The 72089-nt window shown below is 43.9% G+C and overlaps 4 protein-coding genes across 5 annotated transcripts; 1 reads left to right on the forward strand and 3 right to left on the reverse strand.

Annotated features, from left to right (window-relative positions):
* Positions 1-215: 215 nt before the first annotated feature.
* Positions 216-7057, reverse strand: LOC306941429 (zinc finger BED domain-containing protein 4). Its single transcript, XM_079526891.1, has 5 exons — positions 6477-7057; positions 5617-5850; positions 5068-5327; positions 4082-4700; positions 216-2265 (listed from the first exon to the last, which is right to left on the reverse strand). Exons 1-5 carry the CDS (start codon positions 6624-6626, stop codon positions 1420-1422), a joined length of 2109 nt encoding a protein of 702 aa, XP_079383017.1. The 5' UTR covers positions 6627-7057; the 3' UTR covers positions 216-1419.
* A 1325-nt stretch (positions 7058-8382) lies between these two features.
* vma22 (vacuolar ATPase assembly factor VMA22) lies at positions 8383-12155 on the reverse strand. Its single transcript, XM_079524295.1, has 5 exons — positions 11890-12155; positions 11198-11301; positions 10989-11101; positions 9974-10156; positions 8383-9111 (listed from the first exon to the last, which is right to left on the reverse strand). Exons 1-5 carry the CDS (start codon positions 12001-12003, stop codon positions 8981-8983), a joined length of 645 nt encoding a protein of 214 aa, XP_079380421.1. The 5' UTR covers positions 12004-12155; the 3' UTR covers positions 8383-8980.
* Positions 12156-13410: 1255 nt separating this feature from the next.
* Positions 13411-16033, forward strand: ebp (EBP cholestenol delta-isomerase). Of its 2 annotated transcripts, XM_079490611.1 has the most exons (6): positions 13411-13502; positions 13626-13647; positions 14261-14582; positions 14704-14740; positions 14837-14967; positions 15484-16033. In XM_079490611.1, exons 3-6 carry the CDS (start codon positions 14264-14266, stop codon positions 15702-15704), a joined length of 708 nt encoding a protein of 235 aa, XP_079346737.1. In that variant the 5' UTR covers positions 13411-13502; positions 13626-13647; positions 14261-14263; the 3' UTR covers positions 15705-16033. The 2 variants fall into 2 exon arrangements, with proteins under 2 accessions (XP_079346737.1, XP_079346736.1); XM_079490610.1 differs by having other exon boundaries at positions 13463-13647.
* Positions 16034-18024: 1991 nt separating this feature from the next.
* Positions 18025-24561, reverse strand: fkbpl (FKBP prolyl isomerase like). The gene is made up of 4 exons (XM_079490768.1): positions 24417-24561; positions 22086-22254; positions 20498-20799; positions 18025-19416 (listed from the first exon to the last, which is right to left on the reverse strand). Exons 2-4 carry the CDS (start codon positions 22246-22248, stop codon positions 18736-18738), a joined length of 1146 nt encoding a protein of 381 aa, XP_079346894.1. The 5' UTR covers positions 22249-22254; positions 24417-24561; the 3' UTR covers positions 18025-18735.
* Between the last annotated feature and the right edge of the window lie 47528 nt (positions 24562-72089).

The raw sequence follows: 72089 nt of genomic DNA on the forward strand, positions 1-72089 counted from the left end.
GGGGCTTGTGTTTGTCTGGAAGCCCTGCTACGGCTGTAATCTGGATGGGGGGGGCTTGTGTTTGTCTGGAAGCCCTGCTACGGCTGTAATCTGGATGGGGGGGCTTGTGTTTGTCTGGAAGCCCTGCTACGGCTGTAATCTGGATGGGGGGGCTTGTGTTTGTCTGGAAGCCCTGCTACGGCTGTAATCTCACACAGTAAATGTATTAGTATCGATCTGCTGCTTGTCCCCTTGGTCTGCAGCTTGGAGTTATGGGCTGGGAGATATGGCCAAAGTTATCAGGATCAAATATTTCATGTCAGTCGATATGCGTGTTATCTTTAGTTTAAAAGGCTGTTGTTCATTCTACATATTAGTAATCTGAATAAACTAGAGAGGGTTAGCTGAAGCTTAAAATGTGCTTTAACGGTCATGAAATGACATATAGGCTTAAATATGTCTTCAAGTTGACATAGACTATGATGGAAAGATTGCCAATGAAGCAAAGTATGTTTGCGGTCCATCATTATTGCGCTGACTTCATTTCAGCGCTTCCTAAAAGACTAACAATCTGCTGTACTGTAGAATACAGCCATAAACGTAAACTGTATTTGATCTACAAGGCTTCAAGCTGCAAGCTGCATGTATAGTTTTGTCCTACTTTGTTGATGCGAATCTATTAAAGTGACGACGGCGGAGAGCTAGCTTACCATCCATCGCCTGCTGTTCTGTTTGTTGTTGGACTTTAAATGGCCGAAATACATACAAACAAAGCTGGAAAACTTTTTTGATTACAATACCATCCTCCTTGTGTTAAGTGCTATGGCCCTGGAGATGCGACTTCCACGATGACACTTGAACCTTTTTTAAGAGGATTAAAGAGTACATTTGCATACCTACTAGGAATCTGAAGCAACCAAAATTATCATGTGTTTGTGCCTGTGGCTATGGTGGGTGTTTCTGTTTACTGCTCACTGCATACCCTCACAAATGTAACGAGTAACTCTATTCCAGCCAAGTGACTAGCTGTTTGTGTCACTTGTGGAATTGATATTAAACTGTATAAAGAAAGTACAGATATTTAGAAAACATTTTGTATTCATATTGAGAAAAATGATCTTTAGATAATTATTATTTTATTTCCCACCCCCTACAGACAGACCTATACCCATCTATCCTAGCCACATCAAGTCCACAAGAGTGGGCTTCATAGAAAACAAACATAGCGTTTCTCATCTACAGTAGTCGTGTGTGCACAGCCCTACTAACAGACAGAAACCCTATACATTCACTCTGTGCACGTCTTACAGTCGTGTTAACTGATGTAATAAGGGTTTCTTGAAGAATAACAGAGGTTAGTATCCTGTTAGTGGCTGTAGGTAAGACGTTATTGGCTCTGTGACAACTCCCTTTACAGAACAGAAAAATTAGTGCAAAGCCTTAGGTCCATAATAATCGGTAGTTGGCTTTCAGGTAGATGAGGGTCTCAAGGTTCTTTGGTAAGACGCAGCCTCTCTCTGGCCTCAGACAGTGCCCGGCAGAATTGAAAATGCTCTCTACCAGAGTGCCACTGGCGGGTATGGTAAATGCCCTCTTGGCCACCTGGGCGAGCAGTGGAAAGTCAATGGCCTTACGCCTCCAGTAATGCAAGGGTTCCTCGTCGGTTGGCTCCTCGCGCAGATAAACAGCTAGCTCCTGATCGAGACTCTTGGCCTGTGCAGTGGGTCTCTGCTTGATGAAGGAGAACAGCTTGCAAGGCCGGGAGAGAGGGGAAACGGGAGACGGAGCAGACGACGGAGGGGTTTGCGCCTGGGAACGGAGCTCCATATTGGGGTCTACAGGGCTCGAGCCCGGGGAGTGTTTTGTTAACTCTGCTAGCAGGACCTGCCTATGCCAGTCAGGGTTGCTGCTCCACGAAAGCTTGAACTGAGGATCCAACGTCGTGGCAGTGACATAGAGGGGGTCCTCCAGGATGGGGGCCAGTCGACGCTCCACGGCCTGGGCTAAGCTCACGAGCAGAGCAGGGCAGTGGGGAGGGGCCGGGGTCTCGGAGAGGTGCTTACGTAGGCCCAGGACACAGGGCAGCGCCAGGCTGATGGGCACGAGTCTGTCAGCCTGTCTCTCTGCCTGCTTGTCCCCGTGCACCATGTCCCAGGCCTCGGTGAAGGGCTCTAGAATGTCCGTTAGTTCCCTCAGCAGGGCCCTCTCGGGAGCGCTCAGCGCCAGCTCACCTCGACCACTTACCTCCTCCAGGAAGTCCACCGAATCTAACAGCCGCCGCAGCACCTGCACGGCAAATAAAACACAAGTGCCAATGAATACACATCCTTTGCTTAACCCATTAACATCTGAGGCCGAGTCTAAATCAGTAGTTCTCAGTTTCTCACATGTTCAATATTTTTCAAAAATGTTCAATAATAAGTTGATAACAGATGTACAAGCTTGTATATCTGCTATTTTTGAATAGCGAATACAAAAATCTAAAATGACAACCACCTTTGCTGCAGTTTGCTGGTAGCTCTACAAATCTACAAATTCCAAAGTTCCTGATTTACATTAGCATGTGAGACATTATTAATTATATCTCAGAAGTACATTCATTTTGTCATGTTTGATGGGCGCAGTGTGTAGGTCACTACAGGAACTTCCTACTATGGCTATAACTGTAAAGGAATGGAATCTATAATAGAGTTTAGAGTGACACTTTATCACACATGATTTATGCTTTTCTAATATTGTTCTAGCTGTTTATGTTATTACTCTATGTGGGTGTGTTAGTAACAAAACAGATGGCTGTTGGCGCTATCAATGTGAATGTTGTGAATATAACAACAGCTACTGGCCACGTTGGTGATCTTTGAGCCACCTCTGTCCAGAAGATGATGCGGATATCTATTCCACACTGCAGCACACACTTTTGTTGGATTGGTTAGTTTGTTGTTTAACTTATTAATTTACTGTCCGGCTTCTATAGCTGGCAGTTTGTGCACTTTTGTTTTATGCACAGAGAAGGAGCTAAGTTTTAGAGTCACAGAAAACATTTTTTATTTTTACTCCACCCCACTGTCAATCGAGTGTTTGGTGTTTTATTTGTTTTTTATGTGCATTCCATTCATCATGCGTTTCATTTGTGTTCTAATAAATTATTGTTATTTGGTAGCGAACTTTAGTTTTTGGGCTTTGTTAAAATATCTGTATTGTTTCACCGGTTTAGCCTAATGCCAAACGGTGAAGCTTATTGAGCCGTAACAATGCCCATGTGAGCCAATGTGAGTGACCACCGTGGAAAAAGTACTATAAATCTTAATTTCTTCACAGCCCGCCCTACGCGTGAGAATAGAGGTCTCACGGTTATAGCTTGGCAACTTTGTAAACAGCATACAAATACAGCTTACTCCACACAATATCAGAGAACTGTAACAGATACTAACGCCTAAACACAGTTTTAAGGATCGAACAGGAAGAATTAGTTGAATTCTTCCACAATAGGTGCCAACCTAATAAAAGATCTTGAACGAAGAAAATAAAGTTTGTGTTCAAACTGCATTTACTGTTTCCAGTCACTTTTTCATTAAGCAAACAATATTTCATTTCAGGATAACGTTACTGTAGTTCAACGACCTCAGTGTCAAGTAATTGGTAGTTTGTAAAACTATGCTTTCAGTGTAGCTTCTCTGACAACACTGTAGAGATGTGTACCTGTACTGTATGCAATTCAGTTACACAGTTAGACTTCTATTCGCAAACTGACAATATCGCTGAGACAGTTTATTAGTGTGGTTGCCCTAACAGGGCCTAAGGAGTCTAGTTGCCCTAACAGGGCAACTAGACTATAGTACTTGGAACACTTTATTATTCTAGAGTAACCTTTTTTTGGAAACGCTACTCCTCCCAGTTTGGACGGCACGCACTTGAGCCATATGTCACATCGACCGGCTTCATCGGTGTGCTTGTATTTTGCTAAGAGAAATGTTGTAGAGTTTAATATTAATTACTGAATTAATTTCACCCATTCTTGACATTATTCCGGTAGACAGTCTCAGCCCTAGCGGTCGCCTTTATCGCCTTTAAGGTGTATTACTGGTAATGTTACAGTACATACTTTAAGTTGAGCGGCCCAGTCTCTCATAATGGGAGGGCAGCTTCCTGGTCCCCTGATCACGCCGTCTGGACCATCGAACACCTGGCTCAGTTTCTCAGACGGGACGGCCGCAGTGATGTAGTTGTAGAAGCAAGCGGCTTTGGACAGAGGGGAGGAGAGCTGAGGGCAGGAGTATAGCCCCTCTCTGACACAGTGGTCCAGGGAGCGAGAGAAGCAGTCCACGCGACATGCACCCAGGCCCTGCTCCCACGAGTCCTCCCACCCTCCGTCTTCACCTCTCTCACTTCGACCGGTGTGATTCCTGGTCTCCAAGTTGTCCGCGATGTCCCCCTCTTCTTCCTCTTCTTCCTCCTCCTCCTCCTCCTCCTCCTCCGCCCGTCCATTGTTGTCAATATGGAATCCAGGAAGACAACATGGGCGGCGGGCTGTCGCGCCCGGCGGGAACGCGTCGGCTACGATGCGAAACGCTCTCCCTGTTACGCCGTGAGCAAGACACACCTCGTCAAAGTCTGTGAGGGCACGATTCCCCGAAACCCCGACCGCCAGGGGAAGGCATGCCAGTAGGGCTGAACGCATCAGCCAATCGGATGTAAGAAAATGGCAGGTGACTCCTAGATACCTAAGGAGAGAGAAACAGAGGTACAGATCAGTGAGACGTTTGAACAACGCGTCTGTATGTCCGTGTGCTGATGACCCTTGGCCCTTGTTGCTACTTACTAGAGATGTACCGATACCATTTTTTACTTCCTGATACTGATACCCATAACTTAGTAAAATAATAATGTAAATAGTACAGTAAGAGTATAAAACAGTAGTGCAACATCAACCGAAATATATACGGTAACTATTATGAAATATGTGATAAATGACGTGGCATCGGATCGGCATAGACCGACATACTCGCCGATACCAACATTTTAGGCAAGGCAGTATCACTGCAGCTTTTCCGTTACTGGTATCGTTATTGGAACACTCTTCTTACTTACCCTGTGTGACTTCCAGGGGGAGGCCTCCAGACGTCCAGGCTGAGGCTGAGGGCGTGTGCCGTGGCCAGGGCCTGGCGAGTGGCCAGCTGGGCCTGGTAGGCATAGGCCGGGAGAAGCTGCGTCTGGAGGTAGCGTCGGCTCTCGGGGGTGTAGCGCGGCTCCAGGAGTTGCAGCAGCTCTCTGAAACCCTGGTTCTCCACCACGGACGCAGGCTGTAGGTCACGGACAATCATCTTAGCTATCGCCTCGGAGATCAGAACCTAATGGCGACAACAGCCGGTTAAAATAATATTGACTATATTATGCCTGCTAAAATAGTTGTCACTATGGACCGGACAATCCACAAAGCCATTAGATTGCCTTAAAATCGCTGATGGTGGACTGCACACACACACACACACACACACACACACACACACACACACACACACACACACACACACACACACACACACACACACACACACACACACACACACACACACACACACACACACACACACACACACACACACACACACGCACACACGCACACACGCACACACACACCTGCCGTGGATCATGTCTGTCGAACTTGGTCACCCCTCCGCCTCCGCCTCCACCTGTCTCTCCAGTGCCCATTCCTCCTCCAGTAGTAGTGGTGATACTGATGGGATGGGCATGGGCGTAGCGAATGCCTCCTCCATTGGCACTGGTGAAGTTGTGCAGTGACCCAGAGGAGTAAGCCTCCCTCTTCATGTCCTTCCTCTTCACAAACTCGTCGTACATGGCCTGGTGCTTGCGCTGAGAATGGATTGGGGCATGTGGGAAAATGTTATCTACAATTTTACAATTTAGCAGATGCTTTTAATCCAGAGTGATTTACAGTAAGTAAGAAAAGAACAACACAAGGCATTACGTGATGCATAGAAATAGTCATCTAGGATCATACATAAGTAAAGCAAGAACCTATCATCCGTCCAACAATAGAATGTAGCTGTACACCGAAACTATAAACACTATTAGAACTCTATAGAATGCCATATCAATAGTGACCTGGCATTTGTCTATAACATCTATTGTTTACGTACAACCTCTGTTAGTTTCTACAATCCACATACATCTCTATTCACCTTAACCAACAAACAAAATACATGGGAGCAATAAACACTGTCATCATGACAAAACTAGAATAGTTGTGGAAGTGTCACTGTGATACTGATAGGCTGTGTGCCCAAAATGCAAATGTTATTGAACGATGTTAATTTATGGTCTATTTACTACTAATGCAGAGATGACATGCAGACACTGAACAGGGCCTAGGCCATGATAAGTCCATTTGATGATGATATGCAATCTATCCAGGAAAGAGACTAGGCTAATTTAAAACGGATCTGACAGGGTATTGTCCTTTGTACTACATAGCCTACCTTGAGATGCGTGACGAAGTTAGATGTAACACTTCGCTTCGCCTGGATCCTGGTGCCGCACGCTTTACAGTTGGACTCGATCTTGCCATTTTCTCCCTCAAAGACAATATTAAAGTAATCCAGAATAGACACCTTCGAAATAGACGCCATTGGACGGAGCTTTCTAAATCTTTCCTGCTCAGAAGTGAAATTAACTTATAGCCGAGGAGCCGCCGGGGCGATCATCAGCAGCCTGAGATATGAATCTCACCTCGCCTCTCTAGTCTTAATCATGAGCACGGGCTGACGTTGTTTTCTTCAACGTAATCATAACGATCGCATATTATTATGATGACCAGCGTTGGTCGTCGGGTCTCGCTCGCCGCCGCCTCGCACACAACAAAAGGGAGAGTTTGTGTCGCGTGGAGCGGTGGAGGACGACGTCTGGAATCGGCCACAACGTGACACCACTATAGCTGCTGCTGCTGCGGATGTTTGGAAACATAAATATAATAGCGTGCTGCCGCATCCGTTGTTCCAGCGCTCTCATCATCCGTCATGCCTCCGGACTGGACGCACGGCTGCAGAGTGTGCTCCTGTTATTACACTGTACCAGCCAGGCATATAGAATATCCCGTTATAATTGGACCAGGAAGTACACACACACACATCCACACACAATAAACCCGGAGTTTCATTTCCTACACTTTCGACAATTCCCGGGAACGTTCGGCTCGGCTGGATTGATGGCTCTGGATCAGAGATGCCCCCCCTCCGCCCGTGACGTGGTAAAGCCTGCCTAGTCGTTGGTGCTCGAGCCGAGGTGATTGAGGGTGGTGCCGCTCCTCCGGCACAATGAATGAATAAGCCATTTGATTTATATATAGGCTATGATTTATGCAGTCAGTGGTGGAAAAAGTAGCCTACTCAAATGTTTTACTTAAAAGTATCAATACTGCAATATAGAAATACTTACAAGTAAAAGTCCAAGTTCAAAATGAAGGCCTACTTGGGTAAAAACTTGTACAAAAGTAGGCTATTAATGCAGAAAGTACTATTTCACATTTTCAATCTTTTTCATCTTTTGAAAATTGCACACCGGTATCTACAAGCTCACTGCTATTTTCAAATGGCCGAAATCATGTACTATCTGCATAACAATGCACTTGCCAATATTGCTTTCAGGACCTTGGAGAAGAACAAACTGTTGATTCAGACAGTTGTTTCTCAAACATCATCATCATCATAGTGTGTGTGTGTGTGTGGGAAGGGGGGGGGGGGCTTAACTATAAAAGTGTAAGGAAAATATTTTGACCAGCAGCAGCTGCATATAAACACTGCAGTGGTGGACGTACAGCACTATTGCTCCAGTGAAATGAGTTGACATCCAGGCCGGTGTTGAGGTCCCAGCACAAATCAGTGCCGTTCTAATCTCCCTCCTGTGTGAATAGGATGGGATAGGTTAGTTGTATGCTACTGTATTTGTTTGACGTATTTTAACGTCATAATGGTGGTACCCGGAGAGCCAAATATTTTCTGAGGTGGTACTTGGTGAAAAAAGGTTGAGAACCACTGGGGTAGGCCATACTTATTTTAAAATAACTTGAGCCGCAGGTATCACATGTCCCCTATAAGTTGAAGGGTTAATTCAAGTCTGATAAGGATGCACCTTGCATGTTCAAATCATGTACTCTTTACATTACTTAAGACCATTTTCCAAAAATAGTTTGGGAAAAAAAAAGTAAATTTAACATTGAGCTACTCACAATGTTTTAGGTACCCACTTTTTTGGGAAGAAATACATTGCAATTTGTCAGGTGCCCACTCTCTTCAAGTTATATTGCTGCTTTGGGTATTCCATACCACAATATTAATGCCATTTACAGCACACATGCATTTCTTGAACAGTCAAGATGAAGGAGCCACATTGCAACAAAGAAATCAAATTTTATTTTATTTTTTATATACACACAGTCTATATGGTATCAATATGCTTAACAATTACTTAACTAATAAAGAATCAACCGGCACCAGTCACTCACAAATATCACAAAACACATGAAGACAGACTAACAGCACAGGCTAAAACACACTCACCACAAGCAACTCTTAGATGCTATTTTTGCTATCTAGCATTTTAATACAACCCTTGACAGCCGGACATTCATCCAAACAGAAAGGTTTAAGTGGATTCTTTGTGTCTGTCAAGTTTTTATTATTTGTTTCCTCTCCATACAAATCCACCGTAGAAATGTTGTGAATATATTGGCAGAAAGTAGCTCATAACATGTCTACGGTGGATTTTTTATGAAACAAAAGAGGATAGATGCATGCAGCATCTTGCGTCACTTGCGGCAAAAAACACAACCAGTCTGGGTTTTTGCTCCAAGGGTCATAGTGATCTTCTATCAGCTTTGGGATGAGTCCTGAGCATAATACAGTCCAGGAGAAGTCCTGTGAAAATAAGTTTCCTCTTGGCTCAGTCAGCTGTGTGTTCAACACACAAGACTGTAAAAAAGAATCATTTAGTTTTCAACCTTGTCTGCCAGAGTTGTGACGGTTTTGTCCACGGCAGTGTCGGCACCGAGTTTCAGCTCCTTTCTGGTGTTTAAGACTGCACTTTGCAGATTAGCTATCTCAGCAGACAGCTCTATCACTGTAAAACCACAAAAAAAAGAGAGATGTTAAGCATGGAGAATATAATTTAGCCTCTGCATCTCACATCCGTCCGTCCGTCACACCTCCATATACGGTTGCATTCATCCATCACACCTCCATATACAGTATGGTTGCCAATCCATCATGCCTCGTGACATCTCGTGACCTCATGGAGACCCTTAGATCTTCATATATGGATCTGACCTCGTGACATCATAGAGACCCTTAACCCCTCCATATATGGTCACGCCTTGTTGTGACACGTCACGCCACCATATATGGCCATCTCCATATATGAAGATCACGACACTGACCACATCTAACCCTTTATAACCATACATGGAGAAGACTGGATCATCACCTAGATCTGCATATATGGAGCCGGCCAGCAACTCTTGTTGATCTGACCTCATCAAAACCTGCACACTCAAGACACACTCCATATATGGCCAGTACAGAATTCATTCCATATATTGATCTGACCCCCCATGCCAAAGCGCCAGCGCTCGCCCAGCAGTCTCCCGTCCGCCGTCACCCAGGCGGATGCGTGCAAGCGACCGCTTCAGCCTTCTCGTCCTCAGGGCATCTTACTGGTGTTAGAACCGTATACTACTACTTGATCATTCATGATCATGCTTTACAGTCAATGCATCAATGCCACATTGCATTAGTCACCCATAAAATTAGGAACAGAAGCATATCTTGGACACAGGTCTTTAGTTATGCATGCAACATTTAAGGCTTATTTAAGTTCTATAGAGTAAAATAAACACACACACCCTCTTCAACTCCACTTGACACATAGGAACCATGCACAGCGTGGAAAATGATGAAAGAAATAAAGAAGTATTACACCTCACCTTGTTTAAATGATGACTGTGCTTGTTTAAGAGATTGTGGAACTAGAATCCCGAACCATTTTAGTGGATCTTGCTGAGGAGTGAGTTCGCCTTTGACAACTGCCATTGAGGGCTCCTCAGTAGATGCTTTCTGATCATCTTTTTCTTTAGCTTCTTTTTTAGATACGATTCTTCTCCTCACACCTAGGAAATCAAATGATGTAATTTTTTTTTTTTTTAAATGCATTCCTTTAATTACAATTTAGGCAATACTTACAGTAAGCAAGAACACAACTAGCCGCAATTTGACTCTTGAATTATCCTCTTTCAATCTGCAAAAGTGCTTGTTTCATAAAGATCCACCGTAGACATGTTATGAGCTACTTTCTGTCAAGAAATTCTGTGCAGGTGATTCTTTTTTTACGTGTTGGAAGCGCTCATCAAAGTCACTGAACGGCCCAGCGTACAACCGGTTTCAAATTTGCACATAATACAGGAGGCAGTAGCGCGACCCGTTAATAAAAACGAGTGCTTCCAAACTCCAACACCTGAGAATCACCTACACAGAATTTCTTGACAGAAAGTAGCTCATAACATGTCTACGGTGGATTTTTATGAAACAAATGCTTTGCAGGTTGAAAGAGGACAATTCAAGCTTTCCCTACAGCTGCAATGTTGGTGAGTTTTAACGTTGTTTAATACAAACAGATCATAAAAGCAATTTGGATGAGTGGGGAGTCAATGGAGGGTATTGCAACTCTAGATTCATCCCATTATAAAAAAATCTAGAGTTGCAAATTGCGGCTAGAAGAACACATGGTAATACATCAAATACATAGTCATCAAGGATCATAAGTAAGCTAAGAACCTAACATCCGTCTCACAGGAGAATATCTGTAAAATAAAACTAGTATACACTATAGAATGCTATGTCAACATAACATGCCATCTAAATTGCATAATTTTAGCCTTTGCATTGTCGAGGCTAAAATGCAACTCAAACTCAAATAATTAGATTTCCTTCAACAAAACTCACCTTCTTCGGTGGGGCCAATATTCTCCACAGATGACACATCTTTTCCACACTCACTGGCATGCTTTGGTGTAATTCTTTCTGTGCAGAAGTCTGCTCCACCCTTAGCAAGTGTCCTGCAGCACAGGAAACGATTTCAGAAAGCCTTCAACTAACTGGCAAGCAGCTAAAAAAATCCATGAAAATGTATGCTATGCATCTCCAGTCCTCACCTTGTATGCACATGGACCAGTGGCTCTATATCACTTGCATACTGAAGTGCAGACACCTGTTTGTTGCCCATGGAATATCGGGCCTTGGACATGGAAAACCATCCCTGTGTGCAGTGTTAAATAGTGGCATTGAGTTCAGTTGACCCGTCACACTTTAGGTAGGGTAGGTGGGCACTAGGGATATCTGGGCAGTGGGCACCTCAATGTAAAATTGGCTATTTCATATACCGGTATATAAATGGTCAGTCTTAAGTAAGGTAAAGTAACACATGTGAACATGCATGGTAGAACATTATTATAAGACTTAGTTTTATAGTTATATTATATTTAATTGTTTATGCCCCAAAATGGATACACAGGTTTTGTACTTGTAGCTATTGTAAAATTAGACCTTAATTGGCGAATGTTTAGGCATGTTCAAGTTATGTATAAATTGTATATAGCCTACTTTAACATTTCCAAATATTTTAGTTTAACATTCTGGGAAATAAATTGCTTAATAAACCCTAACCCTAACACCGAGGCGCCCAGTGCCCACTCTCCCGAGGTGCAGACTGCTCACCTATCCTGTCACCATATCAATCAATCAATCAATCAAAACATCATTATATAGCACTGTTCGGAACTGTTCCTAATCGAACGCAAGACAACATACTACAGAACACACAAAAATTGTTAACAGTGCCCAAGACCTGTTCAATGAGAGAGTTGAGCGCAGCTCGTTTTTCTTCCAGTAATTCCAGCTGATCCATGAAACGAAGCAATCTTTCGTCCATCAGGAGAGATTCTTCCGGCGATAGACCCATCTCGACTTAATTTTTTTGCTACAATATTGGATTTAATGCGTGACTGTACAAAGACATTTGAATGTATTCTATTCGCTGTGTTTGTATTTCAGATAGGCAATGGAGATGTGTTTACTTCCGCCTACGTCCCTAGGATCATGTGACACGATGGACGTCACATGACAACACTTGAAAGTTGACACCCAACCCAACACTTGTACAGTACAATACAACGAAAACGACATCATACTAAAACGTCATATTTCCTAATCATATATGTAACAACTGGTCAACTGCGGAGGACAGAAAAGTCAAACGATTCAAATGAAAGAGCAAAAGTGAAGTTCCCATACCGGGAGTCGAACCCGGGCCGCCTGGGTGAAAACCAGGAATCCTAACCGCTAGACCATATGGGACTGATGGCAGCACTACAGGATAGACAGTATAAGAAGGTATGTACAACTCGCTGTTAAATGTACTTAGTACTTCATGGAAAGTATAGAACAGATCATATAGCTTTATTAACACCAATAAGCTTTATTAACAACGATACATTAATACATTATATGTATCTTTATTATAAACACCAAAACATGAATTCATTGAATTCCTTCTTATCTCAATGACACAAAAGTTAAATTGACGACCGTATATGATAGTATCTACTCTTTTCTTTCTGGGTTCCTTTACCACGCTTAACTTTTGTTGTACTGGTGGACGTTATTATGGTGCAGAAGATATCCGCAAATGGACAAAGCGCATTTAACATAATCCGATCACCACGGCAAGTCAGCATGATGTCATGATCACATCTGTTATGATGACAGCAACTGGTTTACCGTTATAAAGCATTTCGACGGAGGCGTACAACCAGCTCCTAGTAGCGCGCCGTGATCGTATAGTGGTTAGTACTCTGCGTTGTGGCCGCAGCAACCCCGGTTCGAATCCGGGTCACGGCAGGGAATAAGATCCCTGACACGGCTTGGGAGTAACGTTTTTTCACATGAACATTCCTTACATTCGATCTAAAACATTTTTGCAATGAGTTTAAAAGGTCTCACTCACAACCAGTGGTGGAATTAGGTTAGCTCTGATCCATAGCCTTACTGCTCTTGCTGCCCCTAAATGCGACAGTATTAGTTAGGAGCAGAGCTAGAATTAGGTTATAATCCAAATGCAATAAAGATAAGAGAAAGCACTGCGACTGCTGTGTTTTATATTAAAGTAACACACGTCGCGGTATTATAGGCGCTCCTAAGATTGACATTTTAATTTAGTTTATTTAAAACTATTCAAACGGACTTCTTAAAAAGCTTCACCAATCACCTGGGTATGTATGGTGCCGACCATAGTGCCGACTGCCGACGAGATTTCATTGGAGACCTTCTGTGTGACAACATCCATGTTCCGACATAAAAACCCAATCAACAAGCCGACATATCGCACGTGTCACCGCCTCTCTGTGTATATTCCTGTTTGATTGGTCTGTAAGGAGGTTGGGCGGTCCATGCGTAGAGGAAGTAAGCTACCCATATTAACTCTGTGACCAAAGCACTGAACATTGAGGTCTGTCATAATATTTCTTTTAAATTAATGTAATATTCCTCTGTTTACCCGTTTCGTTTTATTGGACGGCTGGAAAGTGGAAACTGGGCTACGTCACTGGTAAGAACTAAGAAGTACATGTGTTATAATGTGTACACTACACCTGCAACTGATCTCATGGAGTGCATCACTTTATGATCTAAATCTAGTGATATTATTCAGACCAAGTATAACTGCATTCCATCCAAAGTACAACGCATGCAGTGTAATAATAATAATAACAAACTGTTAATTCAGTGATACTGGATGATTTGCATTGTTTTACACATGTACTGTATTGTATTCCTTTAATGATTTGAAAACTTTAGTTTATAGTTACTTTGTAAAAGATACATTAAACACTTTTTAAAAAATCTAGAAATCTACCAGCTCACAATGCATCACATAGGCTTGTATATCTGCTATTTTCAAAGGATTGTTATACATTTTGGAAACATGAAATGGGATATTGTGCATAATGACTACTTTTACTTTTAGTACTTAAGTACTGTATATTTTTTATGTCAATACCTTTGTTGTTTTACTCAAGTAAAATTTGTATAGCAGACTTTTACTTGTATCAGTATTTCACATTGGTGTATATTGATACTTTTCCCGAGGTAAAACTTCCAGTACTTCTTCCACCACTGAATGCAGTGAACTGCATCTGTACATTTGCTTCCTCTTCTGCCAGGTCATGGAGACAACATCAGCAACAGGGGGTGTCCAGACTGTCCACCCCTACTGGCCTCGTGACGTTTCCATTCCTAACTATGTGGCCAACGACCGATCCATGTCTGAGATCCTGGTGTTTCTGTTCTCTGTGTCTGGGGCATTTCTGCTGGTGACCTGGCTGATCACTGGTCGAGAAGGGCCTGCCGGACGATTGGGGTTTGGCAGGCGGCTGGCCCTTTGCTGGTTTGCCGTGTGCGGTTTCATACATAGCGTCATCGAGGGCTGGTTTGCACTATATTATCACATCATTCCAGGAGACCAGAGCTTCCTCTCACAGCTATGTGAGTACAGACAAGATACAATGTTTGAAAAGTGTCTAAGCAATCAATTTTGTTGCTCGGTGTGATGGTGTCTTACTGTCTTTTGACTGAGGTCGTTTTACTTTCCTTTTTTTACCCTAAGGGAAAGAGTACTCCAAGGGAGACAGCCGATATGTTATGTAAGTTTATATTTGAACCGAAATAGAGCATTACTCACAGATGATGACTGATAATATTGTTATTGACACCCCTCTCCCTCTCTCTCTTCTATTTAGAGCGGATAACTTCACTGTCTGTATGGAGACAGTGACTGCATTGCTATGGGGACCATTTAGTTTTTGGGTTGTGTTTGCCTTCTTGACCAACAAGTCTTACAGATTTGTACTGCAACTCATCATTTCATTAGGTAAGAGGATGCATCATCCTAGTACAATAGTACAATGTGCACAATAAGTAGGCCTACAGAACCTTTAGTCTCAACAGTTTAGCAGTACAGATCAAGATGAGTGGTACACTGTACATCTTTTGTACATCTTAAGACTTGAGATCAATTGTCAATTTACTTAGAAACTACATTGATCTTTACTCAAAGACTTCAGCAACGTTGGCCCAGCTCACAGTAAGGACTCCAAGTACAAATTAATGCAAATTATGTACAATTCAACATCAAGCCTCATTTATAGCTATTTTCAGCGTGCGAGCCAGTCCAAACAGTGTACCTTGAGACAAGTACTGCCAGGTGTGCCTGGGTGAAAAAATAGCTTTGAAGAAAAGAAGCCGCAAAAATAGCAGATGTACAAACTCACCACGTGTCACATTCCAGCATATTGTGAGCTTATACATCAACTATTATCCACGTGGCTTGGGCACAAACATTTGAAAACCACTTAACAAAGCATTCAATTTAAACATGTGATTCTAGGTCAGCTGTACGGAGATGTGCTTTATTTCTACACGGAGCACAAAGATGGCTACTCTCACAGCGAATTTGGACATCCCATCTACTTCTGGTTCTACTTTGTATTCATGAACTCGTTGTGGATCGTCATACCTCTACTGCTGATTGTAGATGCATGGAGAGCGCTCTCTGCCACCCAGACACACACGGACAGCATGAAGACACAGAAGTCTAAGGCGAACTAACCAGCAGAAGGACAGAACTGACTGGGACAATAAAGCTGGCTACTGTAGGAGTGGAGGGGGTAGACATAAACATTCCTGAAATTCTTTCAAAAAATGTGAATTAATCAACAAAGAAAAAACACATACTGTATGCACAATTTTGTTTGTCAAATTGCAAGTGTGAATTTTCCATTTTCCATTTTTCTAAGCCTTTTTTTTGTACACATGTGGCCTAATACTATTAGATCTACTGTGTTAGATCAATCCCCAAGACATGTCTGATTTATGGCATTCATTGGTGTGAATATCAAGTGGGAATAATAAAGTCACCTATGTTTGTTTACAATAGGCCTATGTGTACCAAATCCTTTAAGTAAATTGACTGACTGTTTATCTGTTGGCATTTCCAGGGCTTGAATGAAGTGTAGTTCTTGAACTAATTTGGCTAATTATTTACTTTTGCTATGGAGTCTAGGACTTGAGATATTATCCAAGATAAGCAAGATCTTATTATGAAACACAGCTGTTGAATGTTTAATTACATTTTGTGTTGAAAAACATACCATTTACAGCAAAACACCAAAAACACCAAAACAACATATCCTTTATTTCAAAAGGTCAAAGGATACAATAAGTGCCTAGTACCTCCTACCATACCAACCTATCATATTGTATAGGCTACTCTATTCTAAAGTACTGTATGTACACCAAGAGTAGATAAGGAATATCTATGCCTTACACTCAGTTATCATTCTTGACTAAGATAATGACTCTTTGTTGCTGTCTACACCGTCTTTACTCTAATACATACTACTTCTAAAGAAGTTATAATACCTGGATCAACAAATTAATGACTGCATCAGCATGTGTGTGTCCGTTTTACAAGTACTTGTTGATGTTTTGAAGTAAATAATGTGGAAGGTACATTTGGGAGCCATCCTGTACGTTCACAGTTAATGGAACCAAATTGACCCTGTTGTAGAGTATTGTTTTTGTGTGCATGACAATAAAGAACCTGAACTTAATTAGTTGGCATAAAATGACAAGTATCTGAGGTTCTCAAACATTTTCATTCCCCCAAAATGATGTTTTTGGCCACATTTGAAAATATATGGATTTTATTTTTTGTCAAATAGCTTAAGTATAAAACAGGGTCGTGTGGAGGGGTAATTGTGTATAACGTCTGGTGATAATAAGGGCTGCAGGTTAACTGTTCCTTTTGCTGGGGATCCTCTGGAACCAACACTGGAACACCCTCAAGGACCCCAGTTTGAAAACTACTTAATTATTCCATGTAAGAGCTGTATATCATGGCTCTGGTCCATGGGAAAGGTATTGTTCAGCAGTGGCTGTCTGTCAGACTGTCAACCATTCACTACATGCATGGCTTCTCAAAGTAGAAGACTATAAGATAAATGGATGGGATGGCAAATATGTTAGGTGAAGATGAAGCATGAAGGATTACACAAAATATCAGTGGACTGCCCTCCTATGCGAAAGTTGTTATGACTGGATAATGGATTATATATCAAGAAAGGCGGTTTAGGCCGCTGTTCATGCAGACTGGAGATTGACAATCTTGAGTTTGAAATAGGCCTACATTGTTTTCAACGAGGGCGTCGCAAATATCAGCAATTTTAGGCATGTGTGCAGTATTGTACAGTATTGTATTGTACAGTGACAAGTCAACTAAAGTCTCTGTGATGTTTATGTTGCATATTAACAAATACAAAAGCATGAAGGATTCAAAGAATCAGAATGAACTTGAAGGCATATTGTTGTGAGACTGGGGGGTTCCCATGCCTAACAGCAGGGGAGGCGGGAGCGAGAGTAGAGAGAGAGGAGAGAAGGGAAGAGAAGTTTGTTGTTATATTGCCTACTGTCGGCGGTACTGCGTTTTGTGACTGGACAGTTTTAATGAAACAGCAAGTTGATATGATAAAAGTGACGCCTCGTTCTTTACAGGTGTTATATTGTGGGCTGGTGCGGACAGCAGCGTGGCGTTAACGTTGATTTGCGAGGGCCTGGTTTTGAGGAAGTGAGTAAGAAAGATATATCAATTTCTGAAATGCGGAGGAGGATATTCCATTGGCCCGTTAATGAAGCTAATGAAGCCGGGAGCTCCGTGAATGGTCAATAAATGAAGCCGGGAGCCCCGTGAATGGTCGGTTAATGAAGCCTCCTTGCCCTGCAAAAACTGCAAGGCGGCGATGTACAAACATACATGACAATGACAACCATGACAACGGACAATCAAACTGAAAAATACAGACTAACGAGACGTCAGTGACTGTAATTTTTTTATAATTTATATGATGCAACACATGTCATCGCGCCGAAATAGCTCAGTTGGGAGAGCGTTAGACTGAAGATCTAAAGGTCCCTGGTTCGATCCCGGGTTTCGGCAGTTTTTTACTTTCTCTTTGATGAAAAAATTACGAGTAGTAGTCATGCTGCGTAACAAACTGTTCAAGTTAACATTTTTACTCACACTTTCACAGTACAGACAGTACATGTTCCCATGTCGTTCAATGCAGTGCAGACTTGCTAACATTGACATTGATAACATTTCATTTATTTCCCAGTCAGACCAGACGAAAAGCATTATACATTAATGTGCCATATTTTGATAATGACTACAGCAACTATGAGTCTATGACCGTTCCGATTGAACGTTCTCTTTCTTGATTTGCAACAGGTTTGTAAGATAGAACCAGCCACTTTTCTGACTGGTTTCCTTTCCCATTGGATAAATGTTGTTAACGTATGACACCTAGTGGCGCATTACATAATTGCATTAACTTGCAATTTAATTTTGTGGACACAGAACACCAACAACCCCTAAAGAAAATATAATTACACTTGTGGGTGGCATAATTCACATTCAAGTATCTTACATTCATTTTTGAGGGAAAATACATAATAATGAAATGGTTTGTAACATAAGGCAGTAGAAAAATGTAGTGCCATTTTAATGCCAGTCATGAAAACAAATGTAGATCTCAATCTGTACACTGCCCTCCCACTCAATTATGTGTGATTTTAAAAGTTTTCAACTGAACATCTTACTGAGCCTCTGTCCTAACTGTGCATTTCTTTCTTTCTCTATGCTTGATACATCTTTGAGTGCCTTCTGGGCTGCGGGCGAGTCTGGCTGTAGCTCCAAAAGTCTCCTGAATGCCTGCTTGGCGTCCTCCATCTCATCCAGCATCTGACACGCTTGGCCCAGGCGATACCAGGCCTTTGCTCCGCCGGGCTCCAGCTGTGTGGCTTTCGCGGCATTAGCTCTGGCACGCTGCGGTTGCTTCAATTTCAGCTGGCACAGCGACAGGTTGGAGTGGAGTTCTGCTTTCGTGTTTTGGTACACGTTCGTGGACGGAACCTGGGGGTTGGCGGGCAGCCTCGATGTTTCTTCGCCGGTCTCTTCCTGCTCCTCCTCCTCCTCCTCTGGGATTGTGTCTGTTTCGCTGGTGTGGCTGTACAGGGTGATGAGGAGTTTGAGGGCTCGACTGTAACTGTCGGCCGCTCCCCACACGTCACCGCTCCTGAACCTGGCTCCGCCCCTCTCCTTGTGAGACCTCACCCAGTCCCATTTGTCAGCAGGTGACATCTCCCAGGACTCCTCGCCAGGTGTGAACGAGTGCAGTTCAACGGTGGCACATAAAGGCTGGCTTCCCTCTGTGATTTGTGCCGCTGGGTTTTCTGGTCCGTTATCCAAGGGAGTCAATAGTATCTGGGCGAAAAGACGAAATTCAGACTTGGGTTTCAACAGTTAAATCAAAAATAATCCATTTGATTGAATAATTTAATTTCAAGAATACTGAAAGTAGCACATCGTTGCTGTCCATTTTTGAGGTTTTTTATGTTTTTGCATAAATCAGTGCTATTGAATACCCTTTTCATCGTCTGTGTGTTGTTTCGAAAATATTTAACCAATGGAAAGTAGTAAAAAATGCTTTGGACAAAACCTCTTAACTCCATTGGACCCTCAAACTGTCTGCTAAAGCAACTAACTCCACCACCTCTCCCCGTCTCATGCAAGTAATTGACAATTTAAAGTCACAACACCAACTTTGATGAGGCAGTATTGCTTTGTTTTCAAAATATATAAGGTTTTCTTAATTTCCTAAAGAGTTTATATTTTTCATTTCCTGAATTTGGAGTTAAGTGGTTTCTTCCCGACAGCAGACATCCACAAGCTTGTACAATAGCTATTTTCCATATTTCTTATCGATCGATCGAAATTCTTCAGCACATCATGTTAATTTATAACATGATGAAATTACAAAGTAGGCAGCATTGAGGTGCTGAAATTAGGGTATAAACTATAATTCACTACCACCACACCAACGTCATGTCCTCTTTCAGTACATTCATAAATCTCCACTTTTGTCTGCCTCTACTAGGCCTCCTGCCTGGCGGTTCCTTAGTTCCAACCTCAGCATCCTTCCACCGATATACTCACTATCCCTCCTCTGTACACATCTAAACCATCTCAGTCTGGCCTCTGGCTTTATCCCCAAAACATCTAACATGGGCTGTCCCTAGTTCCTGATCCTATCTATCCTTGTTACTCCAAGAGAGAACCTCAACATTTTAGTCTCTGCTACCTCAAGCTCTGCTTCCTCTCTGTTCCTCAGTACGACTGTCTCTCAAGTCTAAAGTACCATACAACATAGCTGGTTGTTTTTCCACCCGTTCCAACCTGCTTGCACTCGTTTCTTCACCTCTTTTCCACACTCTCCATTGCTCTGTTGATGTAGTTTATTTCATATGTTCACGTCGTACATACAGCAAGTACACTCTCCACATACCTCACATCTCTCTCCAGCTCTCATCCCTTCCAGACAGGCTTCGGTCACATCACACTGTCCCTCCCCTAGCCTCAGTGTTGTCCAATCGCCAAGCAGAACATGCAGGGCAGAACTTTGAGAGCGTGGAATGGGTGTAGCCGTCATTTCTAGTCCGAGTTCTGCCACTGGTTGGTCAGCTTGGATCGGCAGCATCTCCTCTCCCTTGCATGATCCTGGACTGTCAGTCTTATGGATGTCCTCTTTGAGACACACTCGGACCCGACACAGTGAACCTATCTTCGGTCTGTCACCGGATGACAACGCTGCATGGGGAAAAGATTAGGGATGCACGATTAATCGGTAGCATAATCGGAATCGGCCATAAAAATGCCATATCGGTATCGGAACGGTCTCAAAATAATACAGATCATTTCGGTTTTCACTATATCTACATTTAATTTGTGTACTCATGTCATTCAGTTGAGAAAACAGACACACAAAGAGTATAGGCTATTTATTGATCGATTTCATACTTTATTAACAGGCTTTGGGCCAAGCCCCTAGGCCTAGGCTTTTTTCCATTGTGGTCCTCCGTATAATATTGGAATCGGTCGTAATCGGTATCGGCAGATATGACCCTGTAAATAATCGGAGATCGGTCCAAATTTCATAATCGTGCACCCCTAGAAAAGATGCATTGATTCTCAACCCAGGGCCTTGAGGAAGTCATTTGATAGTATAATATGAATATGCAGCAACAGTGCGATAAATAAGAACTTAAAGCCTCACTGTGTAACTTTTTTGAATGAATAAAATTTATTTTTTTCGTACAAAGATGGACTTGTGTGATATTGTACTTGGGTGTTTCTGTATTTTTGTAGAGGTTGTTGTGCTATAAAATAATTGTAAAAGATTTGTAGCCGGTTGTGAGCTGGGGGGCGGGGGGTCTTTGGCTCGTCATTTTGTGGCTGGTTGGGGATCTCTGGATCCTCTGTCTTCACAGGGTGCGAGGCTGCGAGGCTGAATGCAGGCCGGGCCTGTGATAAATGTGGTTGTATGTCTGTTGTATATTGTGTTTCCTAATTCCTACCTTGTCTTAATTTGAAATAAACTGTATGGTTGCATTTTTATTTAATTTTGAAAGTTTCTAAAGTAGTCCATGTCAAGATGTTTTTCTTTTCTTTTCTGGTTTGTTTTGTGTTTTTTGTTGTTTCATTAAGTTGTGGAAAATTTGAATAAAAACTAAGAAGAAAAATAGGCCCATAGGAGCAGGAGGCCTCAAACACATCCTGTTTGAGGCAGCTTTGATGTACATGTACACCCCCTGGACATGACGCTAGTATGTCGCAGGAACTTACCCCCAATCCAACCCTTCATGAGTGCCAAGCAGGGATCCCATTTTAAAGTCTTTGGTATGACCCGGCCGGGGATCGAACACCCGACCTCCCAGTCTCAGGGCGGACACTCCAACCACAACGCCACTGAGCTGGTACCACACTCACATTGATTTTGTCCATATCGCCCAGTACATTATTCAACACATCTCAATTCTAGGATAAGGAAAGGACTTTAGTCAGAACATAAAAGGTGAGAAAAGCACCATACATACACCCATCATCTCCAGGATTCAAAGCAGCCTGTCCACCCTTCGTATGTGTTCGCCTTCGTTGGACCTTCCAGAGGCCGCTGGCACACACACATACCCAGGATGTGGCATCACGGTCATCAGGGGAACAGTCCCCGTATGTTTCAGGACAGCATCCAGGATCCATCACTGGCTATAGGAAGTAAAGAGAAGAGAGCTTAAAATCTACAGTTTGACCCCCAAATTACAACATTAACAGAACTATAATACTCTGTGTGTGTGTGTGTGTGTGTGTGTGTGTGTGTGTGTGTGTGTGTGTGTGTGTGTGTACATGTCTGTGTGTGTCTATGTGCATGCTTGCCTGTCTGGGGGCTGAACAAACGGCATCGGATTTCATATAATACTACTTTATATATTACTTTTCAAATAATTTACTTTAATTGCGTAATGAAAGTGAATGAGGGGTTAGATCAGGCTGAAACTAATGGGTGACATGCAGTGGTGGAAGAAGCACTCTGATATTTTACTTTAAGTAAAAAAGCGGCAGTAGCTCAGGGGTAGAGTGGCCGTTAGAGCAAGGTTTCAAGTTCAATCCCAGGCTTCCCCAGAATTAGTGTCTTAGTGTCCTTGAGCAAGACACTGAACCCCTAATTGCTCCCGATGAGCAGATCTACCTAGTAGCTATTTTCAAGTAGCCTGCCCTAAAATAGGGCTAAACTGGTTAATGTATGTTTTATATAACATAATAATTGATATCTGCAAGGTAACTGGTAACTAAAGTTTTAAGCACTAAACATGTGCTTCATCAATTAATTCATCATTATGCTAACATGCTGTCTTCATCAGTGTATTATGTCAAACTCACAGATGGTATAGTTCATTTCCAAAGTGATCAAATTATTTTATGCAATTAAATTGTCAGCTAGATGATGATAAAAAGGTGAATACCAATGATAAGTAGGCCTACCATTTCAGGACATTTGAATTACATTGTTTCGGTACTTTGGTGTTTTAAACTTTTAGCATTCCTACTTTCTCTAGTGTTAACTCTAAACAACTATCCTCTCTCTCTCAATTCAATGCAATTTAAATGAAGGTGAAGTAAAACTAAAATGCTCTAAATCGCGGCGAGTTGGTAACCTAAACTGGCGAGTTCTCCGGATACCATCATGACCATGTATTCCTTTGTAAAAATAGATAAGATGATCCATGACAGAGCTGTCTAGTGGCAGGCAGCAATTCATTATTACGCAGAACTACAAAAACAATAGAATGTGCAAGAATGCCCAGATAAATCACTCTACAAAAAGTCAAAGGGTGTTGTGGCTGTGTGGAATACACCATGCAATGTATGGCCTCACCCCCCGAACCCACCTCACCCCTGCCCACTTTGACAGACTGGCATGGCTTAGGGTCAGCGACAGAGTACAGCATCTTGCAATGGGTCTGGTCCACAAGATTCGATACTCCACCAAGATACCCATGTACCTGTCTAGATACTTCCTTAATGTTAACGAAGTCCACACCCACTACACCAGAGGGAGTGCAACGAACCATGTACAACCCAGATTCGGCACAAAGAAGGGACTAAATTATTTTCGCTCCTATGCCACCAAAATGTGGAACGCCCTACCAACAGTCATTAAGACATGCAAATCCCTTGACTCCTTCAAAACCGCTCTCAAAGGGCACCTACGGATGGCTGCAATTCGAAACTGGCCCCCGTAAAATCTGAATCCCCCCCCACCGCCCCCCCCCCTTTTCCCCTCACTGTACATGTTTCTTTTCCCTTTTTACCTCCATTATGATGAATTCCTGTACTGTTCTTTGTCTATATAGAAGTGTCTATTTGTACGTCTCTAAATGTTTTGATGAATTGAACATGGTGGACCCTGTTGTAAACAAGTGTAATGCTTAATTGGGTCGTCCACTCACAGTTAACAGCCTTTGTATTGAGTTTGTGCTTGAAATGTACTGTAATTCTGCAAACCGTTAATAAAATGTTCAATCAATCAAAAAAAAGCCATTCTTAGCCCAAGGTTTAGACTCTCGTAGAGGTTTCTTTCGATTCTGACGAATCTAAAAAAACCTCTACGAGAGTCTAAACCTTGGGCTACCACCAGACCAGACTGATATGAAATACAAAAACATCTGGATGGACTGATGGAGAGAGACAGACTGGCTGAGTTAGATAGTGACCATCAGTACTCTAATAATAACAGATAGCTGCCTGTACATAGCATAGTAGCATCCATAACCGAAGGCATTGGCATTCACAATAATTTAATCACATAGCTATCAAGGAATTACAATTAAACGAAAATGCTGAATGTAACAGAAAGTCGTATAGCTTACCTAGACAACATGTGGGATATTACTGAATAAGATGCGAAGTGCTGCAGTCTGAGAGAGAATCCTAAAATCGTAAACAAAACAAAACAAAAACAAGCCATGTGAGAGTGAGACAGAGCTTCCGCCTTCCCCAGGAAGTGACGTACAGTATGTGCGGGCATGCGTCATTCTCTACGTTACGCAAAAATAAAACGTACAAGTTACAGGCAGAGGCAGTTCTAGCTCTTAATATCAGAATAAACATGCAAACATGACCCGTTTTAATTTCTAGTATTAAAGTATTAAAATGTTATTGTCTTTTTTTTATGTCCAACATATTTGTATTTAGTTCATCAAATTAACATATTATAACTAAATGCATTTGAAATTAAATAAAAAGGTTATTTTTCAGGATTTCAATTCAAATATAGCGTTTTGAGCAGCATCTCATCACCCCCCCCCCCCCCCCCCCCCCCCCACAGCATCTCAGCATCGGTACCTCAATAATGTCCACAGAACAACCGCCATAGAAGTGAAATATAAAGAATAGGCCGCCGCCTATACCACTGAAATCAATACACATTTATCTCAAACCCTGAAGTCAATATTTGATCTTTTCTCTCACATTGATCCATGTAAGGGACATTTTTTTACATCATGATTGAATTGTCAAGCTACTTCCAATCAACATTTGTGTCCTTGAATCCAGAGGTTTTCTTTCCACTGAAATCAATACACATTTATCTCAAACCATCAAGTCAATATTTGATCTTTTCTCTCACGTTGATCCATTGTCTTTGTACATGAGGTCTGTTCATTTTGAAATCATAATGTTATGAAATGGAGAATGCCCCAGGGCTCCATTTTCGTCACCGCTAAACCCCTTATCCCTAAACTTCTTTGCCTTTTTTTCTATTTTGAAAAACATTTTTGGATAGTTCAACTAGCCAATCTACATTGACACGTTGTGAGCTTGTAGACTGGCCATTTTAACTATTCAAAAATGTTTTGCAAAATAGTAAAAAAAAAAAAAAAAAAGGGAAAGAAGTTTAGGGATAAGGGGTTTAGCGGTGACGAAAATGGAGCCCTACTGTATATGCACCAAGCTTACTGCTCTGCTGTAGCTATGTATATCTATTCTACGTCCGAGCATAGACATGGTAATTAACAAGGGAAAATTAGCTAAATGTGGCAAATCTGCAAAAGAAAATGCTTACCACTAGCTTTCTTCACAAATGTGTTCATAAAGGTGTCTACTATCACAGAAACATTTGTTCCAACCCAACTCCCTTGGGAAACTTTGTGACCGCTGCTGAAAGTTGGGGTACCATTAACATCCAATATAAGGCAAAAATGTCCAAATTTCATTATACTTTAAGTAGCATGTGACGTGTCAAACTAGGGGGTTTTCATGATGCTGAATCCATTGCAAGCATTAGTTTTGCACAAAAAACACTCTAAAAATGGCCATAGCCGTCATCACAAATGTGATGAGGTCAGCACATTTGGGCACATTTGGGCAAGTGGCTATGGCCAAATTTAGCCCAAGGAGTGTTTTCGTGCAAAACTAATGGTTTTGTAAGCCTACTTATTACTTATTATTTCCCACCATGGAGTAACCTCACGTCTCGGAGGACAGTCTGGCAAGACGGGCAGTCAGCGCAGGCACACCTGAACTTCCATGCGCGGCCAAAAGCTGCTGTCTGCCGCCGTCTTTTCCGGGTTTTTAGACAGCTCGTGGATGGAAATGAAGCTGCACCACGCAGAAGAATCTGGCGAACGCGGCAATCTGCCTCGTGGGTGGAGCTTCATTTCCATCCACCAGCTGTCTAAAAACCCGGAAGAGACGCCGGCAGACAGCGGCTTTTGGCCGCGCATGGAATCCTAGGTGTGCTAAGCTTACATCCCTGTCGGTAGGACAATCAGAGGCATGTCTATGCTCGGACGTAGAATAGATATACACGTAGCCTACATGCATGACTAGGGTTTAGGGCACATTTTTGCGTGTGGGCGCGTGCGTGCGTGCGAAATATGCATGCGTGCGGCGGTGTGGGTGTGTGTCTTTGTGTTTATGTTTGTGTGTGCGTGTGTATTGACCTTTGACCTGTATCACTCATTTCTAAGGCTGGTGTGTTAATCCAGCATGTCACTAGTGAGTTGTGACTGTATCCTTTAGACACTTGAAACCATTAGGCCTATCAGTGGGCAGTGCATGGTGAAAAAAAGTACTCAATTGTTTTACTTCAGTAAAAGTATCAATACAGCAATAGGCCTATAGAAATTAATACTCTGTCCGGAATTCAAAATGTACTTGGTATTGGTATCAAAATGTACCAAAAGTAAAAGTACTCATTGTGCACAATTTGAAAATAGCAGATCTACAAGCTCACAATCACGCGTCGCATCACGCATTGTGAGCTTGTAGATCGGCTATTTTCAAATGGCCGAATGGCTAAAATGTATACAGGGCTGACGTTTGTTAATGTATGTTTTGTAATAATAATCAAACTAACTAAAGTTGTCAAATAATTGTAGTGGATATTTGCCTCTGAAATATAGTGGAGTAAAAGTAAAAGTATATATATATTTTTTACATACTCAAGTAAAGTACAAATACCTCAAAAAGTACAGTACTTAAGTAAATGTACTTAGTTACTTTCCACCAGTGTGTATACAAGGCTTGTCAAGTGCCAATTATTGTCTCCACTAGGCCAAGGCATGGGGAGAGAGTATGTTTTGCACTCCGTCCGTGTGTGTGTGTCCGTACGTCCTTCCGTCCGTCCGTTACCAGCTAATCTCCGGGAACCGTTAACCCGGTCGATGCCAAACTTTGCACACACACTCCCTGGATGCCAACGATGAACCTCTGCCCCGCATTTTCCAGAACGGCCTGTTATAGCGCCACCATGAGGCAGCTTTTCACTTTTTGTACCTAAAACTGCACCGATCTGCGTGAAACGTTGCATGCACACTCCCTAGAGGCCAAGGACAAACCTTTTATAGCGCCACCAGGAGGCCGACTTTTGTAAAACACATTTTTTTATATTACTCCTCCAGATTCTGTCCAAAAATCTCACAAATCGTTACACAGTATCTCTATGGTCATGTGCTCAAGTCGGATCTGTCCGATATTTCATATTCCATCCTAATTGGCTATAATTGGCTTTCACAGTTTGCAAGATTGCCCCGTTTTGAACAAAAGCCTCAAATCATGAACGCAGCATGCAATTTACGTGAAATCTTTCACACATTTTCTTACTAGGCTGAGGAATATATCCCACCCTTTTCACATTGGCCTGTTATAGCGCCACCAACAGGTTTATTTTTGCAAAACACATTTTTGGAACAAAATGCCTCAAGTCATCCAATTGCCATCAAAGGCAGGAGTTTATATTACTCCTAAACATTTTGCCAAACATCTCACACAGTCCTATCCTCCTGGTGGAGACCTGTGCCCAGAAGGGCAGTTTTTCTAGTTCATTGTGCAGCTACACTTTAATGTTCGCGAGTGACATCTCCTCCCCTGTCCCGCTGTAATTGTAACCGTACCTATTGACTTTTTAATAATAACTTCATTTATATAGCACCTTTCCAAAAACAAGTTTACAAAGTGCTTTACAGATAATAATAGCAGTAAAATAATACAATAAGAATAAAAAAAAATAAACTCAATTAAAACATTTCATAAAAAGGCTGTGCAATAAAGGTGAGTTTTTAACCGCGATTTAAAATAGGATACTGAGTTTGCCAGCCTGAGATCCTCAGGCAGTGAGTTCCACAGCCGAGGAGCACGTACAGCAAAGGCCCGGTCGCCTTTTGTAATAAGGCCAGGCTTGTAGGGAGTTAAAAGATTACAGATGTAAGCAGGTGCCTGACCATTTAGAGCTTTAATGTATGTCATAATCCTATGCCACGCCCTGAAGCTATGCTGTGGTGGCCCTTTTGTTGGTTCCAAACATTTCCACATTGCCAACAAACCCACTGATGCACCCAGAGACTTTGGATGTACGCAGATCAAATAAAGATGGTCCACAGGTTCAATGTCATTTTAGGTTGCATTTACTTTCCTTTCGAAGTGCAGTGATACATTACAAACAGGCACATTCTCTCTTCCTTATGGCATGATCTCTTGTGCTGTCTTTCTCTCTGTCTGTCTGGTAAAAACTGGTTTGTCCACCAGGTGCATGCCGCTCCCCAATCACCCAGGCCTACATATGCTCTCCAAGTCTCCATCAATCAATTAGGCCTGGGGAGGCGTGCCCTTGGTGTCCAAACAGTGATTCAAATACATAACCCATCAAACCAATACCCAATAATGCCAAATAATAACTACAACAATTGTGATAATAATAATAAATAGACATACAAAACAGTGAGGATGGCTTCTACACTACCCCTAATTGTGCACAGTATGGACACAATTACTAAATACATTTCAAAGAAGCCAAACACAAAAAACATTATTCAAGGTATGTGGTATGTGTGTTGTATTTAAGCTTGACTGAATCTTCTTTTTTGTTGAAACTGCAAAAAAAAAGAAAGGGAAAGATGGAGAAAAGAAAGGTCAAAGCTCTCAATGGTCTGGAGAAGTCTTGATGTAGCCCTCAAGCCACCACAGGAAGCAAAGCAGGTCGTAGTCCCTTTCCTTTGACACATCATCCTCTTTCTCTTTCTGCTCTCGCTTCTCCTGGGCAGGCCTTTTGTTCCTTTTCTTTCGGTTCCTATGCCATCTTCTTCAGAGGCGGTGCTTTCTTGTCACCTTCTTCATGGTCAGATGTACCTGTAGTTTCCTTTATGGTGCCATTTGTCTTTCCACCACTGGTTTTCTGTGATGGAGAAGGACACCTTTCTCCACTGAGTGGCTTTCTCACCCCTCTACTCAGCCTCCTCACGACAGCTGGTTCAGCCAAACTCCTAATCATGGCACCCTGCTTGCAGCTTTCTTCTCCCTCAGACATCTGTCCATAGACCTCTTCTGCTTCAGATATGACGCTGAAAGATGAGGAGCCGCCCGTCTCCACAGCCATCTCATTCTCACCGTCCTCCCAGTCCTCTTCTGCAGGGTCGGTCAGCTGTTCCGGTTGTATCTCTTTCAGCTGCAGAATGTTCTCCAGAGCCTGAGGGGTCTTCGGCTCAGAGACACTCGCCTCCTCTGCTCCCTGCCATGTCCCTCTTCCAGCCTCTCCTGGGGGTGTCTCTTCTTCCACCACATCATATGTGGCCAAAATGCTTTCTCGGTGCTCCCTCTCCATCTCTCGTGCCATCCACCTTTGCACGATATTTTCAATTTCCTTTCGACTGAGCTCTGGAGGATCTTCCCACCAGTCTTCTACGGGTTGTAGCCATAGAGGTTGTAGCGCACCATCGCTCACTGCTCTCGTGACATCTGACATTTAAATTCCCCTTTTTCCACACGTAAAGTGCAGTGCAGAGTAAACTTCAGTTCAGTGTCCAGTTCAGTGCAACATAGCGAAAGATCAAATAAATAAGGCAGTGCAAAACAGGCGTGTCACTAATAAAAGTCCAGCAGTGACGAAAACAAAAATAATGGACGTCAGTGCAGCAAATGGCCAGCAAACAAGTCACCAATAAAAGTTAAGCAGTGGAAAAACACGAAAATAAAATAACAGTTATTGCTGTTTTCCTATACAGCTTTTAAATTCGATGTCCAGTGTCCACTACATACCAGGCTCCTAATTGATGAGTCTTTGTGGCTTTGAGCTGCGTGTCCAGTTAGTTAATTCTCTTATGTTTGTTCCAATTCCTGGTTCGAGTCCTCCTTCTTACTTTGAAAACCAATACATCTAAATCCAATAGGACTCAGTTTTTACTATGTGGTGGCTCTTTTGTTGGTTCCAAACATTTCCACATTGCCAACAAACCCACTGATGCACCCAGAGACTTTGGATGTACGCAGATCAAATAAAGATTGTCCACAGGTTCAATGTCATTTTAGGTTGCATTTCCTTTCCTTTCGAAGTGCAGTGATACATTACAAACAGGCACATTCTCTCTTCCTTATGGCATGATCTCTTGTGCTGTGCTGTCTTTCTCTCTGTCTGTCTGGTAAAAACTGGTTTGTCCACCAGGTGCATGCCGCTCCCCAATCACCCAGGCCTACATATGCTCTCCATCAATCAATTAGGCCTGGGGAGGCGTGCCCTTGGTGTCCAAACAGTGATTCAAATACATAATAACCCATCAAACCAATACCCAATAATGCCAAATAATAACTACAACAATTGTGATAATAATAATAATAAATAGACATACAAAACAGTGAGGATGGCTTCTACATATGCTATAAACTAAATCTTCACATATGAGCTTATTTGACCTACTGTTTAATCAGCCATTAATGTGTGATATCGTGTGTAGTTAACATACCATAACCTGACAACACTCCAATGCAAAACTGCACACTCAGGAAAATGCACACTCCAGTTTCTCTGCTCTGTGATATTTACCGTGTGGCCATTTATCTTGAATTCATGGATATTGTTTGTTTTTGTCGCATATGCAAATAATTTGATGACCAGCATGAAGCTATGAAGACACAGAGTTAGTGTCGAAGTGTCCTTGAGCAAGACACTGAACCCCGAATTGCTCCTGATGTGCAGGTTGGTGCCTTGCATGGTCTCCGCCGCCATCGGTGTATGAATGTGTGTGTGAATTAATGGGTGAATGTAATGCACAATCTATGTAAAGCGCCTTGGATAAAGGCGCTATATAAATGCACCATTTACCATTTACCATTTACACAAAGAGTGTCCTTTGTGACTTTTTATGTATGAATAAAATGTAATGTCCAATATCCTGTATGGTAGGGCATTAATACAATAAAACTTATACAATTGGGGTGGTTGTAATTTGTCTCCCTATACTCTTCTATTGAGACATTTAGATCATGTTCAAAGGTCATGTCTCACCTAGACACAGGTTCAAAGGTCATGTCTCACCTAGACACAGGTTCAAAGGTCATGTCGGTCATGTCTCACCTAGACACAGGTTCAAAGGTCATGTCGTTCATGTCTCACCTAGACACAGGTTCAAAGGTCATGTCGGCCATGTCTCACCTAGACACAGGTTCAAAGGTCATGTCGGTCATGTCTCACCTAGACACAGGTGCAAAGGTCATGTCGGTCATGTCTCACCTAGACACAGGTTCAAAGGTCATGTCTCACCTAGACACAGGGTCTGACAAGAATGATTTGACCTGATGGTCAAGATTCAATTCATCCCCCGAGCAAGCAGGTGGGCTATATCTATAAAAAATCCCAGCTTGCAAGAAACTGGGTTCAAATCCGGGGTAGAAGAGGAAAGTATAGTGCTGCTTTGATGAATTTAGTACAAAAGCACCCCAATGGAAACAAACAAGCCATTGGCTTTGTTGCATTATATTTTTAGCTTTTAGCAGAGCTTGTATTGTACTGTGCTTGTCTATACAAACTGTTAGAAAAGAAAGGAAGTGGTTCCCAAACCTTTTCATGTCAAGAACCCCCAAAATGATACTCATTAGCTTGCGGACCCCCATTTGAAAATATATGCCAAGGACCCCCCCACCCCCTATTTTTGAATATGCAAGAGACACAAAAGACAAACAAGGCATACATTAAAACAAAAACATCAACAGAAGAAACAGAATAATAATAAAAACAACAACAAACAAACAAACAAACAAACAAATGAGGTCATGGGATGTACAGCAACAAGCAACAACAATACATATTACAGACTTTTGGATTTATTGACAACCGGAAAGACACAGCCCATATTCACTCCATATCCGCCCCCCCAGCTAAATACTCTATCCATTTCTCCCATCTTCTTTGCACCCAGCTCTTTTTGCAGTCTTAAAGAATAGGTTCTAGGAGATGTAGTTGTTTCACAATGTTGATAAATAGGTCAGCAGTAGGACAATTCTTTTGTAACCAATTTCTTGTAATAGCTTTTTTGCTTGCTAGGCCTACAAGTAAAATCTTAAGTAAGTAGGAGTCATCCTGATTTAGCCCATCTGGGAGTTGTCCTAGGTACAAAGATGTGAATGTATCATCTATTCCAAAACCCATAATGTTTGAGATAAGTGTTGTCACTTCCTTCCAAAATGGTTGAATTACAGGACAAGACCAAAAGACATGTGCATGATCAACCACTGTATCTCCACATTCTCTCCAACAGTCCATATGGTTGCCAGTCTGTTTGGACTTCTGTTTTGGAGTAATAAAGAAGCGAATCTGGTTTTTCCAACAAAAGTCTCTCCAAATCAAGGAATTAGTGGTCGTTGATTGCGTTTTCCATGTATTCATCCATACTTCATCACTTATATCAATGCCCATCTCTTTTTCCCATCAGTCTTTCACATATATTGTAGAATCCTCTTTCAACGACATAAGTCCATTATATAGTTTACTTACAAGACCCCTATTACTTCCTGAGCCATAAGCATTTGTAAATATAGTGATTAGGCTTGTTGTAATACCTGGAGCAGACCCTTTTACCTTTTTAGCAAAATAATCCCTTACCTGCAAGTATTTATAAAAGTCCTGGTTAGCCAACCCATATTTCTGCTTTAAGTTTTCAAAACTATCAATATCTCCATTTCTAACCATAGTACATATAGAGGTAATGCCATTGTGGTGCCATTGTTTGTACCTATTGTCTAATACTGCTGGTATGAAGTCAGGGTCATATGCTGGCCAACTTAAAAGTTTTGCCTCCCTCTGAAGCTGGAAGCGTTTAACAACTTCCAGCCATATTTTGAACGATAAATTTACCCACTGACTCCTCGTCTGAAACAGTCCTTTGTCTCTGTCAGTGCAACCTAATAGTGACTGTATTGGTATATCCATCAGGGATAACTCTATGCTTTTCCATTTTGCAATGTAGGGTCGGTTACACCAATATACCAAGGGTCTTAGCTGAGCTGCTAGATAATAGTCCCTTAAAGATGGGAGAGACATGCCTCCTCTCTCTCGGGGCAGTTGTAAGGTAGAAAATTTCACCCGTGGCCTTTTTTTATCCCAAATAAAACGTGAGATATGTTTATTCCATTCCCTGAATTGTTTTAAAGGTATTTCCACTGGCAGTGACAAAAAAAGGTATAGTAATCTGGGTAAAATTAAGGACCCCAGCTTTGACATGCATTAGTCTATGAACCCCCATTTAATGGCATTTCTATCTTTGGGACCCCAATTTATATTGTAAAATCAATGTTAATTTAACTCTGAGAGTGTACCATTTGTATACTCCCATAAGGGTCCATTTGGTTCCTAATTATCATTTAGTTGGGGACCCCCTGGAACTCTCTCAAGGACCCCTAGGGGTCCCTGGACCCCACTTTGGGAACCACTGTAATGAAGTAATCAATCAATCAATCAATCAATCAATCAATCAATCAATCAATAAAAATACAGTACAGTTTGTACATGAGCACATACAACATGTACTTATACTTTACACAACTGCATTTCATTATTATCAAAGGCATTTTAAAATGTCTTCATGACATAAAGCTTAAAGACTATTAAGTGAAAATTTGGCAGGCTGACAGTATCAGTGTCTTCACTGTCCTGTCTGTGCAGTAATTAAGTATTTAGACAATATACCTAATTAACTGTCACATCTGTCAGCATAACAATAACCAGGAGGGGGTGCTCTCTATTCAGTTTCAGACACTTAGTCGATGTACCAACCGAATAGTATTGCCATTATCCCTGGGAGCCATTATGGATGTGTGTGTGTGTGTGTGTGTGTGTGTGTGTGTGTGTGTGTGTGTGTGTGTGTGTGTGTGTGTGTGTGTGTGTGTGTGTGTGTGTGTGTGTGTGTGTGTGTGTGTGTGTGTGTGTGTGTGTGTGTGTGTGTGTGTGTGTGTGTGTGCGCGCGCGCACGTGCATGTGTGTATAGGCTACGGGTATACACGTAAATATGCAGTATTTGTTGCACTGGAACTTATATATAGCCTACTGTAGCCCACAGGTGCGCGCACGCACACACACACACACACACACACACACACACACACACACACACACACACACACACACACACACACACACACACACACACACACACACACACACACACACACAGCACTGTGTGCATTTCATAATTTCAAGTCAAGGTGGCCTCTAATCAGGCTTGTCTGTATATGTGCATGTGCGTCACACATGTGTATGTGTGTGTGACACAAACACATGTGTATGTGTGTGTGACACACACACACATGTGTATGTGTGTGTGACACAAACACATGTGTATGTGTGTGTGACACACACACACATGTGTATGTGTGTGTGACACAAACACATGTGTATGTGTGTGTGACACACACACATGTGTATGTGTGTGTGACACACACACATGTGTATGTGTGTGTGACACACACACGCACAACTCCCTCCATTTCCATGTCTTGCCCATATCATATCCTACTACAGTATGTCTCCCTTGTCTCTCCTATATCCACCCTGTTCAACCTTCTCACCTTCCTCCTTGGCTCCCAGTCGCTCCCCGCTGGCCTCTTGTGAAACCTCCCACCGGGGGGAGATCAGAAGCATGAGACCCCCGGGCCCGCGGAGCACTCCATGTTCGTCACAAAGGGTGTTAGAACCTGCCAATAGCGGGCTCAGGGAGCAGCTGTATCCCCCAGTAAACATGGACAAAACCGCTGCTGCTGGGGTCATGTCCATCTTCCCTCTGTTCTCGCTTCTGGGATTCAACAAACACACGTCATTCTGGGAGTAGTTGGGGGTGAGATACAGGGTGACGTGAAGGGGGGAGATAAATCACATGGAAGACAGAAGGCAAGACATAAAATAGGGCGATGGCGTGGAAGATATAAGGGAGATGATGATGCTTTGTTGTGGCATATGGTCAGTGGTTACCAGTGTTGCTGCTCCCAAATGCAAGTTTACTTTGGTGACGTTTTGAGGCAGTGAATGCCATCACTTCCTTTCGATAGGAATTTATATTTACCTCCCCTTGCAGTCTCCTGATAGATGGTTTTTTTTTTCAGCCCAGATTTGAAAGATGTATGGAGTCAGGGCAAATGCACATTTTGGTATAGCAGAGTATAGCAGAATGAGAATTTACCCAAATTTGCTCTAGAATTGGGTGGTACCGGTACCGTCTGGTTGGTACCATACCAACCAGATCACGGCTGCTCCCTCTCTAGTGTTGTGGCTGTGGGTGTCGCTCACTTTGGATAAGTAGCCAGGTATGACCGTATGAGGGTATTGAGGGCACTGTCTCTTTGACTATCTTAAATACCAATCCCATTGATATTTGTTTAACCCAGAAGTCCGCACACAGGCTCAGCTCCACACTATGGCGCATGAGCCTGTGTGTGTGGACTTCTCTCTTTAATTGCATTCGCTGTCAAGGCCAAGCATGACAGATTAGCTAAAACATATGACCAGTCCATTTGAATATTCAACACACAGCCACACTTTGAACACACTTATTGTTTGTTTGTTAATAAAGTATGTGTCACAGTAATATATAACTAATCAAGCTATTCTCCTTGTGCTGAAAATGAATGATCCTTTTCAACAGTGGGCCCTTTATGTTTGCATACAGATCATTCTGCGGTAATCTTTCGTGTATCCATGTTGAGTTCACTGTGATCGCCCCTGCCAGACGCTCCTTCCTCCACGAAGGGGTGGCCGACTGTATGGCAGCTCTGACTGCGGTGGAGACTGTTCCCACGGGGATAAAGATGGTCCGACCATCAGTTGGAGCACACACCGGAACTAACCGGGAATGTCAATCCCACCACCCAGACTATCATCACAATGTACTGCCCAGACCTCTCTGCCAGAGAGAGGGGAGAGGTATAGTTCCCCTTCCGATTATATTGTACTTTATTAAAGTTTTTAAACAATTTTGTTCACAATTTACAATTTAGGCATTTAGCAGATGCTTTAATCCAGCGTGACGTACGGTAAGCAAGAACAACACATGGTAATGCATCAAATACATACTGAAGGAGTAATCATCAAGGATCATTCATAAGTAAGCTATCAGAACCTAACATTCGTCTATCAGTAGAATATCTGTACAATACAAGTATACACTATAGAATGCTGTCTACATAATGTGCTATCTAATATGCTATCTAAATTACATTTTATTACAAGGTCGTCGATGCTAGGGCAAGTACTATGCTGCGGGCTAAGGTGGAGTCTGAAGAGGTGGGTTTATTTATTTTCCTATCCCAACAAACAATAAATGCCTTGCATGGGAAAAACAACAGGAAAACACACAGATACCTGGCAATAGGCCCAGCAACAACAGCCATAAAACTTAATAAATACATATAAATTAAATTAAATAACAAATTAATCCTCAGAAGCAAAACTCAAGTACAACACACAGACATAATAAAATCATTCTCTACAGAGGCCTAGGAAAGGACATACATGGGACATCAATCAGATGAAACAGAGCCACAAGCTGATCTCTCTCTCACACACACACACACACACACTCAAACACACCAGCAAACAAAGAATAGCAAATCGCCCAGAGCTCCCCTCATTATTAGCCAGTATTTCACACACATCGTTTTGCACAACAGAATCCCCAAATCGTCCCTGACCTCACCTGGGAAAGTACAATATGACCAGGCCTATATTGGCCAGCGAATGAGGGAAATTGCTTTAAATTGGAATGATATAACATCAATAGACAACCACCTCAACCCATATACTTTGTTGATCCAGGGTTCTGTACTTCGCTTCATTTTCCCCCCACAACACCAAATCTCTTAGCCGAACATTGTTGCACTACAGCTTCCACTTGTTGGAAGCTAGAGTAAATCAGCTGTTTTCGCCAAATGTTCACCTATAACTAAACTATTACTGTATGTCATGCCCAGAATAGGGACAATAGGGTCAATGTGGTTGTCGAGTAAACTTTTACTTGACAAATAAAAAGGGGAAAAGACTCGGGTTGGCCGTTTGGTGCGGCCTGTGTTACTTGATAGGTGACAGGCTGCGTCCATGACAAAATCTACGAAACATTCAACTTGTCTAACATTCCTGTTGTGTTTGTGTTTGTTTTGCCTCGAGAGCAGCCAGTCACCTCTCCCTGTAATCCCTCGATCACATATCCCCGGCCCTAACACGCACGCACGCACGCACACGCGCACGCACGCACACACCCACGCACACGCACACACACGCACACAGCCACGCGCGCGCGCACACGCACACACACACACACACACACACACACACACACACACACACACACACCAACCTCCACGACCCTGTTTGGCTAGAGGCTAACTCGTAAACAGCTCAAGCCACGCTACGAGGTGTTTATCCCTCGCACAGCGAGAGGGATGGCTGAACATATTGTGTGTTTGTGTGTGTGTGTGAGTGTGTGTGCGTGCGTGCGTGCGTGCGTGTGTGTGTCTTCGTGTGCATGTTTTCATCCTATCTAGTTTTATTCCCTCAGGGTTGTTTGTTGTTTAGAGTGAGAAACATTGACAACAGTTCAGATGTCACTATGTAAACTGTAAACTGTCAATGGAGAGGCAGAAGCCCAACTCAAGTGGTTCCCACACTCAGTCAGCGTCCATGTTAGGCAAGATAAGAAATCATTACAACTCATTGTTAATAATCTCCTCCATGGTGATTATATTTAACAGAAATTCTATATATTGTGGACGTGCAGCGGTTCAAAAAACAAACAACTTTAATAAAATAAATGGGCTACATAAAATAGGCTGACCATATAACTGATATATAGAGCATATTTGATGAAATTTAGGAGCATAACGTTTTTGTTATAAATTATTTTGACATCTGAATTTTCAATTCAAACAGAACCCTTCCGCGACCCCCAATTTATTTCCGCACATGACGCGCACCCACGACACATGGACGCAAAAAAAATATTTTGTGCCAGGGACTGGGACCCCATATAAGATTTGGACAAGATTTGTGTTGTTAAATGCTTGTAGATCGGCTATTTTCGCTTATTTTGGGCTTGTTTTCATATAACAGGCGGGTTGCTTATTTCTCTCGCAGAAACTGGCAACGCCGCAACGATAGCCGTTAGCTACATTTTGCTAATATATTGATATCAAACCTGTAGCTAAAACAAGTACATTATCGCACTATATTACATATCGATGCGATCTGCGTTATTATGACCTTAATTTTCATGGCAGGTACATTCTACAGGAGTCTTCTTCTTCTGCTATTGGAAATAGGAAGCCATTTCCGCATTTTCCACCAGTGCCCCCAGCTGGAACATTAGCATGAATTAGCTTTAGGCGGACCAAAATAAACACACTTTTTACAAACTATCATTGTTAATACTTCTTTATCTGCGATTTCTGTTAGCCAGTTAGTAAAAGACTAGTATTATCTTCCAAAACGATTGTGTACAAAAAGGCGGATTTTAGCGGAATTTGCATACTTTAGCAGGGAAGCTGTTAGCATTGGTTAACCCTTATGGTTATAACATTAGACATAGTGACATGTTTAAGCATTTATTTCATATTTATATGTCGATATCAGCTCTGACATTTATTTCAGACCTGCTCTAACATGACATGAATAATAATATATAGCTTCAGATTATTTTAGACAGAAAAATAAAAAACGTCAGAGCGTGACCTTTTTACATTAAAGTCACGCCATGACATAATATTAATCCTATATTACGTCAATATCTGAGGTAATCCAAGTCTCTGCCGGACGTCAAGGGGCGAGGTAATAATAATGAGACAATGTTGCAACGACACATGCAGGCACGCATGTGTCCTCTTTTGGATAATTCAGAATATGGTCACCCTAACATAAATTGGAGAAGAATATCAAGGTCACAATGCGTCACAATGAGCTTGGATTGACTACTTTCACTAATTTTGTATGACATTGTTGTATAAAACAAAGAATATGGAATCGGACTGATTGATTTAGTTGATAATAAAAAAAGTTAATTAAAAGGTATTTGCGTTGATTTGTTGATATATTAAAATAACATCCTTCTTGACTATCTGTTACTTAATCACTAACAAAATAATGGATAGTTGCATCCCTAATAGCCTACATTTTAAATCGGGATTAGGCTACTTGTTGCCTGGAGGTTTGGCTAAAGTGGACTCGTTTTTGTTTCGGTTTTCTTTCTCTTTATGTCAATGTTTGTTGTTGTTGTTAACTTATTGTTGTTGAATTTGTAGATTAAAAATGGGAAAACGAATAAAGTACCAATCATAAAAAAGCAGTATGGGCTAATTTGAGTCAAACAAAGTTCAGCCAAACGCTCCAGTAACACGATTATGAGATTAGCGTAATTTGTGGCTTTCGTCGTAGACACATTAATTAATGTGTGGTGGCTAGCTAGGCTGCGTCCTGAAACCTTACAGGAGGGTTGTACTTTGCCAATAAGCCAACAATGCAGCTGGAAGCATGCAGGCTGATTTATTGAGGTTTCCAGGTCAAGTGCTGATCGGGGCTGATTCTGAGGATGATTAGTTAGCTGGGCCACTGAAACCATGAGGTCAAAGAGAGATATGACTTAAACCATTATTTCAAAACTTTGCCTCGATTATGATTAATGAAGGATCATGGAAATAGGAAAATAGTGAAAATAGCCGACCTACGGCCCAGATCGCCGGATCTAGGCCATAATGTAGCCTGACAGCGCGTTGTGAGTTTGAGTCTCGATTCCGAAGGCCTTTGCTGCGTGTCACTCCCCATCTGTCTCTCCCTGTTTGCTGTCTGTATCTACTGTAGCCTACTGTCAATAAAGGCATAAAAAGCCCAAGAATCCCACCCGTGTGAAGTGAGGGGCGCTAATATATTAAAGTCTGACTCATGTTGATTAGGTGATGCAATGGTGATGTAAACAAGCGGTGCCAACACAAACATTAAATTCTCTTTATTGTTAATGGCATTTAATGTTTGTGTTAGGGACAAGATGACGTACATTTTCCCTTCATTGTCAATGGCGTTTATAAAACAAACATTGAACTAAAAACAAACATTAAACCTGTATATAAATAAATCTTAAGAAAGCCGATTTACAAGCTCACAACATGTGACACGTTTAAATACAGGTTTAAGTGGTTTAAGTGGCTAATAAGACTAATCAATTTAATCGATTATTACCAGTAAGACGCCTAAAGGGCGAGGTCGCGTGCACGCATCCGCCTGGGTGACGGCAGACTGCTATATGGAGCGTGTCTTGAGAGTACAGGGTTTGATGACGTCAGATCAACATATGGAATGTCAGAACAGGCCAGCTACATATGTGGAGATCTAAGGGTGGCAGCGGGTGCAGTGTCTTGAGTGTACAGGGTTTGATGAGGGCCCAGGTAGGGCCGGGTCTTAATTTTCGGGCCTGTTGAGAACTCTAGTTTTTGCCGGCTGCACTAATAACTTTGGGGCAGGCCCGTCTAGAGTTTAAATGGACAGGTATCAGTCAAAAGGGAGACATCAAAGAGGAAGGATGGATGGGGAAGGATCAACATATGGAATGTCAAAACAGGTCAGCTCCATATTTATGGAGATCTAAGGATTTGAGGTTTGAGGTCAGATGTAGAGTTGCTGGCGAATATTGATGACATCAGGGATCTCCATATATGGGCTTAATATTGATGACATCAGGGATCTCCATCCCTGATGATGTCACGTGATGACTGGGACTGACTGACTGACTGACTGACTGGAAATGCACGATTTCATAGTAAATGCGACCTGGTCGCAAAATATCTATGAGATGGTTTTCCTGGTGATATGGTGATATGTAAGAAAATAATAGTAATACTACTAAGCCTTTTCGGTTATAGAATTAACCTACACGAGCAAGATTAAATACATTTTTGATTCTAAATATCGGTTTAAATTTATTTCCGATTAACTGTCCAGCCCTACAAGAGAGACCCAAGTATAGGAAGCCTATAAAAGGTGCTAATCGACCACTCATGATACCAACATAACCAACAAGCTATGTTCATTCCCTGCCTGTCAATCACAGTCTCTGTCTACAATGATAATGTCTAATGGACACAGCCTAAAGAGTAAGGACCAATACCATACATCCTTCCAGGGACATGCACACATAGACATCAAAGGGGGCTTCAGCCATTGCCCTTTTACCCGTCTGTAAAACAACTGCCCTCTCCAGACAACGAATGCAGCATTTACTATGGTGAAAGAAATGCAAATGCCCTCCTATACTTTCCATGCCATACCGGAAGGCAGCATTCAGGAGAATAGCATTTTTCCGAAGTCTCCTGAACTTGGAACGCACCATTTTGCGTTGAACAAATTTGTTTCTAAATCCATGTCGTTACACCGCATCTCCAGTAGATAAAGAGTGTTGGTTGCGCCCCGAAAATAGCTGATCTACAAGCTCTCAACGCGACGCAACTCGCAGCGCAATGCGCTGTGAGCTTGTAGATCTGCTATTTTCGCTATTTTTGTTCCAAAGTGCCCTCTTACGAGATTTCAGTCCCTACGTCTCTAAAACTCTCTGCACGTCCCTGCATCCTTCCAACGTCCGAACATTTCTTCAGAAAGGGTCCATGAAGGCAGGTGCATAACTACAATTTGACAATCATTCATAACTTCGGAAACCTCTCAGAACCTGTCGTCGGAACTCGTTCACGCCCAGATGTCCAGACTCTCCAAAGCGATAGATTTACAAATCTTCAGGCAGTAAAATACGCATTAACTAACATTACAATCTTTTAAAATTCATTCAAATGGGTGTTAATTCATCCAATGTGTATACATAACAGTATAAACATTATAACCTGTTTTGTTACACATAGATGCGTGCAAATTTCTGAATGCACCTGTAAGGTCAATACATGCTGCTTCCGACATCTGAAAATACTCCAGTCAGTAAATGACGTCATTGCTGTCATAACTATAGCCCTAAACGTATAGTTATGTCAGGTACTCCTCTAGACTGTGGAACCATTGGCACACTGAAACTGAACATTTCTGTTTATTATATTGTGTTTTTGTTGTGATATATGGATCTCCCGTGAGTCTGAAATAAAGATTGAACTTGCCAACGCCAGAGAGTTCTGAAATCGGAGCAGATTCTCAGAACGTATTTCTGAATGCACCTTATGCTGAGTTCACACGGGCAGCGTATTTGTAGCTTTGTATCTTTGCATCTGAAGTTGAAACCAGCTCAATGTTTTTGTAGCTTTGTAGCTTTTCCTGCAGCTGCAAACGCCGGATGCATCTTTGCATCTTCGTGTCGCTGGCCTCCATTGACAATGAATGGCAGACTGTATCTTTGCATCTGCCCGTGTGAACGCAGCATAAGTAAGATAGTCTCAGATGGTGCACATGGCCGACCGCGTGCCAATCAGCAGTGATTGCCAGAAAGTTGCACAAGCGGTGAAATATGATGTATTCTCTTCCATTACAAGTGATGGAGTAGTCTGCCAGGTCATGGCCATCCATCTGCATTATGATGTCATTATGAGCTCAGTCCCAATCCAACGTTCATGGCAGAATTAAGGACTTTTTGATTGATTGATTGAAAATGTTATTAACAGTTTGCAGAATTACAGTACATTTCAAGCACAAACTCAATACAAAGGCTGTTAACCGTGAGTGGACGACCCAATTAAGCATTACACTTGTTTACAACAGGGTCCACCAAGTTCAATTCATCAAAACATTTAGAGACTTACAAATAGACACTTCTATATAGACAAAGAACAGAACAGGAATTCATCATAATGGAGGTAAAAAGGGAAAAGAAACATATACAGTGAGGGGAAAAGGGGGGGGGGGGGGTTGGGGCGGTGGGGGTTGATTCAGATTTTACGGGGGCCAGTTTCGAATTGCAGCCATCCGTAGGTGCCCTTTGAGAGCGGTTTTGAAGGAGTCAAGGGATTCGCATGTCTTAATGACTGTTGGTAGGGCGTTCCACATTTTGGTGGCATAGGAGCGAAAAGAATTTAGTCCCTTGTTTGTGCCGAATCTGGGTTGTACATGGTTCGTTGCACTCCCTCTGGTGTTGTGGGTGTGGACTTCGTTAACATTAAGGAAGTATCTAGACAGGTACATGGGTATCTTGGTGGAGTATCGAATCTTGTGGACCAGACCCATTGCAAGATGCTGTACTCTGTCGCCGACCCTAAGCCATGCCAGTCTGTCAAAGTGGGCAGGGGTGAGGTGGGTTCGGGGGGTGAGGCCAAGTAGGAGCCTGACCAGTTTGTTTTGGGAAGTCTGGAGCCTAGTTTTAAGGGCCTTTGAGGTGCTGTGGTACCAGTAGGTGCATGCATAGTCAAAGAAGCCTTGTACGAGGGCTCCTGTTAAGGTCTTCAAGGTGTTTTTGTCGACCAGTGAGGAGATCCTGTAAAGGAATCTTGTTCTTTGGTTGACTTTTTTGATTACGTTGGTGGCCATTTTATCACCGGAAAGATTAGCCTCCAGGATGGAACCTAGGTAGGTAATTTCATCTTTACGTGTGATAACATTGTCACCCACTCTAACCAAGAAGCCATTTGCCTTGCTGAGATTACTATTAGATCCAAAGAGAATGGATTCAGTTTTTCCCAGGTGTAAAGATAGTTTGTTATCAGCGAGCCAGGTGCAGATTCTACCGACTTCATTTTGTTGCATCCCTATACTGTAGACCAGTGGTTCTCAACCTTTATCCCTATACTGTAGACCAGTGGTTCTCAACCTTTATCCCTATACTGTAGGGATAAAGGTTGAGAACCACTGGTCTACAGTATAGGTTGAGAACCACTGGTCTACAGTGTAGGGATAAAGGTTGAGAACCACTGGTCTACAGTGTAGGGATAAAGGTTGAGAACCACTGGTCTACAGTGTAGGGATAAAGGTTGAGAACCACTGGTCTACAGTGTAGGGATAAAGGTTGAGAACCACTGGTCTACAGTGTAGGGATAAAGGTTGAGAACCACTGGTCTACAGTGTAGGGATAAAGGTTGAGAACCACTGGTCTACAGTGTAGGGATAAAGGTTGAGAACCACTGGTCTACAGTGTAGGGATAAAGGTTGAGAACCACTGGTCTACAGTGTAGGGATAAAGGTTGAGAACCACTGGTCTACAGTATAGGGATAAAGGTTGAGAACCACTGGTCTACAGTATAGGGATATAGGTTGAGAACCACTGGTCTACAGTGTAGGGATAAAGGTTGAGAACCACTGGTCTACAGTGTAGGGATAAAGGTTGAGAACCACTGGTCTACAGTATAGGGATAAAGGTTGAGAACCACTGGTCTACAGTATAGGGATAAAGGTTGAGAACCACTGGTCTACAGTATAGGGATAAAGGTTGAGAACCACTGGTCCCGAATATAAGACGACTCTGATTATAAGACGATCCCCGTTTTTCAAGACTCATTTGTGGAACAATCTAGTTCTTTATAAAGTGTTTTAAAATGTTTCTATAATCATTTTTAAATAAAATGATTTTCATATCACTTCATATCACAATAGAGTGTAAATAGAATAACATGTAATCTCTTGGTATTTCTTATACCAGTAACAATCAGGTCTCAGGTCTCCTTGCGTTTACATAATGTTAGTTCTAGGTAGGAACTAGGTAGGAACTAACATTAATGTTGTTGTTAGGGGGACATTAACACAATCAGCCCTGGGATTCCTTCAAAATAGGAGCTCTGGGGTGATGGGAAGACTTTTACTCTGTAAAGCCCCCCCCCCCCCCTTCTATTCCGGAAAAAACTGGAGATATTTTTTTGCTTGCTTACCTTTCTCTCGTTTTAATATTATCGCTAAATAATCCATCGCCTTCATATTTTGAACGAGAGGCAGTTGAGAAGTCAAAACTGAAGAGCTTAGTATATCCATCAGATCAAAACCACGGAGAGCACCCTGGATTAGGAGAGGATTCTTTCTGCAGCGGTAAACGGACCGGACCGGACCGCTGTTAAGGAAATTATGGGAGGACAAAGGTCGATCAGCAGACAGAGGTGAAGGCACGACACAGCGGCAAGGAGTCAGGCATATCGTCATCATCGTTCTTTATTCATCGTTCCGATCATCTCAGTACAGCAGAATGGTTAACAGTCCAACAGCACTCTCCCACAGCCCTCTCCATCAATGACATACAACCCCTTTTATTATCAAGCATGTCTCAATATACGACAGGGAAATAGACAGATAATAACAGGTGGTCTCACTCATCTCCTTTCATGGTGTTTGCTTACAGTCTCAGTCTCCTTTCTTGTCTTAACAGAGATGCTATACAAAATGTTCATATAAGGATCTGCGCACACAAATAAGTATACCTTTGCTGACAGCATGGAGGAGTCAAGTCAGCTGTTAGATTGACAGGAAGACTACTCTAAATGGGATATTTACACAAATACATGTATGAGAGCTATTAGTAAGTGAACATGGGAACTACAGCTGTCATTAGTGACAGCTTCTGCCAGGAAGCCATCGTTGCCTATTCTGATTGTTGACCAATACCCCCGAAGAGGTAATAGTGACAGCTGTCAGATTGACAGCTGTTGGTTGGTTTGACTGCGTAGTGAATGATTGTTCCATCCTATTTGACCGAATGGAATACAATAATAGTTCTTATTGAATAGTAGAATTGGCATTCTAAAACTGCCATTACACCGCGCATGAACGAAAAGCGAAGCGTATGGTGGCCTTAGAGTCCCACTCAAAAAGAAAAAAAAGGAAAAATCTGAATATTCTTCTCTCGTTTGATATCATTGAAGATGCGCTATAGGACGTGTATACACACGTCCTTTGAATCCGTCGGTTGGATTGCTTATGACGTGTGGGCACGTCGGATGGACGGAACCTGTAAAAAAGCATCTGACCTGTCAGTCTGGTCAGCGGTGTTATGAAGGAGACGCTATTATACAGCGCTGCTGTGTTGGTTGGAGTTGAATAAAGTTAAAGTTCACATAATCGTCAAAGTTACAGCATCAGAAATGTTCCGTTGGATGGTTTGTGTGAATGGAACGTCGGACAGACGCGACTACGCTGCTGTTTCTGCGGAGCACAAGCTGTACGCCTTTGGAGGATAGCGTGGTGGCATGTTCGCAACACGGCTCCGATGGCGGTGCAAGTTTTCAACACGGTGTCTTTCCACTGGAGGAAGTTGCCCCCAGTAGAGGGCAGCACGGGTCCACCCGGACCCGAATACCCGAGATCCGAACCGAGAACCGAGCCGGGTCGGGTGCAAAATATTGACATGCCGTCGGGGAACGGGTCGGTTCCATTTTAAAGCTGCAGGCCTCGTTTCGGGCATCTGCAATGCAGAATACCCAAAATGCCCGTGCAGGACCCGATTTTTATTATATATTAAACCTTTCAACTTTAAAAATAGGTTTTGAAAATAGACATTATGGTATGCGTGCGTTCAACTGCGTTGTAATGATTATGTTCTAAAATACACGCCTCGAGGATTTGGAAATGGAACGTATCCACTGGTGGTGGGTGTGTCACAGTGTGTGCGCAGCGCGCGCACAGTCACACACAACACGAACAGTAGCTATCATCACCATGGCGGCCCCCTTCTTGAGCGAGGTGAAACGCAAACTACAATCAAACGATTACAGCACGCAATCTCCTAAGGGGAAGTCGGATGTCTGGGACAGTTTTGTTATCATTGTCGACGCGGACGGTAAAAATGTTGGTGCTGCTAAATGCACAAAGTGTGACTCACTGCTTACCTACGACATGCAGAAGACGGGGACATCTTCACTGAAAAAACACATGACTGGGAAGGCGTGTAAGAAAAAAGAGAGTGCCGGCGAGGGTCAACAACCACAACAACAAAGTGCCATCACGTCTTTTGTTGCTATTCGGAAAGCAATTCCATCCAAAAGAAAAGCTGTCATTCTTGATGACTGCCTTAAAGTGTGCGCCAAGGATTTGCGACGCATTGCGAGCTTGTAGATCGGCTATTTTCAGCGCTCCTTTGTAGAGGCGGGGGTGATGCTGACGTTCAGTCACAGTGTTCACTTCAGTCTCATAATCACAGTCACGGTGAAAATAAGCATAATATAGGATTGGACACACCACGGGTGTAACGGGTCTTTCGGAACGGGTAGGTTTATTTCGGATCGGATCCTGTTTTTAACGGGTCCGTTTCGGACCGGATCCAAAACTTTCGGGGCCGGGTCCGGGCCGGGTGTGGCCAATTAGAATGTTTTCGGATCCGGATCGGTTCTGTTCTGATATCACCGGGTCCGTTTCGGACCGGGTCCAATTTTATGGACCCGTGCTGCCCTCTAGCCCCCAGTAACAGCTGGATGAGGAGAACGCCATCTTCGGGTCCCGGCGGCACATACGTTGTACAGCTGTGCTGATTGAAGACGTCATCTACATCTGGGGAGGGCTTCCTTACAGTGACGCGCGCTTTATGGCTTTGACGTCGACTTACATACCTAGGGTCTCTGGGACTGTTCCAGAGGCGAGACACGACCAGTCAGCCTGTGTCTCGGGGAAGGTCATGTATATTCATGGAGGATACACCGGGCGATAGGACTTTAGACTGACTAATGACATCTACAAGTTGGACACCAGTACAATGGTCTGGTCTTTAATTAACACCGGAGGCACTCCGGCACCGCTTCTTGGTCACTCTGCCACCATCATCAGGACAAAGATGTTTGTATTTGGGGGCGTAGGGTACGGAGAGTCGGAGACTACCACTACAATATCAGAGTGTTTGACACAGAGACTAAAATAGATTCACGCAACCTACACGTGTGAGTGGGGTGGATACGCCCACTGATCTAGGATCAGAAATCAGAATGCTGGAGACATTCGAGCGAGACGGAGTGTAGTAGCGAAAACACAGCAGCATGTCAAACAGACAAAAGTCCTCAGAAGCTATTATACAGCGCTGCTGTGTTGGTTGGAGTTGAATAAAGTTAAAGTTCACATAATCGTCAAAGTTACAGCATCAGAAATGTTCCGTTGGATGGTTTGTGTGAATGGAACGTCGGACAGACGCGACTACGCTGCTGTTTCTGCGGAGCACAAGCTGTACGCCTTTGGAGGATAGCGTGGTGGCATGTTCGCAACACGGCTCCGATGGCGGTGCAAGTTTTCAACACGGTGTCTTTCCACTGGAGGAAGTTGCCCCCAGTAGAGGGCAGCACGGGTCCACCCGGACCCGAATACCCGAGATCCGAACCGAGAACCGAGCCGGGTCGGGTGCAAAATATTGACATGCCGTCGGGGAACGGGTCGGTTCCATTTTAAAGCTGCAGGCCTCGTTTCGGGCATCTGCAATGCAGAATACCCAAAATGCCCGTGCAGGACCCGATTTTTATTATATATTAAACCTTTCAACTTTAAAAATAGGTTTTGAAAATAGACATTATGGTATGCGTGCGTTCAACTGCGTTGTAATGATTATGTTCTAAAATACACGCCTCGAGGATTTGGAAATGGAACGTATCCACTGGTGGTGGGTGTGTCACAGTGTGTGCGCAGCGCGCGCACAGTCACACACAACACGAACAGTAGCTATCATCACCATGGCGGCCCCCTTCTTGAGCGAGGTGAAACGCAAACTACAATCAAACGATTACAGCACGCAATCTCCTAAGGGGAAGTCGGATGTCTGGGACAGTTTTGTTATCATTGTCGACGCGGACGGTAAAAATGTTGGTGCTGCTAAATGCACAAAGTGTGACTCACTGCTTACCTACGACATGCAGAAGACGGGGACATCTTCACTGAAAAAACACATGACTGGGAAGGCGTGTAAGAAAAAAGAGAGTGCCGGCGAGGGTCAACAACCACAACAACAAAGTGCCATCACGTCTTTTGTTGCTATTCGGAAAGCAATTCCATCCAAAAGAAAAGCTGTCATTCTTGATGACTGCCTTAAAGTGTGCGCCAAGGATTTGCGACGCATTGCGAGCTTGTAGATCGGCTATTTTCAGCGCTCCTTTGTAGAGGCGGGGGTGATGCTGACGTTCAGTCACAGTGTTCACTTCAGTCTCATAATCACAGTCACGGTGAAAATAAGCATAATATAGGATTGGACACACCACGGGTGTAACGGGTCTTTCGGAACGGGTAGGTTTATTTCGGATCGGATCCTGTTTTTAACGGGTCCGTTTCGGACCGGATCCAAAACTTTCGGGGCCGGGTCCGGGCCGGGTGTGGCCAATTAGAATGTTTTCGGATCCGGATCGGTTCTGTTCTGATATCACCGGGTCCGTTTCGGACCGGGTCCAATTTTATGGACCCGTGCTGCCCTCTAGCCCCCAGTAACAGCTGGATGAGGAGAACGCCATCTTCGGGTCCCGGCGGCACATACGTTGTACAGCTGTGCTGATTGAAGACGTCATCTACATCTGGGGAGGGCTTCCTTACAGTGACGCGCGCTTTATGGCTTTGACGTCGACTTACATACCTAGGGTCTCTGGGACTGTTCCAGAGGCGAGACACGACCAGTCAGCCTGTGTCTCGGGGAAGGTCATGTATATTCATGGAGGATACACCGGGCGATAGGACTTTAGACTGACTAATGACATCTACAAGTTGGACACCAGTACAATGGTCTGGTCTTTAATTAACACCGGAGGCACTCCGGCACCGCTTCTTGGTCACTCTGCCACCATCATCAGGACAAAGATGTTTGTATTTGGGGGCGTAGGGTACGGAGAGTCGGAGACTACCACTACAATATCAGAGTGTTTGACACAGAGACTAAAATAGATTCACGCAACCTACACGTGTGAGTGGGGTGGATACGCCCACTGATCTAGGATCAGAAATCAGAATGCTGGAGACATTCGAGCGAGACGGAGTGTAGTAGCGAAAACACAGCAGCATGTCAAACAGACAAAAGTCCTCAGAAGCTATTATACAGCGCTGCTGTGTTGGTTGGAGTTGAATAAAGTTAAAGTTCACATAATCGTCAAAGTTACAGCATCAGAAATGTTCCGTTGGATGGTTTGTGTGAATGGAACGTCGGACAGACGCGACTACGCTGCTGTTTCTGCGGAGCACAAGCTGTACGCCTTTGGAGGATAGCGTGGTGGCATGTTCGCAACACGGCTCCGATGGCGGTGCAAGTTTTCAACACGGTGTCTTTCCACTGGAGGAAGTTGCCCCCAGTAGAGGGCAGCACGGGTCCACCCGGACCCGAATACCCGAGATCCGAACCGAGAACCGAGCCGGGTCGGGTGCAAAATATTGACATGCCGTCGGGGAACGGGTCGGTTCCATTTTAAAGCTGCAGGCCTCGTTTCGGGCATCTGCAATGCAGAATACCCAAAATGCCCGTGCAGGACCCGATTTTTATTATATATTAAACCTTTCAACTTTAAAAATAGGTTTTGAAAATAGACATTATGGTATGCGTGCGTTCAACTGCGTTGTAATGATTATGTTCTAAAATACACGCCTCGAGGATTTGGAAATGGAACGTATCCACTGGTGGTGGGTGTGTCACAGTGTGTGCGCAGCGCGCGCACAGTCACACACAACACGAACAGTAGCTATCATCACCATGGCGGCCCCCTTCTTGAGCGAGGTGAAACGCAAACTACAATCAAACGATTACAGCACGCAATCTCCTAAGGGGAAGTCGGATGTCTGGGACAGTTTTGTTATCATTGTCGACGCGGACGGTAAAAATGTTGGTGCTGCTAAATGCACAAAGTGTGACTCACTGCTTACCTACGACATGCAGAAGACGGGGACATCTTCACTGAAAAAACACATGACTGGGAAGGCGTGTAAGAAAAAAGAGAGTGCCGGCGAGGGTCAACAACCACAACAACAAAGTGCCATCACGTCTTTTGTTGCTATTCGGAAAGCAATTCCATCCAAAAGAAAAGCTGTCATTCTTGATGACTGCCTTAAAGTGTGCGCCAAGGATTTGCGACGCATTGCGAGCTTGTAGATCGGCTATTTTCAGCGCTCCTTTGTAGAGGTGGGGGTGATGCTGACGTTCAGTCACAGTGTTCACTTCAGTCTCATAATCACAGTCACGGTGAAAATAAGCATAATATAGGATTGGACACACCACGGGTGTAACGGGTCTTTCGGAACGGGTAGGTTTATTTCGGATCGGATCCTGTTTTTAACGGGTCCGTTTCGGACCGGATCCAAAACTTTCGGGGCCGGGTCCGGGCCGGGTGTGGCCAATTAGAATGTTTTCGGATCCGGATCGGTTCTGTTCTGATATCACCGGGTCCGTTTCGGACCGGGTCCAATTTTATGGACCCGTGCTGCCCTCTAGCCCCCAGTAACAGCTGGATGAGGAGAACGCCATCTTCGGGTCCCGGCGGCACATACGTTGTACAGCTGTGCTGATTGAAGACGTCATCTACATCTGGGGAGGGCTTCCTTACAGTGACGCGCGCTTTATGGCTTTGACATCGACTTACATACCTAGGGTCTCTGGGACTGTTCCAGAGGCGAGACACGACCAGTCAGCCTGTGTCTCGGGGAAGGTCATGTATATTCATGGAGGATACACCGGGCGATAGGACTTTAGACTGACTAATGACATCTACAAGTTGGACACCAGTACAATGGTCTGGTCTTTAATTAACACCGGAGGCACTCCGGCACCGCTTCTTGGTCACTCTGCCACCATCATCAGGACAAAGATGTTTGTATTTGGGGGCGTAGGGTACGGAGAGTCGGAGACTACCACTACAATATCAGAGTGTTTGACACAGAGACTAAAATAGATTCACGCACCCTACACGTGTGAGTGGGGTGGATACGCCCACTGATCTAGGATCAGAAATCAGAATGCTGGAGACATTCGAGCGAGACGGAGTGTAGTAGCGAAAACACAGCAGCATGTCAAACAGACAAAAGTCCTCAGAAGTGTGGTTGGACTTTACCAGTGGGTGCAATCATTTTGTGCAAAGGTGGTAGCACGTTGACATTAAGGAAACCTGTCCACAGAAACACAAGGTTAATCTTATCTAGTCAATGTATCGTTGTGTCGAGTCTCCGAAAATCTGTACCACAGCTGCTGCGTCACTCCAAATTCCCTGTGGTGGACGGGGCAGCGATGTGTAGCAGCCTGTACTGCAACAGCAGCGAGAGACACCGGCGCGTGCCTACGTAATACGCTACAAATTATTTCATATATTAATTAATGCCTAGCCCGACCGACCCTGCGAAAAATATGTGACAAATTGGACTCGCCAAAGTTGAAATAATAGCAAGTACAATTTCAAATGATAGTGTGTAGTGTTGTAAGTAGAATGAATGAAAATATCAATAGTAAAGAATATAGCTGCAAGCAGCGATAAGACAGGGCCAAGCAATAATAAAAATCACACCTGTGTGAACTGAGCGGAACTGAGCGGCTGCTCAACAACACTGCTGGCTGGCTGCAGTTATAGTTATAGTCCTCAGTGTGAATGGCCCTTTTAGGCTGCTCAACAGTACCACTTTAGGTCACCCAGTGGTATTGCAGCCTTTCGTACCCCAAGCAGACCAGCTTATTGTCTTTTTCTTATTGCTGCATTCCTTGGTCCCTCTTATTGATGCTTGCAGCTATATATTTTTTGGGCAAATTTCTTCACATACAAATTGACAGATTGTTGTCAAAGTGACAGAATGTTCTGCATGAGTCAAGACACAATTAAGTGTAAACAAGTTCCATTTATTTTGGCCAAACGAGGCATGAGTTATGCCTGTTCAATGTGCTCGTTATCGCTGCTTGCAGCTATATTTATTTCACAAAGTTTCACGTACAAACTTCTCTTCAAATGGGATTTCAGATAATGTGGTCTATAGATTGTGGACTTGTGCCACCCATTACTCCTTAACCCTAAACCTATTTGCCATTTTTTTACTATTTTGAAAAACATTTTAAAATCGTTAAAATAGCTAATCTACAAGCGCACAATGTATCAATGTAGATCGGCTAGTTGAAATATTTTTTTCATTATAGTAAAATATGGCAAATACGTTTAGGGATAAAGGGTAAGGCGCGCCCACGATAGGGCCATGTGTGTAGAACGTTTCACGCAAATTGCTAAGAAATCCAGGCAGAAAATCAGGTTGAAGCGTTTTTCAAACGGCTTTGTGACAGATGTGTTCCCCAAGAGTCAAGGCACATGTGGAAACAAGTGCCATGGCTTTTGGCCAAACGAGGCATGAGATATCCCTGTTCAAAGGATTAATTTTCAAATTATTTTGGCCAATTGGTCTAAGACTGGTTTCAGCGCTATTTGGCACGACCTTCTACCATACCATACTGTAAAGTTTCATAAACATGTGACTCTGCATGCATGTATCTATGTATTAGGGGCAGAAGAAGAATTTTCACATTAAAACAGCAATTTGTATTGGATCATAAAACCTTAATTCTTTCACTTAAAAGAATGTACTCCCGTTTTTTTGTCGATATATAGGTCCAAAGTTCACGTGTAGAGGTCAAAAGTCAGAACTTGCTGATGGCCAAACGGTTCATGAGCTATACCCGTTCAAAGTTTGCATTTTCAATTGTGTGCTATAGCACCACCTTTTGGCCAAAGTTCTTGGGCTTGGCGTCCTCACCGTTTGGCATAGCCCTCGACCATATTGTTTGGCATAGCCCTCGACCATATTGTTTGGCATAGCCCTCGACCATATTGTTTGGCATAGCCCTCGACCATATTGTTTGGCATAGCCCTCGACCATATTGTTTGGCATAGCCCTCGACCATATTGTTTGGCATAGCCCTCGACCATATTGTTTGGCATAGCCCTCGACCATATTGTTTGGCATAGCCCTCGACCATATTGTTTGGCATAGCCCTCGACCATATTGTTTGGCATAACCCTCGACCATATTGTTTGGCATAGCCCTCGACCATATTGTTTGGCATAGCCCTCGACCATATTGTTTGGCATAGCCCTCAACCATATTGTTTAGCATAGCCCTCCACCATATTGTTTGGCATAGCCCTCGACCATATCGTTTGGCATAGCCCTCCACCATATCGTTTGGCACTAGCCCTCGACCATATTGTTTGGCATAGCCCTCGACCATATTGTTTGTCATAGCCCTCGACCATATTGTTTGGCATAGCCCTCGACCATATTGTTTGGCATAGCCCTCGACCATATTGCCAAGTTTAGCGAAAACCGACGGACGGTTAAGCCAGAACTGCTATTCTTGGCGGAAGGAGAAGAAGAAAATACAGACAATTATAGGAACCAAAGTCCCTTCGGGCTTGGTCCCTTTATAATAATTATTATTAAAAAAAAGTAATTATATATATATATATTATAGGAACCAGACTTGTTAAGAAGAGGGACCGGCAAGGAACCGGAGCCGTTAAAATCCTGATGAGTCCCAACCCTAGTCCTCACTAATGCTCATTATAAGATGGCACCATTTCTGTCTACTCGCTCTGTGTCTCAGAGGAGGGCCGTGTCAGGGCAGTAAGGGCTCTGTGTCTCAGAGGAGGGCCGTGTCGGGGCAGTAAGGGTAAGATGGCACCATTTCTGTCTACTCGCTCTGTGTCTCAGAGGAGGGCCGTGTCGGGGCAGTAAGGGTAAGATGGCACCATTTCTGTCTACTCGCTCTGTGTCTCAGAGGAGGGCCGTGTCGGGGCAGTAATGTGTTTTAGCTGGAGCATAAACAGGGCCCTTAACGCCATTATGTGGTGTTTCTCTGGGGTCCAGTTACTGTATAACACAGGACTGATTGGGAACCCACTGAGGGGAGTAGATGGCTATCAGGAGCTACAGGGCAGTTGGGGGGACCGCTTTTATCAGCGCACACGCTGTAATGGGGTCTTCCTGTGTGGGAGCCCTAGGTGTTCCTCTTGACAGAGCTTTTATGTGCTTTCCTCTCTGCGTGCGTGCGTGCGTGCGTGCGTGCGTGCGTGCGTGCGTGCGTGCGTGCATGCGTGTGCGTGTGTGTGTGATCAGAGAAAGTTGCTCTGGGCTATAAGACGCATGATAAAACACATCTGGATGTGCTTGCCTTGAATGTTCACACACACACACACACACACACACACACACACACACACACACACACACACACACACACACACACACATACACACATACACACACACACACACACACACACACACACACACACACACACACACACACACACACACATGCATGCATTTGACCTTCTAATGGCCGGTTGAACACTTTCAGATAAGACCAGTTAGAGATTCTGGCATGTGACCAGCAGGGACAAGCTTACCACGCACGCACGCACGCACGCACGCACGCACGCACGCACGCACGCACGCACGCACACATGCACACACATATGCACACACACAGTGAGACACACACACTTGCCACCTGTTCAGTTCTTGTCCCACCGTTGCACATGCACCATTCTGAGATTTCCTTTCCCATACATGCATATGTTTGCTGTACCACCAAATAATACATTCTTTATTCTTGAGCCAATTATAAAGAAATATAAACAAACACTGTATGTTTAACCTCTCTAAAAATTTAAAATAAATAAATGCTAAAATAACAAGATCATTTGTTAGCTTACAGAGACTGTAGATTTCTTTGAAAATGATTGACAAATTATGAAATGATAAATTACAGATTGAGAGATTCAAACCAGGCAAAGACAACACTCAATGACATGAATATCACCATATTACCACTCCACTGGGTTGAGGACCTGTACTTGGGCATCAGAGAATGAGCAATAAGCATGTAAACTGAATTAAAACTTTTTTTCCCATTTTCAATAAGCAGGTTCAGAGGGATGCTTTGTTTTGGTCATATTATATTGTTGGTAGAGTAAGGCGTGCAGGCTGCAGGGAACAGGTGCGTAGGCAAGTGCACAACAATACGTTGCCTTAATACATGTTTCCTCTTGTACCGAGCAGATATACAGTGTGCGGGCGTATTTTTCTATTCCAGTAGGCTATTATTATATTGTTTAAAATTATGATGTCATATACGCATGCTGGAAAAGTGACTCAAAAAACGCTAATATATTACCTATTACTCGTTAGGCCTACTTTAAAAGAAAATGGGTAATATTATTACTTTAAATATTACTCCCTGCCAAAAGTAACTCGTTACTTGTTACTTATTTTGTCCCCAAAAGTCTTACTTTGAATTTTCATGTTTCAGGTCTCTGGCAGTACTGACTCGAGTCTCACACTACCCCGTTCGTAGCTCTGGACCTGACCGGCGGCCTGCAAAGCAACTCCATCCCAACCCACTACCCCGTTCGTAGCTCTGGACCTGACTGGCGGCCTGCAAAGCAACTCCATCCCAACCCAGTCTACCATTAATAAACACTCACAGCTCACAGTACCACCTTGTGAAGCCCAATTTCTTGTCTCTTTCTAGTCACCGTTCATGAGCATGCGCGTGCACGCGCACACGCACGCACGCACGCACGCACGCACGCACGCACGCACGCACGCACGCACGCACGCACGCCACACACACACACACACACACACACACACACACACACACACACACACACACACACACACACACACACACACACACACACACACACTCTGTCAACTGCTAACAGAGTAATCAGTGAGAGCAGCATCCATCTCTATTTGTGATCAGGCAGACCTATAAGAGGGCTTGACGTTAAACCATGGTTGACATACCCATAAAGATTTTACGGCCGAGCTTCAGGGGGGCCTTGTCTGTGAGGCCTGCTGGGGGCTAAATTTAGCAATGTATCAGCTTAAAGTTAACTCTGCACAGGTGTGGCGTGCCCACTCGGTGCTCCTTCTCAAACACCGGTTCAACTGCGTGGATAGAGAGGAACAGAGCAGGAGAGAGAGAGAGAGAGAGAGAGAGAGAGAGAGAGAGAGAGAGAGAGAGAGAGGATGAGAGAGGGAGAACAAGAGGTGGGGGGCTAAGAGAGAGAGAGAGAGAGAGAGAGAGAGAGGATGAGAGAGGGAGAACAAGATGTGGGGGGCTAAGAGAGAGAGAGAGAGAGAGAGAGAGAGAGAGAGAGAGAGAGAGAGAGAGAGAGAGAGAGGATGAGATAGGGAAACAAGAGGTGGGGGGCTGAGAGAGAGAGAGCGAGAGAGAGAGAGAGAGAGAGAGAGGATGAGAGAGGGAGAACAAGAGGTGGGGGGCTAAGAGAGAGAGAGAGAGAGAGAGAGAGAGGATGAGATAGGGAAACAAGAGGTGGGGGGCTGAGAGAGAGAGAGAGAGAGAGAGAGAGAGAGAGAGAGAGAGAGAGAGAGAGATGGAGAGGCTGAGTTGGCCAGTGAAAAGAAACAAACATCAGGGTTCAGAAATCATACCACCTGGCCAGCTATGATTTATCTAGGCGTGAGGTTTGGATCATGCAGGGGGGACTGAGGGCTACAGAGGGGCGAGCGAGGAGGCCTAATTCAGACCAGCTTCCAGTCAAGGTATATAATAGCAGCAAGAAGCCACATGTCTTCTGACGGTTGCCGGGGTGTAACCGGGGGCATGTCCTGTCATGTGTGCCTGTCAGTTCTCACACAAGACCCATGGCTATAAGGTGGCCGCTTCACGTAGTGCTCTCAACACGCGGCTGTCGACAGACAGAGGTGACAGCACTGATGGCCAATCAGTTTGACCCGGCTGCGTTCGGCGAGGTATGCACTTTGCTTTCCACCTGGAGAGGGAACGGTCAACTGCCCGCGGGACGTTGACTCGGGGGAAAGGAGGTGTATGTCACGAGGGGGGAGGTGTTTGTTCGACACATGACTTGCATGTCTAACTACAGTATAGTCCCTCTGCACCCGGCAGAAAGATATAGGAGTGGAGAGAGGAGAGGGCAAAGTCAGAGAGGGGCAGCCCACCCATCCAAGTCGAACATGAGGAGGGCAGATGTATAGGGGGGGGGGGGTCTGTCAGGGGCTCCTCTCAGAGTACAAAAGGTTGGACTAAATAAGACCCAGCTGATCTCACTCTTTTCTCTTCAGACACACCTCTCTCTCTCTCTCTCTCTCTCTCTCTCTCTCTCTCTCTCTCTCTCTCTCTCCTCTCCATCTCTCGCTCATCTCCGCATAGGGCCGTTTGACCTGTGACTTCTTGCCCATACTTTTCTTTTCACACCCCTCCTCCTCCTCCCCCTCCTCTCTCTTTTGCAGAGCGGTTGTATGTGTGGCAGATCTCTCTGGGGAACAGGTAAAGTATAAATCTATTGCCGCCCTGACGTCTCGCAGTCTCTGGTTCGCATTTGGTCCGATGCCCCACAATCCGTCACTCCCTCTCTCATACCCCCCCCCCCCCCCCCCCCTCTTCCATGTTCACTCCTTTCAGTCAGAGTATGTTTAAAAACGAATAAAGCACTTTCTGTTGGACTGTGGAGTCGTGTAAACGCTGTTATCAAAGTCTGTGAAATCTAATCACACAAGCCTTCCCTCACAGCTCAAACATAGGATTGCTACTGTGACTATCAAGGGCTGTGTGATGAACATGAGGAGACTCAGTGAATATTACTGTCACAATAGTAGAAGTCCACATAAAAAGTCTTCGCACAGTGCTCTTTCATGCCTTAATCTGTGAAACAGATAAACGTGGAGTCGTGGACATGCTTTTCCCTGCTCTTGCTTTCCTAGAGGGCATGCGTGTGCACACGCACGCACACACACAATGCACAGTGAGTCTGTTTCAGATCCCTCAGACAGCTGGCTGATAACGTTTGTAAGGTTTAGACTTCTCATAGAGCATGGACAACATGCACAGAGCATTTATATTTCATCTGAATTATGTTAACGCTGTATTGCACATTTTGTTGGTGAGCAAGATCTGTTCCGAGTTACAGTGTCAACTTCTGAGAAAAATAATGGCCCAGGATTTATTGTAAACACTTTTGACCGTTGTTTTGTATTAAAAGTTATATTATGTGTACAATTTGTGTATCCGTGTGCAGTTGTTATGAGCTTGTATGCAATGTGTCCTGCACAAAGTATCCACCCACAGAATGAAAGCCTGTTTGAAATAACTGAAGGGCTTCATTCCAGCCTGGAATTTCCAGGATGAAAAATTGGACACTCACAAAATGATGACTGGCTAGAAAATAAAATCCATTATGTTGTTGGCTATGTTCTACAGGCGGGTCACCAATGTGTCCGTGGCAAATTTTTAGACTTTCTGTTTTACACATTATAATGTTCTTATTTTGATCATCAATTACTTCAGAATATTATTATTATTATTATTTTATTTTATTTTTACTATTTTTATTAGTGTGGTTGCATTCGTGTCGTTCGTGTCGTTTTAGATTTTAGCGTTCGCTATATTCAAAAATAGCAGATATACTAGCTCACAGCGCGTGGGCGAGCTTCTACGTGTGCTATATTTTTTGGGAAGAATTTGGAATAATTATTTATTATTTTAACACAAATTGTTGTTATACTTGAGTTGTTATCAGGCAGGGAGAAAAATTTAGCAGAACCGAACTCCAAGATATATATCAACACTATTCTCATTCTATAATAAATATTGGTTCAACCTATTCGTGACTTATCTGACTCAAACACTGCATGGTTTAGATTCTAATTTTGAATCATTTCAACAGACAGCACGTTTTTTCCCCCCCCAGTTACATGCAAGAATCGGACAATTCATGAAGAATGAAGGGAAATTAAGCTCAATCATTTCACCACTTTGCTGTCTGTAAATGTCGCTAATGGAATGACAACATGCAGATACATGGACAATTGAACTCTCACATGGCAAGTGTCTGGAAACAGCATGAAGTAAAGTATTTTTGTGATGTTTTGAGCTGAGCCTTTTCTGTTGGGTTATTATTTTCCCCCCTTTTTTAAATTGATTATGCATGCATGAAGCAAACAGTGTTTTTATTGACATTTTCTGAATATTTCATTATTCTGTGAAATTCAATAAAAAGACTAAGCTGAGTTAATTGTCTGAGTTTGATTGATTGCTGAAAGTAGGTCTGCATAATGTTAGCAAATTTGCAGATATAAATGTTTGCTTATATTTAGACAGGTATTTACTAGACAGGTAATATCCTCACTTCAAATTGAATTGTTCTTTCAAATGTTTTATTGGGGCCCCTTATTGCATTGTTTGTTAATAGTAGTCTTCCATATATATATATATATATATATATATATACACATAGGCCTGGTTTAGAAGGACATTTGTATAATCAGCCTCGGGTCTTAACGGGTTAAATCAATGCCCTCCAAACGTGCAGTCAGTGAGCACCGAGGGCCTCCATCCCTGCGTATCTCTCTACGCTTTAAGAGAGTTCCACTGCTCCAGCTCTGATCCTGACCCTCCACAGCACTCTGGCAAACACCCCACCGAAGGAGATGTGTCCAGGCCCCGCAGAGTCAGATCCAGAGATGGATCTAAGCCCTCGGATCCACCGGCCGATAACATGCACAACCTGTGACTGGCTGTGTGTCAGGGATCCGAGAGCCTGGGAGATGGCCCGTCCATCACACGCGGGCAACATTTCACCCTGACAGGCCAGGCCTGCTGCCAGCCCGTTATGCCGGGGATATGCCAGCTTTTACTGTGCTTCTTCGAGCCGGACCACAATACACCTATTGTTGAGAGATGGCGTGAAATCTGACGTTCTTCACCAAGAAAATGTTTTCATTTTGAATGCTGACAGTCTCTCGCAGCTTTCTGACATGGGCCTGGCGCGGGGGAGAGGCTTATATATGGAGCTGCTGTACTGCTGTCACTATATCACACAGGACAGTGTGCGTCACAGAGACGGTAGATAATGTGAGCATCCAAGCTGTCAAAACAACAAAACACACACACGCGCGCGTGCACGGTAAAACCCATGTACCATTGTTCTGTGCTGCTTCGTGGAAGCCGTAAGCCTCCAACCAGCCAGTCTGCAGACCAAGTGATATTACTGTTACATCAAGATGCTAATATCGATAATACAAAAAGGCTATTGAAGTCTCCTCTATCCCACCCAAGCTGCATTCAAGATGGTTGCTTTATCCAGGGTTTTAGCATTGCAGGAAATCACAGTCTGTCAGACGTACCTTCTGGGCTTGGAAGCACAAACAGGATGAGTTGACTTTGACCTCCGTGACACTGTGAGTGGACCACAGCGCAAACAAGCAGAGAGGCAAAAAATGGAATCTTAAACAAAAAAAGAAAGAGAATGTATGACTTTGTTTCTCAACTGTCTTGCTTTTGTGTCTTACATCGTAAACAGTCTTTGTTGGTGTTGTCGGTGACGCTTAGCTACACATGTTGCCGATGTCCTCGTGGACAACATGGCCACATGTTTTCAATGTGAGTCAGCAGATTTCTGCCCTTTCACTCGGCTAGCTAAACGACGAATTAGGCCCCTATCAGTGACTCACGATGTTTCAGCTAAACATGGCGCCGCATGTGTCAGGGAGTGAGACAGATTTGTTTGGAAGTTTGGGATCCAGACACGTTACGGTCTGAGTTCAACCGGCCTGTCCATGAGTGTCTGTTTATGAGCACAAAACCTGCACTTTCATTCTGTTGATGTTCTCCTCGTGGCCTGCTCCTTTTCTGCAGTAGCCTATTTGCACTTCCATTGGGCGCTATTTCGCCGCTGCGCGTAAAGGTACAACGTGTAAAGCCCGCTTTATACTTGGTCGAGTGCCGGCGTCGTACTCGGTAAATAGCAGATTTACAAGCTCGGAACGCGTCACGAATGTGAGCGTTGTGAGCTTGTATATCTGCTATTTACGGCATGCAACACCAGTGTGTGGCAAGCGAGTATAAATCAGGCTCCACTCATTCGTTTAATTAAACGTATCCATTGAGTCTATCATGATTACTATATTATTATTATTATCTGTAAAAAGAAAAAACATACATAGGCCTACATTAAATATAAATAAATATCCATAGCTAGATAATTGTTTTGTGTTGATTCAACAAATTATAACCTGCTTCTGGATTATTTGATTAACGTATACTTATAGCCTACATGTGCAGGATTCTTTTTAAGATATCTTTTTTGGGCTTTTTCTGCCTTTATTTGATACTGTACAGTATGGTGATAGGAAATATGGAGAGAGATGGGGGAAGACACGCTGCAAAGGTCGTCGGGATCGGGAGTCGAACCCGCGACACGCCATCAGGATGGCTCACTGAAATGAACATACTCTGAAGATGCACGCGGCACACCCACCCTTAACTTGGGCTGCGGCGTGTCAAGCGGTCAGATGGGGGCCCGGCCGACGGCCGTGCACGCCTTTTGGGGATTTTCAAAGTGGGCCCTGATCCAGAAAACGTTGAGAACCACTGGTCTACATATTTCATAAATATATCGGTTTTGATGTGTATTTTTCCGGTTAATTTGCCCAGCCCTACTCAGACATATTAAGGGAAGCCAGGCAGACAGGTATCCATTGGGTTTTAAGGAGTTTAATATGTTGGTGTGTGTGTGTGTGTGTGTGTGTGTGTGTGTGTGTGTGTGTGTGTGTGTGTGTGTGTGTGTGCGTGCGTGCGTGCGTGCGTGCGTGCGTGCGTGCGTGCGTGCGTGCGTGCGTGCGTGCGTGCGTGCGTGCGTGCGTGCGTGCGTGCGTGCGTGTGGTGGTGGGTATGTGTTGTTGTCGCTGCCATGGAGACAAGTCCCTGTCTGAGCTACTTGATGTCTGTCTGCTGCAGGGTTCAACAAGGTGACCACCAAGTCAGCTCCTTATACCTCCCACTGTCCCTGTGTGTGTGATGTGTGTGTGCGTGCGTGCGTGCGTGCGTGCGTGCGTGCGTGCGTGCGTGCGTGCGTGCGTGCGTGCGTGCGTGCGTGCGTGCGTGCGTGCGTGCGTGCGTATTTGCGTGTGTGTGTGTGTGTGTGTGTGTGTGTGTGTCCATGCTATAGCATGCCTTGAACTAAAGTGCATTTGATTTTTATACGCTTGTGGCTAACAGGAGCCAGATGTGGCTGCCTCCAGGGAGCTTAGCATTGAAAAAGCCATTTCTTTCTTTCTCTCTCTTTAATGAGTGTGTGTGTGTGTGTGTGTGTGTGTGTGTGTGTGTGTGTGTGTGTGTGTGTGTGTGTGTGTGTGTGTGTGTGTGTGTGTGTGTGTGTGTGTGTGTGTGCGCACACGTGCACGTGGCAGTGCGTACAGTACATGACTGTGCGCATAATAGCTGTATAGCTCCGAAGTAAAAACACGCCAATGAGTCACAATATGATTGGCGTTTTGCTGTCAAAGTGAATGGTGTGAAATGTAACTGATATGATCATCATCATCACCTGCATCCTTCTTACAAAGTGCTTTACAGAACGGGATAAAGTCAAACCACAACACCAGGTAAAAAAAACAAACGCAGCGGTCTTAGGTCTTAGAGCGCTGCATGCTGTGTGTGTACACATGTCCCAAACTATTATCCCTTCTGGCTCCAAAACTACAGAACTGCAGACTCACTCCCAATCTTCTGCCGTAGTCTGAAAACCCACCTCTTCACACTCCATCTTAGCCCGTAACACTTACTGTAGCACTTGCTCTAGCCTCAATGACCTTACAGGCATATGCAAATTAGCTCAAATATTCCACCTGCATTGTAAATTGTGTATTTTGAAAATAAATAAGTTCATAAGAAACTACTCAAGAGAGTGCGGATATTCCTTCTTCTATGTATCTTCAAGAATCTGCACCCAGCTCCTGAAGACTCTGCCTGAGTAGAACGCGCCTCTTCCTAACAAACAAATAAATAAATAAAATACAACCACCAACGTGTAAATAAAAGAGTGAGAACTGCCAATAGAAAGGAATATAATAAGAATCTATCTATCTATCTATCTATCTATCTATCTATCTATCTATCTATCTATCTATCTACAGTATCTATAAATGCACCCACCACGCATGTCTGTCTGTAGGTCGTACGTGTGTACGGCTGTAATCCAGGTGACTCGAGAACCGTTCGGCCCACCGACTTCAAATTCGACACACGCGTTCCACACCCCCGCAGGGAGTGCAGTGCCCGCCGTCGAGTCGGTCGGACCCACGGTTGTCCAGAACCAGCACAAAAGGCCTCTGCCCGGGCTCTGGACAGGGCCCCTGCCCAGGCTCCATATGGAGCTGGCCTGTTCTGACATCACAACACTCCATATTTGGGCATGCCTGGCATCACAACACTCCACATTTGGGCATGCCTGACACAGAACTCTCATATATAGGAATAAAGGGACACAGAGAGACAGATACAGAAAACTCCATATATTGACACGGGTACAACGAGTATTGCATAGCGGGTGGGGCATGGATCTCCAACTTCCATCGTTACAAGAACTCCATAGCCTATGGGCATAAAATGGACACATACATAATAACTGCAAGTCACCAAGGTCACCAAGTCATAGACCGTGATGCGGTAGTGCCGTTGACGCCTGTGCTGTGCCTGTGCTCTGACGTCACACACTTCACCTCTGCGTTTTCAACGCAGCTTTTGCAGGTTCCGTTTCTCAAATCCGCCATTACTCACTCCGCTCGTCTAATGAAGCAGAGATGATTCCAGAACGGGATGCCGCCTAGATTCAGAGAAATCAGCCTTTAAAACGGCCCAGAAACAGGAACTGGACTCCTGCGTTTCTTTCTTCCGATTGGCTATACGGCCAATCACGTGACACGCGGCGTCGACGCAGTGCAAGGCATGTTGAGTTACAGGTGCATTATGGGAAACCGAGTATTTTTATTTAAAAAATAAGCTAGATTTAAAGCTAGAGGTTCATGCGCCAATGGTTATGTATACATTTTATACACATACATTTTATACGTTGTATACATTTTTGATACTCTAAGTATACATTTTGGTACTTTTACTCAAGTTGATTTTGAATTCCGTACTTTTACTAGTATTTCTACATTGCAGTATTGATACCTTTACTGAAGTACCAAATGTATACTTTTCCCACCACTGTTGAGTAGCCAAAGTGTGAAATGACACAAGATGCTTCCTCCGCTTTTAATGGGTCAAGATAATGACTATAGCTCTGCTCTGCTGCAGCCGTGGTCAAAGACAAGACGTGTCCTTTGGACAAGACAGAGTGTGAGAGTGAGTACATCCATGATTTCATCACATAAAGATAAATGAGAGGCGATAGATCAGGGTGTCAGAGCTCTCATGGACTCACAGTCCTCTGGAACTCTCAGCCTGGCCCCGAGACACGAGAAGATTCATGGAGCCAGAGTGAGAGGTGAGGTAAGATCCAAGCCCAAACTCTCACACGCACTGGCACACGCACGCACGCACGCACACGCACGCACGCACGCACACGCACGCACGCACGCAGGCAGGCAGGCACGCACGCACGCACGCACACACACACACACACACACACACACATACACACACACACAGTCACACACACACATATTAGGTTCTTCTCATGTTGAAAGGTGACGGTGATGCCAACTTCAAGATCGTGCATGCCCAGAGGAGATAGATCTATTTAAGATTTAGAACAAACAGGAAATTAAGAACAACGCACCATTAGCCACGTTTGTTTTCGCGTCTGATCTCAGATATTAGGCATGGTGCATTGAAAAATGGAAGAGGGGATTATACAAAAGAGAGAGAGAGAGAGAGAGAGAGAGAGAGAGAGAGAGGGAGTGGCGATATAGAGAGGGAAGGCAGAGTGTTAATTGAAAGCGAATGTGTCTGGGGCTGGCTGGGGCCGTCCGTGGTCAGAGATGGGCCCAGGTCCCAGTTGGCCCGCACATCAAAGGCGCTGCCCGCCTCTCTCGAGGCGCACCTGCAGCCGGTTAAACCCTGCTCTCATCACTCAGGGCGTGGAGAGACCTCAACTACAACTTACAGCCCTCATGCACCACCACACAGCGCACAGCTTCTTGGCGCTGTGCCGGTTCTTTTTTTTATTCTTTCCGTCGTCCGAATGCCACGAAAAGCAACGCAACACAGTAGGTGAAGCTTCACCGTAATGCCAAAAGCTCCACCTATACTGCGTTGCGTTGCGTTGCGTTGCGTTGCCTTGCGTTGCCTTGCGTTGCGTTATGTTGCGTTGCGTGCGGAAGGCAGCACAATGAAACGCAACATCAGCAGTGGAGCACCCTTCATTTAAATGTTTTTTTTTGTGGCTTTCGCCTTTATTTTATTTTTATTTTTGTATGGAGGGACAGACAGTAGGCTGACAGGAAATGGGGAGAGAGATGGGGGGGATGACATGCAGTAAAGGCCGTCGGGATCGGGAGTCGAACCCGCGGCACGCTGGCAGACTGGATTACCAGCCAAGGTGCCTGGACCGCTGAGCCACGGCCCAGGCCGGAGCTCCCTTCATTCAAGGGAACATTCCCCGCGTTGGCGCTGATGCGACGCCCGATGGGGCTGCAGTGGAACTGTCCTTCGTGTATCTCGAGAACTACAAACTTGATATGCATCACTTACTGTAGGACCCAAGGCACCGGTTCGCGAACATTTTATGAACTGTCAGCTGGTCCGTGGTAATAAAAGGTTGCAGGGAACCCCTGTGCTATAGACTACCTCCGTCACAGAGCCAACGCAGTGTACGCGCAGTCGCGCACACCCTCACCGCTCACAGAGAAAGGTGTAGGGAGGCAGGGGCTTCTTATGACTAAACAAACACCAAGACGGCTTAGTCCGTAATCAGGCCAACTGTACATGCTTTGTGGAAAGCAGTAAAAGCTGTGTAAACCCATACAAAGTGCATGTGCGCACGCACGCACCGTTGCACGTACGTACGTACGCACGCACGCACGCACGCACACACACACACACACACACACACACACACACACACACACACACACACACACACACACACACACACACACACACACACACACACACACACACACACACACACACACACACACACACACACACACACACACACACACACACACACACACACACACACACACACAGCTGACTCACCTATTTCCTAGTAGGCTACTTTGCCTTCAGTGGTGCAAAAACTTTGAGGGTTTTAGGAGATCTGTTGAATAGTGTACAGCACGGAAATGCAATTACACAAGCTACATTTTGGTTACATATAGGTATTTCAGTCAGATAACTCACAAATAGATTTAACCAATGTTTATTATAGAATGACAATACTAAGTGTGCATATAATATTTCATCTTGGCGTTCGGCTCTGCTACATTTTCTCCCTGCTCGGCACAATTAAACACCATCATTTAACATTAAGAGCTGGGAGATAGATATACAATAACAACCCCTCATGGGGAACAGAAATAACAGAGCCCACCGGTGTTGCTGGTTTGGCGGTGGGAGCAAACCATATGGAAGGCAGGAAGTCTGCATGCAGTCTAGGTGAGCTTAAATACCAATTGGTCAGCTGACTGCCACATCAGCGTATGACATGTGGGTCTTGCAAACACCCATATACACCCACATAGTAATGCAGCGTATTAACCCCTCGAGTACTACAGTATATGTATGCGACCAGCATAGCATGAAGCTGCTCGCGTATATCTGACTGAACTAAATATATATTTTTAACTACCATTAATTTCTGTTTAAACAAAATTATATTTTTATTATAGTCTGTTTATGGAACACTACACCTGTACGTGCCCGTCGGCCACCAGTCTACTTGAGAACGATGCAACTTGGGAACCTAATAATACCCGTTGTCAACTTGTCATAGCACTCGTTTTAACTATTTGTCTGTCTCCCTTTTGTCCCCATACTGTATATGGAGATCTCTGTATCTGTCTGTGCCTGAAGAGTGCAAACTGACTGTGAAAAGTGAACTGGTTAAGTAATCAATTGGCAGGTGTGGGCTTGCCATGGCAATCAATTGGTTGAGGCAGAGGCTGGAAATTGCACAGGTGAGGGGACTTGGGCTCATTAGGTTCACTGGCAGAGCCTGACCAGAGCATTTTGTGGTGTTTCTGGACAGCGGTGTATGCCACCGACTCAAGGCTGTGCACTGCACTCCCTGTGGGGGTGTGGAACGTGTGTGTCAAATTTGAAGTCGGTGGGGCAAACGGTTCTCGAGTTACGTGCATTACAACCGTACACACACGCACGCACACACGCACGCAGACAGAGACGTGGCGCAATTATAGTTAGATGTGGTAATATTTTCAGAGTAGGCCTTGAAAAGCATTGTAAATTGTCATGGTCTGCCTCTCTACAAACTGTCTCCATGTCAGCTACTCCCACATTCCTTCTCTCAGTCCTAGTTACTCACCTGTCCCCACTCCCTCATCAGCCCAGCAGTTCATTGCCCACAAACCTGTGAACACTAATCTAATCAACCTGCTCCCTATAAGACTGGACTCTTTCCATACTCACACTGCCAGTACATACTTTCTGTTCCTGTGACGTTCCTTGTTCTTCTTGTGCCTCTGAGAGATTTTGGACTTTACTGCTTGTGCCTCTTGTATTTTTTGGACGTTTTGCATTATTGGGCTTTTGTGTTTGAGCAGTTTAGCTTTTTGCTTTCCTGATTTTCTGCTTGCAAACTTTGCATTTTTGTAAGCTTTACTTTAGTTTGAATTAATAAATATGTTAATTTGAACTTTCCTGCTTGTGGCTTCTTGCATTTCGGGTCTGCATCTTCTGCCTATACCGTTGACATAATTGCATGGTCAAAACATGTTGCTTGTTTGTAATGTTAAGGGTCCATACGGTTTATCGACTGTAATGAGTGACATGCCTGTAGTTTGGGCTGGGTGGTTTGCTGCATAGCCACTAGTCAGGCACACTTGTTTCTGGTTTGGTGAATGCATGCATTGCACATGTGCGTGCATGCATGCATGCATGCAGGCATACATACTGTAGCTACACCTCCCACCGGTATATGCAGTGGTGAACAAAGTAGGCTACTCAACCCCAGTCAAAGTATGCTGAGAAAGTTGCTCTGTCAAATTTGTACCTGAGTGTAAGTATGCCAGTAGGCTACATGCTTTTGAAAATAGCCTACAGGTTCCAAAGTACCGTACATTTTCAGAAAATAGCAGAAATTTGCAGATCTGCACGCTCATAATACTAGTAGGCTTCTCACGTAAAGCACAGATACTCCAAAAACCGTACAGTACTCAAGTAAATGTACTGTCCAGCACTGGGTATTTGTGGGAAACGAATGAGACCACAATGCTCATGCGAAAATGTAGAAAAGAAAATCTCAGAGTAAGATTTCTCACTCCAAGCCAAGGTAAAGGAAGGCTACTGGCCTGGAGAGAGGGGGGGGGATTGCTGGGGGAGGAGGAGGCAGCCAGGGGGGGGGGGGGAGGAGGCAGCCAGGGGGGGGGGGGGTTTGCAGGAGAGAAAAGACAAGCGGAGAAATGATGGCGAGGGTAATGGTGCAGGAGAGATCTGCAGTCAAGCTTTTCTGCTTGTCAGTTAATCATCATGCCCATCACAGGACCATATATTTTTATAGCAGAGATGGTTGGAGGTGGTTGGGCGTTTGGGAGCCATGCCCCGCCCTACACACTAAACTCCTGAGTGTTCACTTAACCCCTAGAGAGTACAGATGGAACCCGAATGGACCTTTGCAAAGCAGGTCTGTTTGGTTCCGCCTGCGTGGACTCTCTGATTTAAATTGACACTGACAATTTTACTGCGCACCATGTTGCAATGCGTGTTCTACTGGTGCAGGCGAGCCTAGCGGGAAAACTTCCACAAGATAAAACGAAATGCCAAGAGGAGCTGTGAGCTTGTAGATCAGCTATTTTCACGTTTGCCTCTTTCTAACGTAATATTTGACAGTTTGGTCAATTTGGTATGAAAATTGTGTTAACAACTCTTTCGATGCCAAGGACAAGATTTCTCGCCTTTTTTGTGTGTGCCAAAGACAGAAAGACGAGAATTTGTGTTTTCAGTGTTAACAACTAGAGGGCGCTTGTCGCCATCATCTGAATGATCCTCGGTTGCTAGGAGACACATACTACAGGCAGGAACCGGAAGTGAGAAAAACTCTCTGCCCGCCCTAGAAAAAGGGATTTATCCGAGATATATTTTCCCCCAGACTGTGTCAAAACAAGCTTTTTTCAACGGCCCCTAACTAATGAACCAGTTGATTTTCTCTCAGTGTGAAAGGAGAGATGTGCGGGCGCTGTGCCCTCTGCACATTGGGCCTGCAATGGCTCTTATAAAAAAAACAGTAAAGACGCTGAAAGCACTGGCGAATGATTTAAATCATTAATACCTGGCATCAAAATACTTTTTAATGTGCAACATTGTTTTTTTCATTCAACAGTATAAGTATACAGGCCTACAGGGTATCTGCACATTTCAAAACAATTTCATGACTTTTAAGCGAATAATCTGACCATGACAGTGTGTGTGTGTCACGGTCACACAGCGCAGCAGGAAACCAGTCAGCACAAAGTCAGTTCCACTCAGATGGAGTGAAGAAGAGACACTGTCTCCCATGACTTTATTGGACTCGTACATTCTTGTAAGTTAAATTAGTTAATCTTTTATATTTATGCGGGTCTGTCTGGGGTTTAGAATCTTCCGTGGTGCATCTGGCTCAAGGGGGCAGGCAGACTTTCCAACGTTGAAGCTCCTAGTGGTAGGAGGAGGGACTACAGGCGGACCCGTGGATTCATGACCGGGAAACCCCGTGCAGCTGGGCTTTAACGTTGAGCGCTCGGTTGCCCTACGTCACTCAGGACCTCAAAGTTGAGGTCCTGGGAGGGACTTCCGGCAGTCTTCCGGGTGCTTCAAAACGCCACTGAGCAACTTCCACTGACATGAATAGCTGGGGGGGCGGAGCTTCGCGCCAGTTCAGTCTCTATTATATATATACTCTATGATCTGGCTTTGTCGAGCGTCTATCTATACGAACACAACATCCTCCCGGTGGGGGCTCCTCACTGCATGGCAACAGCAGTGACAATACACTGACATGTGCGCGATCATGGGGAGGAATCAATTGTCATAACAACTAAATTGGGGAGAAAGGACAAAAAGGGGTAAGAAGCTAAAAATATATATATATTTATTTACAAATTGTATTTTTGTTCAGCGGATATGAGCGGTTCTGCCTCAATGATCTCCCCAAGGTTCTAAATAAAGGTTGAATGAAACGTATGCATGCGCTCATGGCGTGCGTGGCATGCGAGCGAGCGTGTGTGCGCGCGTTTATGTGGGCGTGTGCATTTGCTCTGTGTAATTTGACTCAGGGTGACGGCATCCTCCGGCCATCTATAGCAAACAATCTGTCATTTATCACCGACTGCCTCACCTACTGATGGGCAACTATGACATCTATTAGAGTTATCACCGACTGCCTCACCTACTGATGGGCAACTATGAAATCTATTATGGACAGGCTGTCCTGCAGGATAAAGAAAGAAACAATCACATGCACGCCACAGGCATCTCTCTGGACGGCTAGCTCACACTGGCCAATCATGATGTAACTGAAGGTTAGTGCGCAGCTTTGCCTGCATGTGTGATACACATTTTGAACACAAATTGCCTCTTCTGGGGGTCTCTCTGGCACACAAGCTGTCCAGATGGGGGTGCGTGCATGGGTCAAATTGCATATCAACTTGGGGGTCCTCGACATGAAACAGTTTGAGCACCAGAGTAATAGTAACAGTTATTTTAACTACATTTAATACCATTTTGAAGTGAGTGTGTGAAAATGCATGTACAAAATTTAAAACTCTCAGTAGTTATAAATGGACACTGAGGATTTTACTGTATAGGCCTACTGTATACAGACAAGTAAGATGCGTGAACGTGGGAAGCAAACGCAGCTGTTGTGGCAGTCTGACAAGTGTGTGTGCGCGTGCGTGCGTGATGCTTTCAGTCGCTTTACGGTCAAGCTACACCAGGCTTTTCTCGCACGTTTACCC

Source organism: Electrona antarctica (genome assembly GCF_951216825.1).
Source record: "Electrona antarctica genome assembly, chromosome: 2".
In the NCBI taxonomy this organism is placed as follows: domain Eukaryota; kingdom Metazoa; phylum Chordata; class Actinopteri; order Myctophiformes; family Myctophidae; genus Electrona; species Electrona antarctica.

Excerpts from the sequence above, each read along its gene's own strand:
- fkbpl (XM_079490768.1), bottom strand. The coding sequence starts at position 22,248 with ATGGATCCTGGATGCTGTCCTGAAACATACGGGGACTGTTCCCCTGAT. Across the intron at positions 20,800-22,085 it reads GAATCCTGGAGATGATGGGT|CGTTGTCATCCGGTGACAGA; the intron begins GTATGTATGGTG and ends TTCCCCATGCAG. Across the intron at positions 19,417-20,497 it reads GAGCTGGAGAGAGATGTGAG|ATACTATTGACTCCCTTGGA; the intron begins GTATGTGGAGAG and ends CTTTTCGCCCAG.
- vma22 (XM_079524295.1), bottom strand. The coding sequence starts at position 12,003 with ATGGGTCTATCGCCGGAAGAATCTCTCCTGATGGACGAAAGATTGCTT. Across the intron at positions 11,102-11,197 it reads CTGGTCCATGTGCATACAAG|GACACTTGCTAAGGGTGGAG; the intron begins GTGAGGACTGGA and ends CCTGTGCTGCAG. Across the intron at positions 10,157-10,988 it reads TATTGGCCCCACCGAAGAAG|GTGTGAGGAGAAGAATCGTA; the intron begins GTGAGTTTTGTT and ends TTGATTTCCTAG.
- LOC306941429 (XM_079526891.1), bottom strand. The coding sequence starts at position 6,626 with ATGGCGTCTATTTCGAAGGTGTCTATTCTGGATTACTTTAATATTGTC. Across the intron at positions 5,328-5,616 it reads ACAGACATGATCCACGGCAG|GTTCTGATCTCCGAGGCGAT; the intron begins GTGTGTGTGTGC and ends TGTCGCCATTAG. Across the intron at positions 2,266-4,081 it reads ACTGGGCCGCTCAACTTAAA|GTGCTGCGGCGGCTGTTAGA; the intron begins GTATGTACTGTA and ends TTTGCCGTGCAG.
- ebp (XM_079490611.1), top strand. The coding sequence starts at position 14,264 with ATGGAGACAACATCAGCAACAGGGGGTGTCCAGACTGTCCACCCCTAC. Across the intron at positions 14,583-14,703 it reads GAGCTTCCTCTCACAGCTAT|GGAAAGAGTACTCCAAGGGA; the intron begins GTGAGTACAGAC and ends TTTTACCCTAAG. Across the intron at positions 14,968-15,483 it reads GCAACTCATCATTTCATTAG|GTCAGCTGTACGGAGATGTG; the intron begins GTAAGAGGATGC and ends ATGTGATTCTAG.